Source organism: Centruroides vittatus, unplaced genomic scaffold, assembly GCF_030686945.1.
Source record: "Centruroides vittatus isolate TY-2023 unplaced genomic scaffold, ASM3068694v2 contig_1035, whole genome shotgun sequence".
Classification (NCBI taxonomy): domain Eukaryota; kingdom Metazoa; phylum Arthropoda; class Arachnida; order Scorpiones; family Buthidae; genus Centruroides; species Centruroides vittatus.
In genome coordinates, this window is record NW_027120673.1 from 1,825,154 (window position 1) to 1,877,970 (window position 52,817).

General features: G+C 32.0%; 2 protein-coding genes across 3 annotated transcripts; both read left to right on the forward strand.

Moving 5' to 3' along the window:
- The first annotated feature begins 6,753 nt into the window (after positions 1-6,753).
- LOC136969518 (short-chain dehydrogenase/reductase family 9C member 7-like) lies at positions 6,754-41,794 on the forward strand. Of its 2 annotated transcripts, none has more exons than XM_067263711.1 (6): positions 6,754-6,923; positions 28,816-28,947; positions 31,600-31,809; positions 31,918-32,103; positions 34,756-34,888; positions 40,073-41,794. In XM_067263711.1, exons 2-6 carry the CDS (start codon positions 28,824-28,826, stop codon positions 40,377-40,379), a joined length of 960 nt encoding a protein of 319 aa, XP_067119812.1. In that variant the 5' UTR covers positions 6,754-6,923; positions 28,816-28,823; the 3' UTR covers positions 40,380-41,794. The 2 variants fall into 2 exon arrangements, with proteins under 2 accessions (XP_067119812.1, XP_067119802.1); XM_067263701.1 differs by lacking the exon at positions 6,754-6,923 and adding an exon at positions 22,902-22,970.
- LOC136969511 (estradiol 17-beta-dehydrogenase 2-like) lies at positions 6,787-14,138 on the forward strand. Its single transcript, XM_067263689.1, has 5 exons — positions 6,787-7,055; positions 8,275-8,484; positions 8,596-8,781; positions 9,519-9,651; positions 13,817-14,138. The coding sequence occupies exons 1-5, from the start codon at positions 6,932-6,934 to the stop codon at positions 14,130-14,132; spliced, it is 969 nt and encodes a 322-aa protein (XP_067119790.1). The 5' UTR covers positions 6,787-6,931; the 3' UTR covers positions 14,133-14,138.
- Positions 41,795-52,817: the final 11,023 nt, after the last annotated feature.

Consider the following 52,817-nt stretch of genomic DNA (forward strand, 5'->3'; position numbering starts at 1 on the left):
AGAAATTTTTCTATAATTGCCGACATAAATAAATAAAATAAAAAAGTATACAATTATTATTTTGTTAAAATTTTGGATTTTATACAATTAACTTTTCTATCTACTGCATAAATTTCGGGAAATGAAGAATTCGATGATGATTTTAACGCTATTACAGTAGAGCATCGTTTATCCGACTTAATTGGGGACTGGAGTTGGTCAGATAACTGAAAAGTCGGATAACCGAAAAGTATGAAAAAATACATTATTAGTATAGCGTATTAGGCCTGGATTAAATACTAGCCTCCCTTTCATGGTCGAGCCAGTGCTGTCAGCTAAAACATGCAAAAATTTAACAAAAATAATATTAAAGTAGCCAAGACATAACCGAATATTGTAGTGCCGCATCACTAGCGGACATTTGAATTTGCCGACTAGAACGCGGTCGGTTAACCGATAAGTCGGTTAATCGGGGTCGGATAATCGATGCTCTACTGTATTTTATTCATAGTCGTTAAGAATAGAATTAGAACGATGAAATCGATCTTTACTTGTAATTGTTACTTCCTTGGCTGTTATATATAACAGCGGAAAAGTGTGGTAATCGGTCAAGAAACGACTCCCTAATATATTTACATTTTTGGACTCAGGACACCTTGAAACGTCTAGAAATGAAAAAAAAAAAAAAAATTCGGGGAGTAATTTCTGTGTGTTTGGATATTAGTGTGTGGGGGGGGGACAATTTTGTTCACCCTCTTTGAAGCTTAATAACTTCTGTGCGTTTTGTCGAAAATTTGAAATTTTACAAGGTTTATAATCTTATTTCGTCCACTAGTACGTATCTATTAACAGGACCTATTAAACTGGCATTAAGGATACTGCAACTCAGTTTCATAGATTATAAAATTATTGTTTTATTTAATTTACCTGGACACATACATTTTAATATTGCGTTTCGGACTTGTTCGTCCCTCATCAGCAGGTATTTATATGACACATTCTACATAAAAATTTAAAAAATATATAAAATTTTTTAACGAAATTTCCCAACAATTTAAAAAAAATTACCGACAGTAATATAAAAATTCTTACAATTTCGGGGCTAATTTTTTCCATTCCGATTTCTATCCAGTAATTGAATTTAAACATTATTAACAGTAACTTTTTAGACAAATTCCTATATTAAAACATAAATTATTAAGTTAACCATTAAATTTACCACATTTCCAATTGTTCATTTTGAACAATTGGAAATGTGGTAAAGGTGACTTACATTACGTCTCAACCTGTTTCGATCATTCTCTTTATACGTCACACTCTTCCCTCCCTCTATGAATCTTCTCCATGATTGGTGTATTTCTCTTCCGGTATTATTATTCATTCTATTATTTTTTTGTTTGATTATATTAATATGTTCATATAATTGTCGTTTATAATTATTTTGGGAATACTATAGATTACTATCTATGGAATTTCGGGACTTTGAGTATATATGTGAACTAAGGGGAGACAAGTTCAACGATACCCCACTTTTGGACCGGAGACGAAAAATAAGAAAGTTATCATAGTTTTTAAGTAATACTTTTTTAATGCTTTCGTACAGACGGCACCGTAGTTGCTAGTGCTGCCATCTTGCGGTAAAGTCTGAAAACAAATTTACAAAAACACGCTGAAAGGCAAGAAATTGCACGAACAGTCGAACGCCACTTCCGTTTTTTTCTTTTGTTCAAGAACTACCGTGAATCAATAACTAGTGACGTTAAACAATCGGCGGCTTGCCGGCAGCTTCCCTCTTGGGGGAGTCCATCGGGAGCACGAACAGTCGAACGCCGGGGAGTCCGTCGGGAGCACGAACAGTCGAACGCCAGTCGAACGAACAGTCGAAAGTTTTTTCCTTTTGTTCAAGCATCGCGACTCCCGATCGCGCGGTTTGGTGATAGCGCGGTTGGCTCGTAGTATTAGCCGACCGCGAGCGATAGCGAGACTGAGGGGCCGTAGCCCCCGAGATCGACTAGCGAGGATGTGCAAAAAGGACTTAACTCGAACTGTAGACGATCAGTGGGCTCAACATCTGCCACTGTTGAAGGTATATATGGCTGACTTGCCGGACTGCCTGTTAAACACGCGATAGGCTTAGCGGAGAGAGCGACGCGACTCCCGATCATCGCGCGATCGCCGAAAAAAGTATGATAACTTTATTTTTTGCCGCCGGCCCAAAAGTAAGGTACCATTGAACTCGTCTCGGTCCCTCAGTTCAGATATATACTCAAAGTCCCGAAATTCCATAGATAGTAATCTATAGTACACCCATTATTTTTTTCCTTTTTCCTTATTTTTACCGTATTTAATACTATTTCACATCGGTTGAGTTACAGTGTTCGGCTACTACTGAATTTGCATAATTTCCCCTGATCGCTGGATGTCCATTTAATCTTATTTTTAATTTCCTTTTTGTTTCACCAATATATATTTTTTTCCGGGTTACAATTACAGTTAAAGGAATATACTGCTCCTTTTTCTTCTGTTACATCATGTTTTTCTTCATTTCTATAACGTAGGTGTTATTTAGTTGTATTTACTTTTTCCTGAATTAAATTAATTTTACTATCCAATACTTTTTAATCCTTTCAAACAACTTTGGGATATGCCTTATTTTGACGAAACTTTTTTCTTATCATTTAACTTTGATTGTTTATCATCATTTAGTTTTTCAATCCATTTATTCAACAATTTTTTGGGGTAATCATTTAAAATGAACATTTTGATTATTTCTTCTTCCTTTTTCTGGGTTTCAGTTTCACCTGTTCTTTGTCTTATTTTTTCCATATACATTTTAAATATATTATATTTCATACTAATTGGAATAACAGATTTATAGTTAATTGTTTTCGGAATTTGTATAGGTTTAACATATTTTTTTATAAATTAATTTATCTTCTTTTCTCTCAATTACTGTATACTTGTGTGTGTGTGTGTGTGTGTGTGTTTGTTTGTTTGTGTTTGTTTGGTTTTGTTTATGTTTATTATTCTATGTTTAGTTTTGTTTGTGCGTGTCTTGGTGGCACGATTTTGTTCACCCAGTTTGAAGTTTAATTCCTGTCTTTTGTCGAAAATTTCTTAGTTTGCAGAGATGTTTATGTTTTAGGGTATTGATGCTATTAAATTTTTATGGTTAAAGGTGGGGAGATAGAAATAGGTCTAGTGTCTGATTTCGACTGGGTTCGAACTTAAAGATTTTACTCGTTATTAGCGTTTACAATTCCCCCTTCAAAAAAACTCATCTCTTCCCTCAAATTAAACTACTTAACCATTTTACGATAATTAATCATATAAAAAGTTTTTAAACAAGATCTCATAACAGATGGCGCCACAGATGGTTGAGTCCAAAAATGTAAATATATTAGGGGGTCGATTCTTGACCGATTACCGATTTGAGCAACTCATTGGATTTTTATAGGCCTAATAGAAATCCTAATAACGATACATGATCACTTTCATTACAAATAACTATTCTTACATATTGATAAATATATCAATACATGATAACTTTCATTAACTTTATTATGATTAAAATTTTCAGTATTCAACAATAAAATTTAATATGCAATTATATAATTAATTTAATAATCATGTTACAATTCACGAGGTTGCATTAAATTAACCTTATAGTTTTTGCATCCCTCATAGTTCTTTTGCAGACTTCGTTTTTCGTTAAAATTGACCTCTTTTTGTCCAACCATCCACATCCTTTTATGGCTATGTCAGTTTTCTTCCCAATTCCATTTTCTATTTTTCTCCTGAATCATAATTGTTTAACCTCATTTAATACACTATTTTAGTCTCCATAAAACTGTAATATTATTTAATTTACAATATTACCTCAGTATTAAGTTTGTGCATAATCATAATACAGTGAGTGATCGGTTAACGAACACAATCCGTTCCAAGACTTTGTTCGCTATCCGAATTGTTCGTTAACCGATTATCGATTTACCATAGGTTTTTATGGGAATTTGATTAATTCGTTCTGGAGACCCCGAAAAATAAAAAATATATACTTTCTTACTACGTTTATTTATATGTAATAGTAAAAATACATATATACACAGTCTTGCATTTTTATTAGTCATGTTTTTTCCATTTATGGGGGTTAAAGAATCTGTCTAATGTCGATTGCTTTTCTCTCTTCAGGATTTTCCAGAAGTAATTAATAGCATTGTAATTGTGGAGATCCCAAGCCTATTAACCTCAACTTGATTTGGATGCCATTCTAAGACCGTTGTTCTGACATCCTCTCAACTCTTCAAAAGATGTTTAAGAGTAGATATCGGCATTAATCTTCTTTTTCAGAAGAAAACATATCTCGCCGAGTTTCTTGGTATTCTTCATTCAAGAGTTCCTGGCGTTCTTCTGTCGTCAGATCAGTTTCGGGTTCTATTATGAGCTCTTCAATGTTCTTTATTTCTCAGATGTGATTTTTGTTACTCCTTAAGCTGCTTGAGTCTTCTTGATTATACTGTATCTTTCTTAGAAAAGATTGAACTGCTGCCTACTGTTCAAGCCATACTGCCCAGCAACATCAGACATCTGCCCACTCTCTCTACCTTTGCTATTATATTCTCACCTTTGACCCAATTATTATTACTAATGGCTGGAATTGAGCCGAATCCTGGACCGCTTCAAAAAAACTCCAACGAAGAGAGGTAGATCTCTAATCAACTGTACAGTACAACGCAATCTTCACATAATACAAAGGCTCTAGAGGGTAAAAATAACTTGATTACTGAATATACTCAATCACGAAAAGTGGAATCGACTACCTCGATAAGTGAAAATCTTACTTTAAATCCTCCGCTTGTAACTTCAAATTTGGAATCATTAGACATTACAACTACAGTCCTTTGGACGAAGATAGTTGATCTTATTACTTTAAGTAATATAAAAATAGAAAATCAATTTTCTTTCATCCGTAAAGAAATTAATACTATACATAACGAAATAAGTGACTTTACGGGTCAACTTCATACTATTAACGACAGGGGTTAATGTTACCTTGGGTAGCCAAGATGGCGGCTCGTCTCTGATTCCAGCAAGGAAACTGGGATGCACGTTCTAACCTAACCTAACCTATTCTAATAATTTGGTTGCTAATAATTATGGTAATTTATTAGAATAGGTTAGGTTGGGTTAGAACGTGCGTCCCACTGTTTCCTTGCTGGAATCAGAGACTAGCCGCCATCTTGGCTACCTAAGGTAACATTAACCACGACAGGAATGGAAAACTCGGGTCTGAACTTATTAAACTAAGAAATGAAAATAAACTGTTTCAATTTAAGATTGACGCACTGAAAAATAAATTAAACAATTATCTAATAATATATAACTACTCAAAAATCTTCACTGATGAGAAAAATGAGGATATATTGACTTTTTTGAATCATTCATTAAAAATTCCATGCAAAATTAATGAAGACATAAAATCAATTCATAATATTCCTCACTCAAAAATTAATATTAAATGTCTAACTTTAAAATCAGTTCAATTGAGAAATAATATTATGATAGCCTTTGGTAAGCAAAAACAAAACAAATTATTGGGTCAATGGCAAAACTTAAACATATCAGCCGATTTAGTTGCTAATTCTCGTATGAGAAGAAAAGCATTACTACCTTATATTGATTTAAAAGTTCGTAATTTTCAAGTTAAACTACGGGATGATTTTCTTCTAATTAAACAGAAGACAATTACGTACAGTTTTTTAATAAATCAATTGGTATATGCACAGGATTTTTTAGAATATAATTCGATAATTCGATGGATAATTGGAAAGATGCTTATACTATGATGATGGATTCAGCTGTTTCGCATTAATCTAAATTTATTTCAAGTGTTCTGTGATTAATCATTCGCGATGATTAATCACAGAAATGCTATACTTAATTCATCATATCATCCTTGGTATCTGCATATTTTAAATTTTCCCACACAGTTGAATATTATTACTACGAACTCAACTTTAAATATTAAACGTACTTTAATTCAACTGTGACTTAATCACTACTCTTTAATTATAAATAATCCATTTATTGACTTTTCAAGAAACTTTTATTGGTGTAATTGTAGTGATTTCTCTGCTCTTCATTTACTCATAGACTGTACTGCTTTAAAAAATTATCAAATAAAATTTCAAACTTTAGATATAATTTCTATAAATAATGATTTAAATTATCGATCTACTTTAAGTAATTTATCAAAAACGAATATGTATAAAATTATCAATTTTTTTTACTCAGATTGTCAATGAATTGCATGACTATTATTCAATTTGATTAATTGTGAAATTATTTAATTGTTAATTCTAATGTTATTGGATTGATGTCAATATTTATTGATTTATAAAATTCCTCCCTATAACAAGGTTTCCTTATTACGAATAAGGATTATTGATTGATTATACATAAACATTTTAAGTTTTAATATTAACTTATATATAAATTTAAGTATTTTTAAAATTTATAACTTACACTTACGATATAAGATAACGCACTACCAATAAGAAATAAATTCAATAAATAGTAACCTATTAATTTTATTTATTTAAATACAAATTACTGAATAAAATTTTCATATTAACAAGTTTGGTAAAAAATCTAATAATTTATTTGATTTATTCTTCTCTTTATTAGAGATTTTTCATTCTAAATATTGTTTTTGCAATTGTAACAGTCAGAATGATTTTTGTATTTTTAGAACAACGTTACATTTCAAAAGTCCATGGTTCTGTTTATGTGTGTTGCGATATAAGCGGATATGTTTACATAATACACTGGTCGTTTATACTTCAAATTTTCATTGCCAGATTATGCCTTAGATTACATTCTTTAAAGAACATTTAAAGTAATAGTGTAATTAAACTTAACTGTAGTCTTGTTTTCTATTTTAGGTTAAAGGATGTTTTCGATACTAGAATACTTTTATCTGTTTGTTCTGTCAGTGGTGTTATATTTCGGATATATAATATACAAATCGTACCAGCAGCCTTTATCTTCCAAGAACAAAGCTGTATTTATCACAGGTAAGTTTATATAGGATGATAAATGATTAAAAATTTAATACAGAGTTTTATTGTGTCACATTTTTTAATATTTTTAAAATCTACTTGCAATATTGTTTATTTATAAATTTGCTAAATACTTTTATGATAATTAATTATTTTACGGTAATATAAACATTAAAATTACAGAATATTTTACTTTTTATATATTTCAATTCTCTAGAAATGAAATACGATATATTTTAATATAATCAATGTTTGAAAGCATTTCTCTTTCCACTTTATATCTCTTTTGTTTCGTATATTTTACTTGTTCTGAAAGTTCGATAAAAATAATCTAAATTTATTTCAAGTAATTAAATATAAACTTGTTATATATCACTTTCTCGGGTATGTAATTAATATGTAGCGATTATAAATGCTACATTTATGTTTACGAGGTTGAGTAAGGTGAAAATTTCTTCACTGTAAAAGTTTTCTTACATGAAGACTAATACGAGGGAAATTTAAAACAAATTGATTTTTTGGCAATCTGAGACATAGCGACTGTCGCCTTTTTCGAAGTATTTACCATGGAATTTATTGAATGTTTGCCATCGATTCTGTTAATATCTTTGCACATGTACATTATAGTAATAATGGCCCATCCTTTTAGACATTCTTCAGAATCGTCTCCAAATCCTGGATCCTAAAAAGGCTTTTTTGGTGTACTACACCTGTTTCAACATTTCATAAGCGTCAGTAAACATTTTCCCACAAGCGGAAGCAAAATTGTGACTCGATAACCTCTGTTTTGTAAAAGGTTTCCAGCAGACGAAATTTTCTTTCCGCGATATTTCCGTGTAATGTTTTGGACGAATGTATCCCTAACCATTCTTTAAAGTAATATAGATCTGGAATTTCTTAGTGCTATATTTTCGTCAAAAAAATCGTCTCAATTTGTATTGGTTTAGTTTGGTAAAAACAGAATAGAGATTTGCCAAGAGGTGCTTCTCGGGAGGCACCCTATGGCACATCGTCATTCTGTTTTATCTACTCAGCCACTGGCATTTGTATTTGCTTGTTCCTCGGAGAAAATTGTGATTTTAATAGTTGAAAAAAAAAAGTTTTATCTAGAATTAACTCATTAGTAACGATAAAACAAAGTTACTTTTACAAATTTGAATCTTTTAAAATATTGTTATATGGATAATATAAAATTATGCGTACAGTCAGATAAGTTACATAAAGTTTTTATTAGGATGCGATACAGGATTTGGACATCTTTTCGCTCAACGCATGGCAGAAAGGAACTATCGTGTGTTTGCGGGTTGTCTCTTTCCAGAAGGTGACGGTGCCAATAAATTAAAAGCTTTCTCTTCGAAGATCGAAATCGTTCCACTCGACGTCACCAACGAACAAAGTGTAAAAGACGCAGCTAAAACTGTAGAAATCAGTCTGAAAGTTGATGGTAACATTAAAACAAATTTTATAATTAATCATTATTTTCATGAGAATATTAAATATTTGAGCAAATTTTTACATAAAATATGTATACATATATTTTTTTCATTTTGCTTAGATGTTTTATGGGGAGTTGTCAATAATGCTGGAATAGCGCATTGGGGTGAATTGGAATGGACTCCGATGGAAACAATTTTAAAACTTTTTAACGTTAATGTATTTGGAATGGTTCGAGTAACGCAAGAATTTTTGCCACTTCTTCGAAAATCTGAAGGGAGAATTGTCAATTTAACAAGCATGGCTGGTAATTTCATATATTTTCTTTTTAATTAAGCTATTAACTATTCCATTTATGGACGAACAAAGTAATATTATTGCATTATGGTCTTATTTTATGTGGGGCCTGAGTGTCAGCACGTACAGCATAAACCGAAATTCAGCGTAAATTCGTGCTCCTCGCCAAGTAATCTTACTTGTTAGATGAATGCTAGTTGTATAAGAGGTTATCTTATACAACTATTTACAATTAACAAGAAAACTTTAACGCGTATTTAAAAACGTTTTATTTATGTTTCTACTACGGTATAATGAATAACATTTTAGTCTGGTGTTTCCGAATATACAAAGCAAAATGTTCCTATATCGTATCGAGCACAGTACTTGAAAACATATACGCAAATCTGTGTATTTTCCAGTGAGTATCATTTGACATTTCTTGTTTGGAATGTAAGAAGCTGGAGAAGCACGGTTTGCTGCCTTAAGAGTAAGATTCAATGGCATTGGAAGTAACCTAACTATTCACATAAAGACGAATTCGCGGATAACACTTATTCGTAAAATAAAAATGTATAGTGTATTAATTTCGATATAAGATAGAGTCAAAAATAAATTGAAAAAAGAATAGTTTTATTGTGAGAATATTAATTAATAAATATAACCATATACAAAATATTAACATAAGACACGATCTATAGAAAATAATTAAAAACGTAGTACGAGTATTTAACTTTATGTGAAATTTAAACTATAATTTTAATTTAGGAGTCATAAGAACACCCACAATGGTACCATATTGTATGAGTAAATCGGCGGCATCGACTTTCTCGGATGGAATTCGTTTGGAAATGAAAAAATGGAATATTAAAGTTATAAATGTTCAGCCTTTCTTCTACAGGTAAATTCATATTCTTAAATTTTAAAGTTCGTAGTTATTGGGCTGCAATTTGAAAAAATATATTAAACCTATAAATTCCCATTGTCGTCTGTCCTTCCTTAATCTCATGAAGGGAGTTATAATATATGGATATCGAGACCAGATATGGACAAATTAGGGACAGAAGGTCCCGATTAACTATATAAGAACGTCCGATGTAAACCGAAAGTCACGAATTTCAATTCAAAAATTTTTCCCTGAAAGGTGTGCCTGTCATCTATCTAAGAAGAAAAGCATAATGTATAGGGGCACTACTAATTTGAGGTGGCGAGCACATGTTTTAAATTAAATAAATTTAAAATTGCAGCCCGGCGTTGTGACGCTATCACAAAAAATATTTACTCGTTTTAGTATAGTTTTTACATTCTCAAGTTTTTCTAGGCATACTGTACTGTATCATTTTAAGGGACCACTTGCCAGCATTAAACTATTAAAATTTTAATGAAAATAATTTAATGTAATATTAACTGAAGTATAAGATAATTCCTAGGTCTGGATTTGTAAATAAAAAATATTCTCTATGAATCCAAAAGCATTAATCATCGAAATTTTCAATTTCTCAAATACAGTATTACAAAAACATTTACGGTACAATTGGTGCTATTATATCAAATATTAGTAAATGCAGATGAATATAACAACTGTTGATATAAATCTTATCACGACTAAGAAATTGCTATAACCTTACGATTATGAGCAATTTATAATTCTTTCATTAAAGTCTATGCTTTGATCTAGCCTAATTGTTATTTTATTTTGTAGATAATCGTTAATGTTTCTTAAAATATTTTCTTATAGGTACTGTTTTTATTTTTGATAGTCACATATTTAGAATTACTTGTCTCAATTATATTATCATTTCGTGTTCGTCATTACATAATGAATTAGTCTTACGCAAATGTTTTGCCATTTTCTCACGATTCACTATGACTAAAGAAAAAATATGAAAGTCAGTGTTATCTTAACAAATAGATACTATTTCTCAAAACTTCACTTCTAAGTAACACAAAAATGTTGTATATGTTTTCTTATTTTTAAAAAAAGTAAAAAGCTTTTTAATATGTAATTTTTAAAATTAAACAGCTAAGTGATAGAAAGTTATTTTCTCTTGAATCTCAAAAGTGTTTTTGAATTTTTTTCATCATAAATAAATTGATTATTTTTCTTGAATATTTTGTCAGTTCATTTCAGTAAATTAAAAGCATTAAATATATGTTTGAAAGTTGTATCTGTTGTTAAGATGTTCACGATAGAAGATGTGGTAAAATAATGTTTAATTTATCAATAAAATACTCGTAGTAATGAGTTATCACTTTGCAAAATTTTTATTTAATACTAAATAATTTTTTGTAAGAAGTATATATATATATATACATGTAGAGGCCAAGTGAAATGAAAACTACGTTTTACAGCGTTGCCGAGTTTGTTTCCTATTTCATAAATCAACCAATACTGCAAGTGTAGTTCTCAATGTATCTAATAACAGTTTCAAAGTCGTCCATTAAAATTAACGATGTTACCTCGTCATTAAATTGAATTTAGTGCAGATAACTCTCATCAACCTTGGATTGAATTTGAACGAGCAATTCAAGAATTTATTTATACAGAGTTTGTTCAGGATATACAGGGTGAGCCAGCGAAAACGAAACGGCAGAAACGGAACAGGCGAATACAACACACAACAATAAATTTTAAAAACTCATTTATTTTGTATTAACTAAACAAACATTTATTTCGAAAAAAATGTTTGTTTAGTTAATATTCAGAATTGCAAAAACTTTATTGCATAAGATGTTCCCTCGAGAGTAAAATCGACTTGTCCGAGCGATTTGCTTGGACGAACACGAACACTCTGCCGTTTCGTTTTCGCTGGCCCACCCTGTATATCGGGAGCAATTCCTTACCATCTGGCATTCCCCGCTTTGGGCCTAACTGAACCCATGAGAAACAGAAAGAAATCTCACTTAGTAGGATACTTTTTTTTTTTTTGTAACTCTTTCCACCCTGTGGGCACTAAGAGGGCCTCTTTTAGAAGGCCCATTATGGGTTCGGCCAGGCCCACAATGGGGCGACCGGGTGGTGAGGGACGGGGCCCGACATATCCGAACGGACCACCCCCCGAAAAATTCCTGGGGATTTTCGACCCGTTCGGATTCGATCCCGGGTCCCCCAGAGCGGTAGGCTACCACCTTGACCGCTCGGCCATCCGGCCGTCCTTAGTAGGATACTAAGAGGCAGAAAGAATCAAAAATGGAATAACTACTGTATAATAAGTTATAAAATAATCTTGAAAAGAAATTAAATAGAACTGGCAAGTATTTATTGTGACATCGTCACAATGCTGGGTTGTAATTTTTAATCATATCTTTAATTTATTTAATATAAAATATGTGCTCTTCACCTTAAATTAGCAGTGTTTTGCCTCTATACACCATTCTTTTCCTTTAACAAGAGAATCGTGCCGGTCATCTAACACCTTTCACGGAAACATTTTTTAATTGAAATATATAACTTTCAGTTTGTGTCGGAAGTTTATCTATAGTTAATCGGGGCCTCCTACCCCTAAGGTTTCCATATCTAGTTTCGACTTTTACCCTCTAACAACTCCGTTCTCGAGATTAAGATAAGACATACAGACAGTGGGAATTTATGAGTTTACAATTTTTTCAAATTACAGCCCAAAAAGATTTTAATGCTATACTACATGACAGTTTCAAAATTTGATCACTTAGCTCTTATTTGCTGTAAAGAACTAGAATAAGATAAAATAGGTGTTTAGTAAGAACTATTTTAGAAACTGATTATTAGTGTTTCTAAATAGTACTCTGAAAGTCATTATGTATAAAAGAGGTAAACTACCAGAAAGTTATTAACTTACAAGATATGAGTTAAAAACTTCATATAGAAGTGTAATAATATAAATTAAAATGTAAATACTTTAAAAAAGTAAATGAGAAAGGACTAAAGACGAACTCATATATACAGGGTATTCACTTTAACACTTCGGTACAAAACAGATCTTATCAGCGTTGCACTAGTATATGCATTTGGTGCATTAGTTCCGTTGAGATGTTTACAGTAAAATAAATTAATTTATTCCGAAAAGGGCATTTTTAAATTGCTCGGTAGTTCTGCGGCAATACGTAAATTTTCCGAGTTTCTCCCAAGCGCAAAGATAGCGAAAGGGGATTATTTTAAGAAAGTTTAGCATAATATACAAATAATTTCTGTAAAGATTTTAAAAAAGATTACTCACACTAACCACACGCGTTAGGAGATTGTTTTTTAATATATTTCTGGTTTCAGGGGTCTTAAAATACTTTTTCGTGTTATATACATAATAGCCTGGATAGTAAAATGTAAATACAGTAGAGACTCGTAAATCGGCACCCCGGTAATCGGAATCGCCGGTAATCGGCACGATTTTCAGTCGGACTGTGTCGTGCTGAATCGAACGTTTTTGATACTAAATTTACTTCTAAAGTATAATTTTCATGTTTTTATATTCTTTAATATATTTATTTTGTTTGTACAAAATAAAGAAATAATTTTTAACGATACAATAGCCTCGATTATTATTATAAAAATTTTCGTTAGGCTTAAAATCGACGAAAATTCAACACGAAGCGACACGCAACGGAGAAAAATTTGAACATCGGACAGGTTAATATATTTTTTTTCGTACATAAACCGTAATCGGAACAAATCCCTAATCTGAACAACCCCAGTCCCCAATTGATTCCGATTTTCGGTTCACTACTGTATTCATTTACAATCTTTCAATACAAGTGATTGAACTCAGTAAATTTTTGACAAGCAATCGTCTTATTGCCAGAATCAAATCTAATCCAGATTCTCTCTATTTTCTATGTGTAATTAAAGAGATGATTCGAATCTTATTTTTATCTTCGTTGCAGTCAACGCGAATGAAAACTGTTTTGTTATAAAATTTTTGGAAATTTTATCTTAGAATTCATAAAAAGATAATAAATCCATACCAGTTATATTAATAAATCAAATTCTTTAATTGAATTCTTAATTTATATTAAATGAAGATATATAAATGTGTATTTTAACTTATACAAAATTTATAAAATAGTATTAATCTTTATTCTAATATTTACAGCACTCCATTAACTTCTAACGAAAGTATGCTGCTCTCTATGAAACATTCGTGGAAGAATGCCAACCCAAAAAATACTTCGGCTCTTGGAGAAAAATACATGCAAACATTTGTCGAAAATTGTAGTTTTGTTGTTAATTTATTGAAATGTAATAGAGTCGAAGATGTAATTTGGTGTTTAGAAGATGCAATTACTTCACCAGCTCCAAATTTATATTATCGACCGGGTAATCTTCCTTGTAAGATTTACGTGTGTATAGCATATTTATTTCCTCCTTCAGTCCGAGATGCCTTAGAAAATTTGAAATTTAAAAGTTAAATACAAATATAATAGCGAGATTGAGGCCGAAGTTTTAAACGCGAAAACGTGTACGTCGGACGTTCAGCGCCGCTTTCCTGTAAGCCTAGAAGTTTGACAATGGTGTTTTGGGAAGTCAGTGGAATCATGCTCGACATTCCAAATTGCCATTGTCAAACTTCTAGGCTTACATGAAAGCGGCGCTGAACGTCCGGGACGTACATCTTTAAGGGGAAAAAACTAAAAAGTCAAGGTTCATAATAATATTTGTTTGATTGATCAATTTAACAAAAAAATTATGTCAAATTTAAAATTAAGCGTTATTTTAAATTAGTTAAACGAACGCAAAGCTTCTTCGTAGTACAAGTCGACTGAGTGTGCCAACATTATTATTACTAAGACAGCAGATATTTTTGTCAGTTTATTCAACAATGTAAACAAATTTTCCAAGTAGAGTTTCAAAAGAACATGCACAAAATAGCAATTGTAAACATAGTAAAATGTATTTCTGAAACGATTCGGATCCCTACTACAGCGATGCATTTAAATGATTATTATCGATTCCTTTATTTGTAAGAACACGTATTTACTATACAATCAAGTTTCTATATCAAGATTTAAGAGTTGGAAAAAGATAAGCAGAATTAATCATCTGTAACCATCTGTCCGTAAATAAGTTCTATTTTGAATGCATGAATTTACCTAATGCAGCAAAGCAGAAATTTTCCTTAAAGCATTTTTCTCTTGACTTTTAAAGAAACTAATTTTTAAATTTCGCCATAAACTGCAAAGTTCTTCTAAATTCTATAACTGATATCTTATATCTTATACACATGAATTTTGTGCTACATAAAATAATATCAAATATTTACAAATGAAAAATTGGATTAAAAGCTAAGCAAAGGATTTTTGCCTGGGCGAGCAATAAGCGAGCGCAGGCTTCTGGGATGACTTTTGCGGTTTTATGTCTGAATTTTTAAAAAATTCTCTCGTTAGAGTTTGATGATTTTGGTGTCAAAATACTCAGTAGAACCCTGGCATGTCCATAAATTATTTCTCGGAAAATATAATTAACTCTCAGATAAAATATAATCGAAAAACGCTTAATAACAAAGTGGTATTTTGACATTTTTGGGTGCTGTTTTTGGAATATAAAGCCTGACAGTTGCTTCATATTTCTGCAGAGTTTAGTGAATTTCGGTTGAACTATGGAAAAGTTATCCGAGTTCAACTCTGCACCGAAAAATATCAAAATACCTCTTTGTTATTAAGCATCAAAGATTTAGCGTTTTTTGATTATGTCTTATCTGAGAGTTAATTATATTTTCCAAGAAATAGTTTTTTTATTACACTTTTTTTTTTATTTGTACTTTTCATCATATTTTTTTTATCAACTATATTTTACTTATAATCTTTCAGTTATGACATATTACTGCTCAAACTGCTCTCCAGGCTAACTACATCGATAAACATCGTTTTGAGTTTCTGTACGTAACTTACCTAACTGGTAAATCATGTTTTTAATTCAACAATTAAATCTGTAGTATTTGCTGAATGTTAAAAGAAATAAGGAAAATTTATAACCATCATTTAATATTTAATGTTAAAATTACGAATTAAAACGATAGCTCAATTTAAAAGCAATTGCATGCGTTATATTAGTGTATGCAATTGCTTCTAATTTAATAATTAATGCATGCATCAATAGAGTTATTTCTCTATAATTTTTCTGAATTAATTGATGTTTTACTTTTCAAGGTTATGAGCAATACAAAAAACTAGAATGCATACTGATTATAAACCTGTAGTTGCGCAGTGTCAGAGTCTATTGCCACTACGCAGCACATTTGACGATTTAGTATTGAATTTATAGATAACATCACCTATGAGATAGAGAAGAGCCGAAATATAAAGTGATTCTGCCAGTATATGTACTCCACTTTAGTTCTTAGATGCGTCGCTAAGCTCCCTTTTTAACTTCATGTTTTACGATGTAAATAGATAAATTATCTATTTACATTGTAAATAGATAAATTATCCTTATATATAAATTATTCTTAATTTATATAGAAATACTTGTTACTTCAAAACAGGAAAGAAATATATAAATATTTTCGCATATTACATTTTCAGAAATTTATAAATAAATAAGAATTGTGCTCAATTCATATTACTTTTGTACGTTTGATAAAACATCATATATTTTGTAGGTATTTTTAATTAACTTTAAATTTAAAATTGACAGTTCTAATTTAACAGGTAATTTTCTCCTATTAACAACTAATGTACATTTACTTGAATTTATAAACATTAAAAGTAATGTCTGAACGTCAAAATAATAATGAATAAAATATATATATTTTTAAATTCTTCAGCTTACATAGTATTGTATTGTATTAACGTGGGTATTACACAGTGGCGTGCAGTGATATTTGATGATAGGGAAGCTGTGTTTCTGTGAGAAGCCGACTTCCAGGGACAACCAGTTAATTGCTCGTCAGTGATGATCTTGGTTTTATTCGTATTTGTTCGATAAGCCAGTAAAAACCGTAGACTTCTCTAAATGTATTTTTAATATCACAATTACATTCTGAATCGCTAACCACGATATAAGGGCTAAAATTATAAATAAAATAATAAAAACTTACTTGGTGAAATAAAATGTGTGGTGGATGTACTCTACAGTACATACTCGTACCTGGTACAAAATATTCTTCAATTGTATGAATATATTTTTAAAGAAAATTATAATTAAATATAATCCTTACTTCCTCAGCATTTTTACCAACAATAATACACAAACACCTAATTACTTGCTGAGCTTGCTTATATCTTTATTTTCAAACGTTTTCAACCTAGTTATTATAGGTCATCCTCAGGAAGAATGTGATAACATTGAAATAAATTTTTCCTGAGGATGACCTATAATAACTAGGTTGAAAACGTTTGAAAATAAAGATATAAGCAAGCTCAGCAAGTAATTAGGTGTTTGTGTATTATTGTTAATTAAATATAGCTTTGTAAAGAAACGTACATAAAAATAACACAAAATCTTTACTTTTTACATCTTAAAACAATCCACTTAGTCAAATAGCTCCCTACGAGTGACTAATGGATGGAATCAGAGGGTACGTTCGTTAAGTCGAACGAGTTAAACGCGTTAGTAACGAATCGTTCGAAAAGTAGTAGTCTCGCTCAGTGCGCATGCTCCGCGGTGTTGACGTATCGAACGAAACTCTAACGAAGCTCACGAAGGAAAGAGTTAGTTTACTTCGTTAAGAAAATGGCGCCCGACGATATCGATGTTTCTAGATCTACTCGAGTGTTTAAATTGTGAATTAAAAGGTGAAATGATTGAAATAACTGTCCATCCGAAGCAACCTAAGAAAAATATTTTGGATAAGGCTGCACTAGCAACATTCATATCTTCGATTTTAGAAACAGCCATTTAGTTATAATGAATCGTTCGAAAAGTGTAACAAAACAAGAATAACGATGACGTCATTCTCGTTTAACTCGTTTGACTTAACGAACGTACCCAGAGACGGTCCTGGTAGGTGCATGTACGCGGGCTGCCAAATTCCGAGGGTGCCGATACCGGTCAATGTCAAATGCTCTTTTGTCGCATCACTCGCATACCTCAAAGGACGCGACAGGGTTCTTGTACATTTTAAACGTTTCTCGCCATAGCTATAAAAATCTAAATATGTTAAACTTAACAAATTACTACAGGTGATATAATAAAGAAATTTTGTTCTTTCCTGAACTAACTCTCATTACTGTGCCAATCTTTAAACACCAGTATAAAGTCCTATTAATAAGTAAAGTCCAAGTAGACAATTAACAATAATTAATAGATTGTCCGTCATTTGTTTTCTAACTAATTCGTTTTAGGACCAGGGTCTACGGAAATTTCCAAAATTTACAACTTTTCGGTCACTCTCATTGAACTGGAAAAATTTCTGTCTTTATTATCTATTACAGTCGCACTGTACTCTGTTAGAGATTGGTTCGGACTGTAATAGATAACGCCAAATGTTATCATATATTATTAAAAAACTTGTTTTACTTTTAACCATTAGAAAATGGCAAAAAGCTTAGTTTTGAGGATAGGGATGAGTTTTACAAAAAAATTTAAATGCTAATAATGTGTAAAATCGTTAAGTCCGACCCTACTGGAAATACACACGACCCCATTATCTCCCTACCCGTGACCTATAACCACCAAAATTTAATATCATCAATTCCTCTAATAAACCTCCTTGCAAAATTTCAGAAATTTTCGACAAAAAGCACAGCTTCAAACAGGGTGAACGAAATCATGCCACATACACAAACGTCCATATATACAGAACCCCCCTCCCCTCTTTATTGGCATTTCTCGACGTTTCAAGGTGTCCTAAGTCCAAAAATGTAAAAATCTGGGGATGTCATTTTTTGCTGGATCGTCCCTCTGTATAACAGCCGGGAAAGTAAAAATTATTATTCGCACAATATTTAAAAACTAAAATGTAACATAATTGTACATCTTAGCCCAGGATTATTATTAAATTCTAAAATGAATTTCTTAAGGTAATACAAACAATGTTTGAGTCCTTATCCTTACATCCTTTATTCCAACCAAGAACCACTAAACAGCAGGAGACTTCGAAGCCTGCTGTTTCTGGATTGCCCGAATCCGCCAGAGGACTCTCAGCTGTAATGTCGACTATATAACAAGATGCTGTCGTGAGTGATTTTTAGCGATTTTTAATGTTTGTAGACGCCGTAGCCTACAATAACAGGTCGGCGTTGGGATCATTTTTAAATTGTGTGTAATCGTCTGATAGTGTTTGTCTGTCGTTTCAGAAGTTTTTTGCTTCAAAGTCGCCTGCTGTTTAGTGGTTCCTGGTTGGAATAAAGGATGTAAGGATAAGGACTCAAACATTGTAAGAAATTCATTTTAGAATAAATTTTAATGATTTATTTCCTAAAACGTACAGTTACATAAACAAATTTTTAACACAAACGAAGTAAAATAATATTCTTCTGATCTTGAAAATGACAGAAGTATTGTCATCACTTCGAATAATTCTTACATCAGTTTTGAGCAACCTTTCCTGCGTGCAGGAGGCAAGAGAATTTTTTAAGCTTCCGTCAGGCCGCATACATGTTCTCTTGGAGCTGCAGACTTTACACCTGCAGAGTTCCAACGTATTGTGTGACCACCAATACACTAGGTAGTAAAATAATACGCTCTGATGATACGCAAACTAGTAATGGTCTATATAGTTTACTGTCGTTTTTTTTCACTAGTCAAGCTCAGTTTGAACGTTTTTTTGTCACGAATATCGGCTGATTAATGGTACGAGACAGAAAGCAGGAAAATAAAATATTACATTGCCAAAGACCCGATGATTGCATATTAGGAGGAAAGTTGGTGGCGGAAGGTTGCTCATGCTTACAGATTATATGAAAAGTGATGATGACAACTATAAGATACAGCATATATAGGCCTATATAATGGAGCAATTATTGCCATACAGCACATCTAGCGAAACAACTACTTCACTATTATTCAAGTAACATTGAGAAGCTATTTGAAAAATAATGCTTCGGCCGACATGGACTAATTATATTCTTTATAAAGAACCACCCCGTGTCTTGTCTGAGGGTTGATGTGGAGATTTCAGCCTCTTGGCTATGTTCTCCGATAGAAGAACCACCCCAGCTCCTGGGGGCCCTTATTTATACCCGAGCACGTCGACCAACATCCCCTCTAATGGGAATTGTAGACACTAGGAAAAAAACGAAAAGTGACTAAAATCGAGGTTTTTCGATAGGTAGAAACGTGCAAATCGACTGAGATTAAGAGCAGAGATTAAAAGTAGGCGATAATAGAGCCGATTAGAAGCAGAAAACATCAAATTACCAGAGTGGAGATGTTCCAACATGTAAATGAAGTGATTTGCATATCCACTCGACTCTCGTGATGAAATCCAAACTAGAAATGGAAGGAAAAAAAATAGATTAAATCGTCTAATAGGAAGGAAAAAGCGATTAAATCGACACTAATATTTAATATTAGCTAGAAACACTTGAAATGCACTCACCAGGTATAGTAGTTGGTCTTCCAGTCTGGAGGCACAGTCCACGTAGTCGGAATCAGGCGGTCGCCATGTCTGCAATAGTGTCATGAATACTTCAAATAGGCTATAAAAACGATGAAAGAGATATTTTGATTAGTGATTCAACAAATATTCGGTTACTATTCGGCCGAATACCTAAAAACAGGAGTAAGAAATAACAAAAACACAGTAAATTAATCATTTTGGTATTTAGATTTAATTTTATCGGGTTAGTGTTGTTTGTTTATATTTATTTATAACTTATAACCTGCACAAAATAAAAAACAAAATAATATTAGTCACATGTATTCACAATTTATAATTACAAAGATCAGCACACGTACACAGTGGCGTAGCTAGGATTCTCCGGCCCGGTACGGAACCAGATTTGTGGGCCCCGAAAAAATTTTTTGGGTCTTTTTTTCGTGATTTTGGGGCCCCCATGGGCCTATCGTTTTCCAGGGGCCCGGTGCGGACCGCACCTACCGCACCCCCAGCTACGCCACTGCACGTACTGTACACACCTATTCGTTCGAGAATCGTCGCACATCTGAGGGTCTGACCCTGCCTATCCTTTTTTAAGCGCTCGTCTTTGCTCTTCCCTTTTTCTTTCCTCTATCGCTCTAGCCCACGTATGCCTATGCATACATCATAATGTGCGCGCACGATACTTTCGATTCGTCACTTTTCTGTCGTAGATTTCCCATTTTACAATTACGTGACTCATAGCCTGGTGATAACGGAGAAAAGAGACAGATAGAACGTCGGTATAAGTCACAGTTATGATTTCACAGATTCGAGACAGCTTGGTAGCTTGAACGGCCCCAGGCTTTCGCCCATAGCACGTTATGTGACTCTCATTACAAGCATTTATCTTTCCGAAGTCTATGAGAACAATTATTTGGCATTGACGGCCGCGAATTATGCGCCAGTAAGCTGCTCGACTTGTTCGATTATGTTATCAACTCAATTTCATATTTATTTTCCCATTTTCACTTCGCGATCCTTCTCTGTTCTTTTTCCGTTATTTACACGTGTAGGTCATTTCATTGTTAGCCACATTTAATATCATCACTTATCACATACTGCCATGACGTTCTTGTCTGTCCGCTACAACTGTCAAGAATTAACGCGATTGACGAAGCGTAGTGACAGCGGGCCAATAGAGAGCAGGGTCCTTGCCATAATGCGGTTTGCACGCCAATTTTCGTACGTGCGTTAATCAAGCCGAATAGTTTGGCCGAATATTCGGCATTCGGCTACGCTCCTGGCCGAATATACTATTCGTTGAACACTAATTTTGATTGTTTCGTTTGCGTTAAAGTAGCAGTCTATGCAGTTTTATTTTTAAAAATAAAACATATTGTTATGTTATATTTTACAATTTTTTATCGTTTTTATTAAAACCTAATTAACTTAGAGAAAAATTGCATTAATTTATTTCTTATATTCTTATATTAAACAGCTTCTTATATTAAACAGTTACCTTAATTTATATATTTCGTGTACGAAATACATAAATTAAGGTAACTGTTTAATATAAGAAGCTGTAACTTTCTACGCTGTTTTTCTTGTTACGCTCTATATCCTAAGTAATCATAATAAAAAGATGTGGTTTTATGTGTTTTGTTCGAACAAGTGAGAACGTCCCGGAAAACTAACTTAAATATTCTTCCTCTATTAATACAGTTTTAAAACGCGACACAGTTTTAATTTTACATAAAATTAACAATTATAAAACACAAAGGAAACTTTATAAAAAAAATAATATTTTAAATTAAATACAGAAAATCAGTATTTGAAAATAATAAACTGACTTTATAATTAAAAAAATCTAATTATAAATATATAATAATTATTTTTACAAAAAAAAAATAGTTAACCAGATTTAATGAATCAGGTTTATTGTACTCACAGCGAATTTAATTAACTCTTTATTTGTCTAATATTCATTTCGGCCTGTTTAGCCCTTTTTAATTGGATTTTACAAACAATAAGTAATTTTTAACAGTAAGTTCGAGTTAGACATGCCGAAATGCATATTAGACAAATAAACAGTTAATTAAATTTTTTGTGAGTGTAATAAGCCTGATTTATTGATTCTAATCAACTATTTTTTTTAATAATACCTAATAGCTGGTTCTCGTAGGGAATCTTATACACACCCGCCTTATCTTCTTTTTTAACTAACCCTTTATCGTTTCTAAGTATTTTATACAAAGTATTTTTTTTAAATGTAAAATTAGTGATACAATCAATAAACTTTTTAAAATGTACTGAATATTTTATTTAAAATTAGTTATTTTAATAATCATTTCTTAATATAAACATGTCATAAGTTTCGAAGTATTCAAAAATTAGAATAATTTTCAAAACTATTGAAGTAAAATATTTAATATTTATAATGTATTATATAAATTATTAATTTTAGAATTACCTTGACGACGATTATTATATATTCTTTGCATTACGTGTTATACAGATGATAAATAGAAACAGAAGCTATTATGAAATCAACAGGAAAAAATCAAAATTATACTGAAACTGACATCATCGATGCTCTCCTATATTGTAATTACAAAGTTTTTGATAAGATAAAGAAAAAATTACAAAGAGGAAAACGAATTTTTCCTCATTGTGTTCACCCGTGTTTATTATACGAGTGAAAACAAGTTCAACCCGTGTTTAAAGTTACAGAAGAAAGCGAAAATACATATAATCGAATTTCTTTAAACAAACAGAAAATATTTATGTAAGTATATATTAATATATAAATTTATAAATATTATTTTTCATATACTTTTCATAATATATAAAAGATCTATTAATATCTTCACTAATTCTACTATTCTAAATGTAATAGCTTCATAGTAGCTTAGGGCATTAAAAATAATTTTTTAGAAACAATTTTTTTAATGTAAGAATTGTAGTACAATATTCAACTTTATACAATACGTCGAAATAATAGTTTTATATTAGTTAATTATATTATACGTTAATTAATTTAAATTATTATTTAATTATAATTAGTGATAAAAACTTTTAGATAAAATTCAATTTAATGTAATTTAATTGTAGTTCTAGCATTTAACATAATAACTTAGTATGCTTCACTTCATTAAATGCAATGTTATGTTATATATTAGCTATGATGCTATGAGAGCTATAAATATTAAGTGTAGTATTTAATAAGTTAATACATGAAATGCTGTGTTATATTATACGTAGTACTGTTTATATTAACGATAATACTATGAATATATATATAACATAACCTGAAATGACTGTGATATACGGTATATTATTAATTTTCATTAGTAACATAGCAACTAACATATTAATTTGTCAAGTTCATCATATTATATGTATTAATTAAGCATGACGTTATATCAATGTATAGCCAATACATATTGATACATTTATTGTACAAATAACTATTTATTTATTTATTTATACTATATTTATTTAACTATTTGTTTATTTATACAAATAACTATTCTGCCAATCACTAACACGCACACAGAATTTTGTAAGTGCATGAGAATTTTTGTTAATTAAATAATAATTATTATTTTTATTATTTTAAAATAACTAGAGAAAATAACAACTGTTGCTACTACTATGCTCTATGGCTTCAAAACCATTAATGGTCGATGAATCGATGGATTCGTGCAATTATCGGCGAGCCAAGTGGTATCTGTACCAGCCTTACGGAATGTTACTTTAAATGGAGTATTTTTTATACAGATTTATGTACAGTAAATAACTATCTTGCATCATTTTTAATATTTAAAGTTTTAATAACAATTTTCGAAATTTAATCCTTTTTTAATCACGTGATATTATCTCATGAAAATAAATATATACAGAAAACCAAGTAGAACGTCTCACGGTTTTTCGATAGAATGTCTTACTTGTTAGTTTTTATTACCCAACTTCATAAAATACATCTCTCAAAATAACGGCAAAAATTTTATAGGAAAATTTTATATTTATATAATTTTATGGGAAAATTTAATATTTATATAATTTTGTAGATCGTATATTTACATTCGTATATAAAAATAAACTCAATACAACATTTTTAACAAATTGGTACTGGTGTATAGAAAAGTCTCTAGTCATTACAACGTATAGACATTTTGAAAAGCACGCTCGACTTTCTAGAGGCTTTAAATATAGTAAGTATTAGTTCATTATAAGAAATAGTCTTGTTTTTTATCGAGACTTTTTATCTGTTGCTTTTTCCTAACAAATCTTTTTATTGTTGTCTGTTATTTGTTGTATACAAAACAACTATTTTTTTAACGATTATATTAATTGTTTGATGATCAGAAAGCGATATTTTAGCATTTTATAGATATATTCTAAACTGATATTAAAATCTGTATATAATTAACAAATGAGTTTTATTTAAGTCTTAAGACATTGCTAATAATTTGAGTTGTAATACATTGTATTTTTACTCATTCTTATCTTATTAAATCTTACCGAAATCTTATTTTCCATTATTTTGAAAATAATGGAAAATAAGATTTCGGTTAGGTTTGCAGAACGTCTGATTTTCAGAAAAAAATCACTGAAGTTAAGCAAGAAATTATATATTTTTTGTCAACGTGGACATTAAGAACTTTTTTCCTCAATTCTTGAGTAAAAGCTTAAAACCAGTATAATTGTCCTATTAATAATTAATGCCCATAATAATTAATTGACAAAAAATATATAATAAGGAAATAAAAAATAGTAATGCAATAATAAGTTAAGAAATGCTTACATTAGCAAATGAGAAAATATCCCTAATATTTTTTTCGAGATTATCTTTCTTTAATTATAAATACCGCAACCTTTGCGCCCAGATAAGTGCAACGGCGACAGTATTTATTTAAGAGGATCCAGTCCCTATTGAAAAACTGCAGTTGCCAATAACTGGAAAAAAGCTAAACTGGAGCTAAACTAAAGTCAATAGCAATTTGTATTTTGAATATTAAGTTTAGACTATAAATGAATTAATTATATTTTTTTAAAATGATATTTTTAAAAACTAATATGAAATATTTAATAAATTTCTGTTAATATTTTACTTTAATGTATAAAAATTATATAAAGGATATATGTGCCAAAGTAACCATGTTTTGTATATATACACATGTATAAACAGGTAGTGGTAAGTTTTGGCTTGCAAGACTTTTGAGGAAACCTGTCCCACAAATTAAAATATTGTTTGAAAGAGAAACAACTTCAGTCGGTTTCGGAAAACTAAGAACTGAACGGAAGGTAAATTATCAGAGCGCACAAAAATTTGTATAAATCAGGGAGGATTGTATTTTGAAGACCGATACTAAATTGAATCTTTCGTTATTATTATTATTATTATTATTGCTTCGTTAAAAAGATAAATAAGGATGTTTAAATAACGTCCTTATTACACAGACTCAAATAAAATCTCGTAATAAAAACTTCTTTTGAAAAATTTTATTTTTCATACGTCTATTTCCTTATTCAAGTATGATAAAACGTATGATAAAGATAACCTTCACAAATAATTTTTCATTCTTTATAAAGTACAAGCAGACCCGGCCACGCATTGTTGTGGCTCAAAATGTATTTATTATAAATGTATAAAACTTCCCCCGTGGGGGGAATTTTAAAAAATTCCTTCTTAGTGTACATTCTCTTGACGAACCCTATTAAAACGCAATCAAAACCGCAAAAAAACCGCATCTAAAATAGTATAAATAGAAGCAGAGTTCTTTATAGTAAGTCTTATTCCTGTCCCTCTCCCCGCGGGGGAATATCGGAAAATACCTTTTTAGTGTATATTCTGTTGACGTACCCTATTAAAACGCAAAAAAAAAACCGCATCTAAAATAGTATAATAGAAGCCGAGTTCTTTACGGTAAGCCTTAATCCCGTCCATCTCCCCCGGTGGGTGGGGAATTTCGACACGTATATTATATAAAAACACGTGCGTATTTGAATGCAATGTTGCGTCAAAATTTCAAAGGAATTGATAGGAACAAACGAACGTTATATTTTATTTATATAGATAGATAGAAAATGATCTGCTTTAGTCCATTCTCACAGAAAGGCATAATGCCTCGCAGAAAAGCAAACTTAGGTCGTCGGAGTTAGCGCCATCTGTTGGACATAAAAGCCTTAATCCTAGATGATATCTTTTAATTTATATAAATGTTTAACGGAATAATATATAGCCTATGTCCACCCTGAAGGTCCATTCTAAATATTGGTGAAAGAATTTTTGAAATCGGATGAGTAGATTCGGAGATTACCTGTTACAACGAAACTTAGTTACCTCTTTATATATTAGTATAGATTTGCCTCAGTTATATATTGAAAAATCTATTTTTACTGTTTATAGTCGTTCTCTCAGAATTATTTATATTATTGTATAATTTGGCTGTGTGTTATATAAATGTTATAAAAAATTATAAAGTATAAAAAAATGTAACTTACAAGAAATAGAGCCCTAGAGAGGACTTAGTGACTAATTAATTAATTCTTCTGACTTGGTTTTTATCTGTGTAATTTGAGTGTTAAGTTTATACAGTATTGAATAATTAAACTGTTGGAGTGCATAAATTCTTATTTATTTGATACTCTTTCATAACAGTTTCGATGTTATCTAGTCCACTAATCATGTAATATTAAATATTAATACAGTATTTATTTGTAGACTGTGGTTGTTTAGGCTATATCTTTAAGTTGTTTTACAAATTTAGGCTACTAATTCAGTTAACAAACAAAATTCTCTAATTTTTAGATTAAATCTCATTAAATCACTTATGTTTAAAATTATTTTTAAAATTGATATCGAGTGAACAGTTTATTGATTTTATTAGTTCTAAACCTCCCCTATTGCTAAACCTTTTTTGATCCAGCAATTATTTTTTTAAAATAAAACGATCATTTTCGACTGTTTTTATGTAAATTTATGAACCATTTTCAGGTTTTAATAGAGACGTAAAACCTGAAGATAATTTTAAAAAAGATTTTTGGATAGCAACATTAAACAAATCCAATTGGTACTTGTGGGATCTCCCGTGTTGATTTTGTTCGTGATAATTATGGAATCCCTAATTCCAGAAAACGTATGATAAAAATAACCTCATAATTATATTCTTTTCATAGATGAGAATAATCTTTAGGAATTTGTAATGAGTTCTTATTTACCGATAAATAATTTTAGATAATTATCCGAAGATTAAATAAAGGCGTTAGATATTGATAATATATCGATAAAAATTTATGTTGGTCATATTTTAGAAGTAGGTCTTAAATATCCTGAAAATATTCACCATAGACATAATGATTTGCCGTTAGCTCCTGAGCATATGATTCCATATGATTTATTATCAAATATAATAATAATAAATTAATTTCTAGTCTTAAAAAAAAACAAAACTATATAAAATTAAAATTTTATTCCGTTAATTATATAAACGAGATAAAGTATGTAGGATAAGTCATTTTATATTTCCTGTAGATATCGATCAATTTGTACCTACAGATTTAGATGTCTTTTTTATATTACTTCCAGCTGTGAATGATTATAATGAGCTATTTTCAAATGTGCTAACTGTATTAAAAATTTTCTTCGCGTTATCAGTTACTATAGCAAGTGCAGAGAGTTCTTTTAGCAAGTTAAAATTAATAAAGAATTATCTTCTGTCAAGTATGTGTGAAGAATGCTTAAATGCACCCGCTATACTAAGCATGGAAAAGGAAATTGCAAAAACTGTAACTTTTCTGAATTGCTTAATGACAACAAAAAACATCGCATATTTAAATAAATATATATTACCCAATACACTTGTATTTCAAATCCCTTCAAATCCCGTATTCCAAATATTTTAGAGTGCCAAAAGGTTTCTTGCACCCGGGCGTCTTCATAGAAAAGACCGGCCCTGGTGCTGAGAATGTGTGTTTTTTTTTTTTTTAGCAAGCTAATCTTGGGTTCTGCCAGCGTACAATGGGATGGCCAGATAGTGAGAGACGATGCGGAACAGTCTTCGGCCGTCTTCCAATTTCGACTATTAACGGATAGGAAAACATAAAAATAAGATATGCTATAAAAATATAATTAAAGTATATACTGCATATATATTAATTTTTATTAAAATTAATTTAAACTTTTTAAGAATTTAAATATTTATCTAACTGGACTAACTCATGCATACGATAAGATTAACATAACACGAAATAAAGGAAATAAAGACCTGCTATATTTTCCTTCTTCATGCTTCTTGCGGAATAAATTTTTGCATCATTTAACAAGTTGGTAGAGAATATAGTAAATTATTCGTGTTATTTCTCTCTGCAAATTTTTTTCGGTCTAAATACTGTTTTTGTAATTGTAACTGTCAGAATGATCTGTGCATTTATTGAATAACGTCACGCTACTAAGGTCATTACTATCTCTATCGAGGTTGCGATAAAACGGATATGTTTATATAAGTTAGAATACTTGTCATTTGTTATATTTTACTTGCAAGTATATGCTTTAAGTTAAATATTTAAAAAAATAATTAAAATAATATCGAAATTAACTTTACCTGTGATCTTGATTTCTATTTTAGATTAAAGGATGTTTTTGATACCAGAATATTTTTATCTGTTTGTTCTGTCGGTGGTGTTATATTTTGGATATCTAATATACAAATCGTACCAGCAGCCTTTATCATCCAAAAACAAAGCTGTATTTGTTACAGGTGAGTTTGCATAGGATAATCAAAAAATCATTATATACCAAAGTATAGTAAGTAAACGGTGACTTTTTGATCATATCGTTTCAAATTATTTATTCTTTACTAAGAGTTTATTCGATTTAAAGTAAAAATAACGAGTTTATTAGTATTGATAGTATTGCAGTAATAATAAAGCACTAATATTACAAAGGTTTTCTAAACTATTAATTTCTACGTTTTAAAAAAAGAAACATATTTTAATGTTACTAATATTTTATATGACACTTTTTGTAATTCTAATAGAAAAAAAGATATAAATTCAGCTAAGAATAAGAGAAACTTAAAATTGTAATTTATAACTCTTATCGAGTATAAAAGTAATACTTTTATATACAGTACATTATACGTGAGTTATTTTTAAAATTATCACATTTAAGTCTATCAGAAATTGAGATAAGTGAGAATGAACTAGGCTCCTGACAAATGTGGAGTCGCATTATTCCAAAAGCCATAAGTACAAGTACAAGGTTCCATTTTTGTGGAATCTCGTATAACGCGGTTCCATAAAAATGACGCGTTATAAAAATAGCGTTATGTGACATTCACATTACATGTAAAAGGGGGTTCCAAAACGAGTTATTTAAATGTGAATTTTATTTATTATGTAAGAAAAAACAGTTTTATTTAATTCATAAAACTTTCACTTAACAAAACATGAATTGAAAAACAAATCAAATCTAAACGCTTGGTTATCCGAAGCCATTTAATCAGAACAGCTTCTATCATTTCCTAACTACAATAATGGACTTGTCAACTGTATACATGTAAACATAAGTCACATGTTATGAACAATTACATAGAAAGAAAGAATGAGCAGCAATCAATCAATGACCCTGTTTGACTTAACAACAATTCTAATCTCTATTTGATTTTCTATTTGCTGCTTGAATATATTTGACAACAGTAAAAAAAATGGCTTCAAAGCGTAAGCATAACAGCCTTACTGTCACCCCCGTTAACATATATAATACATATATCCCCGTTAATCTGAACATTTCATTAATCCGAACTACCACTTGTCTCACTTAGTTCGGTTTAGCAATAAAGAATTGAATTGAATTCAATTCTTTATTGTATGAACCTTGGTTCGCTGTATTAAAATTTGTAAAATAAAGAATTTTACTGTACACAATCTTTCATTGGATACAAAAAATACATTTTAATCGTTTTCAATATCTTTCAAAACATTTTTTGTTCGTTTTGTTTGATCGTACAAATTGCTGATTCGTTTAAATTTAAAGTCTTTGCCACAACTTCTAATTTTTTTCCATTTTTCAGGCGATTCAAGATGGCGATTTTTTCTTCTAAAGAAATAAATTTTCTTTTCGATTTTGATTTCTTCTCTTTGTTTGTGATTTTGCTAGCCATCACTATAAAATTTTTGGTTACTAACATATAATTATGTAATTTTTACAATTATAAAAATTATGTATTCTACTTACCATGAGATACGATTCTGATCTTTTAGGTTTGATACATACTTATGACTTTAATTAACTTACCTATAGTTACAGTTATTACAATAGACTTTTGTTATGAAAAAATCCAGCAACGAATTGTGACTTTTCCGGCTGTTGTGACATTTTATTCAAAAAATAACTTTTATATTATTAATCATAATAAATAAAATTGTGTGTGGTGTCATCTGTTATGAGACTGTTATAAAAAATTTTTTATATTATAAATTATAATATGGCAAAAAGCTTAATTTTGAGGGTAGTGACGAGTTTTATAAAAATGAAAAAATGTAAATGCTAATAACTAGTAAAATCTTCATTAAGCCCGATCCTTCTCTATCTCCCCACCTCTTCGACCTTTAACCATCAAAATTTAATAGCATTAATGCCCCTTATACACAAGATACAGTTCCATATTTCGATTCTTAATCTTCACCCATCCTGAGATATGTTAGTATGTTAACAAATTATAGGCATATACTGTACATTATATATATATATTTCATTATATTCTTTTTTATTTAATAAAATACATTACAATTGGTATTTTTTTTATTCTACTGTTGTTCAATAATTATTTTGATAGTGAATAAACAACATATTAAAATCTACTATGTTTATTTTTTGCAGCCACGTTGTGTTATAGACAATATATTCTTATAAGACAGTTTTATTTGGAAGTTAACCTAATCCGAAATATACACAATATTACATTTTATCTTTTGAAATTTGCATTCAATTGTGGTCATTACAGATTGACCCGCACTAAAAGTTGGAAAGACCTAGTTTATACAATAAAAATAGTACAGCATAATTATAATATGGAATTAATGCAGTATTTAAAAATTTGTCATTGTTATTAATGAATAAATTATAGTAAATTTATTATAATTGGTATAAGCTACTAACAAAAATTAATACTGAAGATTTCACTACTAAATTTAACAAATTTTTTCATGGCTGATATTTTCCTAAATGAAGATTTTTGGTGTTGAAAATTTATTATGATTTCAAGTTGTTAAAATATATCAATTGCCCATAAAACAAAAGTTTTTTACTACAAATTTTCATCAGTTTACATATTTTATATACTATATTTTCATGTATCCAATATAAAATTAAGCGTATTGCAAGATAAATTATATAAAATTTTTATTAGGATGCGATACTGGATTTGGACATCTTTTCGCTCAACGTATGGCAGAAAGGAACTATCGTGTGTTTGCGGGTTGTCTCTTTCCAGAAGGGGACGGAGCCAATAAATTAAAAGCATTTTCTTCAAAGATCGAAGTTGTTCCTCTCGACGTTACCAGTGAACAAAGCATAAAAGAAGCAGCCAAAACGGTAGAATTTAATCTTGGAGAAGACGGTAATTCAAAAAGTTTATTTGGCCTTTATCTTCATATTCTTGATAACTAAGTATATTAAATATTTGGTAACATATTTATTTAAAATAATATCTTTTCATTGTTCATAGTCATTTTATGGGCAGTTGTCAATAATGCCGGACTAGGACATGGAGGTGAAATTGAATGGACACCGATGGAAACAATTTTAAAACTTTTCGACGTTAATGTATTTGGAATGGTTCGAGTGACGCAAGAATTTTTGCCGCTTCTTCGAAAATCTAAAGGAAGAATTGTCAATTTAACAAGCATTGCTGGTAGTATCTTTAAATTTCTTGCTATTAAGTTAAAGGTTTAGTTTTCTTTAATTAAACTTTTTAATATTCGACAAAAAAAAAGTTTAAATGATATTTTTATTACTTTAAATAAAGGCAGTTCTCAATTTTTTTACAATTCTCACATTTCGCAAATCATTTTTAGATCTCTAAATCATTTTTCCAAATACGCCAAATTTCTTTCAAATACCTTTCGATTATTTCCAGTTGGCAAGCATAAATTTAAATTTATTATTCGAACTTTCTGTTTAATTTATGTTTTTATCAGTTTAAATAATAATATATGCGTTGTAACATATTTAATGAAAACATTAAAACATTTCTACCTTAGAAAAAACAACTTAAAAGATATCATATTAACTCTGAGAATGGAACTCCCTTTGTAAAATGCAACTTTAACATGCAAAAATCAGGAACTGACTATATTATAAATGTTAATTTGTTTTTAATGAAGTTAGTGGCTTGGAATAAATAATATACAAACATGTATGACGAAGGATTCGTCCAAATTAGATTTTGATCGAGATTTTTTATAATGATGCAATAATAACTTACTACATAATCTTCCTCTGATTTTTCTCATAAAATTTAACTGAAAACATTAATTTGAGTATTAAACAGGTATACAGAAATCAAGAAATTTCAAGTTTTAGTAGTTTTAAAAATTAAAACAATTTTTTTTTCTATCATGAATTACATACCTTTATGTAGTGATTTGTAGATTAGTAAACTCTGATGATAAAGTTTCCAATGAGCACCATTTATGCAAATTAGTGAGAATTTTAGAATTATCTTTTGTCGATCTTTTTATGATTTATGATTTAGCGTAACAGCAATTGTAATTGAATACTTTACTTAGAAATACCTTCACAACACCATTTGAATGCCAATCAGTGATGAATAGTTGCTATCGATAGAATGAAAGTTGACGAAAATCAAACAGCTGCTGCATAATATATAAATACACCCAAAAGATTATAGCGACAGTTTGAAGATATAGGAATATGCATTCGGTGGAAACCCGAAGGTCGACCACATTACACAGCAGTTACGATGAACATATAAGATTTTAGGAGTATAAAATACTCCTAAAATCTTATATGTAGTCCTAAAACTGAACAGCCCTTAGACGAAGGATAACTTAACAACTCTTCATGCAGCTTATCTCAGTACAAGAAAATAGATATGAAAATGAACTAGAGACAGAAAACTTCTCAATGAAGGATTGCATGCAAAGAAATCTGTAGTCTGCATTCCACTTATTCATACCCAGAAATACACTAGATTTATTATTAAATAGCCAAGATTATAGTTGGACACTTGGACAGATGAAAAGTATACTTTTCACAGATAAGTTATGATTTTTCAGTAACAAATGATTCTCGGTGCCATTACATCTGGACTCGAAATCATTTCCAATATAATGGTAAGAGATAGTTTTGAATACACGTCATGAGTGATGTTCGTATTCACTACACGTCCTCGATACTGAACTTTGACATAGCACGGATATCAAGATGAGAACTCGAACTACTGTATATGCAAGTTTTTCAAAGTTGAGCTGGTCCAAATTTTGTTTTCATGATCATCATTTATAAATTCCTTTAATGCATGTGATTAATATGTTGAAAGTAAGCATATACAAAGAATAGACTGAGCCAGTTAGGCCCTCCAGATCTTAATCCCGTTGATCTGAATTGAAGTGAGTTAGGACTCCAATTCCAAAATCTTCAATTCTCCAACAACTCGTGAACTAAAAACTACTCTCCTAGAAGAATGAAAATGTCTTCCTCCTGAACTCTTGATCCATTTTGTAGGAAATATGAGAGATTGTTTAAAACCTTTATCGCTTTTCAGAATTATAACATATTTTATTGACTCAAGCAGATTATGTAGAACAAGAACGATAGAATAGGATAATTACATGCTATAATTAGTTTATGTTCATCACATAGACATTATTTAATATTTTAGCAAAGTCTGAGTAGCCTAATATCAAAGTGTATGCTCAAGAAAAGTTTGATTAAATCTTGTGTAATATTCATTAAATATTTAAAATTATATTTTACTACTATAATTTATGCGAACCAGCGTATTACGAAAATCTAAAATGTACGCTCTCGATCTCAAATTAGTAATGTCTTGCCCCTGCACATTATACTTTTCCTGATAACAACAGAGTCATGCCGGTCATCTATGTAACTCCATTCTGGGGAAACGTTTTGAATTGAAATCACGTGACTTTAAATCACTTAAATTTATTTCCTTCATTCCAAATACTTTATTGGAAATTCTTTAATTACATGAAAAATTAGAGTTAATTTTCTGTGAAGATTTAAAAATATAAATAATTTTCGAATTTTCATATTCAATTTTATAGCATATGTTGTTAACTAGTTATTTAATTTTAACTTGAATAATTACTTATTGAAGTTGATTAAAGTTATTTCAATTTGGATCATAATAAATTTGCATTTCATTATTTGTTAAAAATGGTATTTCTTTAATTCCACTTCAGTGATAAAGTTCAGAACTAAATTTTGTACAATATCTTAATACATAAATAATTAAAAATATGAATAGTTAGCATTTATGTATGTTTCAAATTTTATAATAAATTCAAACTTTATATAGGAGTTAGGATATTACCCGCAATGGTATCATATTGTATGAGTAAATCGGCAGCATCGACTTTCTCGGATGGAATTCGTTTGGAAATGAGAAAATGGAATATTAAAGTTATAAATGTTCAGCCTTACTTCTACAGGTAAATTCGTATTTATAAAATTGAAAATCATTTTAATATGTCCTGTTCTATATTAGTAAATATTTTTTTATTTTTATATAAACACGTCAAAAAAGTTATTTTATTAAAGTTATAATTTTAATATAGTATTAATAGGAGTATAAGTAAGTTTCTGATTTGTTGACCTGCTTTTGCAAATAAACGAATAACTAGTTACGAATTTTAGGAACATTATCTAATCATTAATGTTCCTAAAATATATTTTCTTATAAAAATTGTTTCCATTTTTATATTTACGTATTTTGAAGAAATTGCACTAATGTGTCAGCGTATATTGCATTAGCCTTACGCAAAGCGAATGTTTTGAAATATTATCGTGATTCACTGTGACTAACGGAAAATACAATAAATAATAGTCTAAAAAATTAAGTGAAATGTTTATAAATCGCAATTAAGAAGTTCAACAATAAGTTGAATAACTTTCCCGGCAAACCTTTAAAATTGTGTGTGGCGCCATCTGTTATGAGATTTTATTCTAAAAATTTTTATATTAATAATAATTACAAAATGTCACAAAGCTTAATTTTCAGGGTAGAGATGAGTATTATAAAAACGAGTAAAATTTTCGTTATTTATCTTTCCACCCCCTTGGCTTTAACCACCAAGATTTAATAGTATTAATTCCCTAATACTGTACACAAATCTCTGCAAAATTTCAGAAATTTTCGACAAAACACACGGGAGTTATTAAACTTTAAATTCGGTGAACAAATCGCGCTCACCCCGCACACAAATATTGTATACAGTATATGCACACCCACACACACACACACAGACACTCAAACACAAACATATATACAGAAAAAAATCCCAAACTTTTTCATTTTTTGACGTTTCAAGGTCCACTGAGTTCAAAAATTTTTAAATTTTGTGGGATGATTTTTTCATCGATTGCCATACTTTCCTTCTACTATATAAAACAGCTGGAAAAGTAAAAGTCTTGCACATATTCCCTTATAAAAAAGTAAATGATACAGATTGTTAATTGTAAAAACTGCTGAAACGATAAAAACGACAATTTTCTTTTGCCAGATATATTAATAATACGAGGTGATTCAGGACCTCTGAAGCATTTTAGATTTAATAAAGAGAAATGTTTTATATGTAGCAACCCATTTTTCCTGACACGTCGTTTATGAGTTACGGAACCCCTGTCGGAAGCCATTATGCACGGTGAATGTGACGATCGCTCAATATAACATCTTTCGGTTACTTTTTTGGGGACATGTGAAGTGTCACGAACACCACTTCAGTTTACCCAGAGAGGAAATGATTGTGCAAATATATGCTACTTTTGACCAAACTCGAAAGAGACCTCACTTGTTCGATCGCATCCGACAATCACAGTTACGACGATGTCATGAATTGTACGAATTCGTTAATTTTCTACGAATGTTAATCTCATAGGAAACTTTGTAGAAAATCGAATTTGTTAAGAGAAGATATTAAAAATATAAGAAGAAGAATTTAAAAGATTATTAAAGAGAAATTGTTCGGTTCTATCTAATTCCATTTTTGAGAATATTTGGAAAAGGGTTTTCCCGCAGAATAAAATATTAAATTTTTACCGTGTGCATAAACCAAAGTAATAATCAGTTTTAAAGCACTTGTTAAAATAATTACAAAAAGTAGTTTTCAACACTAAGATATCCCGGTACACTTTCTAGGAGAACTATGCTAAATGAGTTTAACACAACAAAGTTTCCCCAGAAATTATATAGGGATGCCTTAGTGCTATGAATTATACTACAGTTATGTCTTCTCCAAGTTAAATCAATGGGAAAACTGTTCTTTAGGCTCACCTTTGTGCTTAACTATTCAAGACTTGTCATACACCAATAATAATGCTTCTAAATTGTTAAAGATATTAGAATAAAACCTTAAACTATAGAAATAAGAAACAAATTAAATAAACGAAATGAAATTTACGTATATAAATATAAAAATTGTATAGAACGAGCAAATAACTTTTGAATGATAATAAATTAAAATTAATTAAAGCTGATTAAACTAAACAAATAATAGTGATAAATATCGAAAATTATATTCGATAGTAAAAAAAAAAACATCAAAATAATAATATGTATGAAAAACTTAATAACCCGTTACAAAAGTTAAAAAGTAAGGTTAAGTTTGAAATTAAAATGTAAAAGATAAACAGTACAATGAATATTGATGAATATAAATTTTTATTTAATACCCATCTATAACCCAATAAAATTAATGATTTATTAAAATATAATCTGTCCAGATTTTTTAAAAATTTAATTAATTTAACATTGAAAAGGGAATATTTTAAAGTTAAAGAAGAATTTTATAAACAGATAGAGGAAATTCCAATTGGAAGCTGTATTGGCTCAACATTGGCCGAGTATAATATTCTATATATTGATAGTAAGATAGTAGAAATTAAGGAGTAATAAAAAATTTCCATTATGTTAATGATTGATATTTTTTGATAATAACATAATTAATTAATTAATACTTATTAAACATTAATAAATAAAATAGATAAGCAAATGTACTATGCCGGACCAAAGTCAAGGCATAATAACTAAAACAAAAATTAGAGAAGTGTATCTGTGTGTGTGTCTGTATTCAGGAATTTCCTCACAATATGACATGTATTCAATATAGTGTCCTTCTGTAATGTGATGTATGTGTTTTTATTCAATTGTAATGTGCCCAGGCTTTTGTGTAGTGTGTGTGGTATGACACCCGTAGAGGAGAGAACAACAGGTACAATAAGCACCCTATCCATCCTCCACAGATGCCTTATTTCCTAGGCAAGTTCTGTGTAATTGCTAATTTTTTCAGTGCATGTGTTTTCTACATTGTGAGTGTTTGGAATAGATATGTCTATAATTTGTGTGATTTTATTGTGTTTGTCAATAAGTGTGATGTCTGGTCTGTTGTGTTAAATTGTTTTATTTGTGATTATGGCTCTGTCGTAGTACATTTTGTGCATGTTGTTTTCCAATACTGTCTGTGGAATGTATTTGTAGTATGGTTCGTGGATGTCTACTAATTTGTGTTTCTTTGCAAGCTCTTCATATTATATTTGCTACTTGATTATGTCTATGTAAATACTCTGTCTGTGCCAAGAGCTTGCAACTGGATGTGTTGTATAGTTTCTGGCATGATGTGACATTTTCTGCATGTGTCATTTGTGAGTGTTATATCTTTGAGTATGTGTTTTCTGTAGTTTTTAGTATTTATGACCTGATCCTGTATAGCAATCATGAATCCTTCTGTCTCTCCAAAGAGCTAACCAGCTATTTGACGCAGTTTTGTCAACACAATCCTGGGCCAGATCATAAGGATGCCTGCCATGGAGTGCCTTTCGAGCCCACGATTGCTTAATGGTGTCTATGCTTTTTATATGTTGTGTTGTGTATTATTATTATGATTAGTTTTAATTATTACTTAGTTTTGACATCGACATTTCGGTTACTACTTAGTAATAGTTTCAGCTTTATTTAAATTTTTGTTAAGTAAAACTAAAACAAACACTAAAATTAATTTTCCTTCTCTTTCTATATATTTTAGTCATTATTACTTATTTTGACTTCATTATACTTTTTGCCCCTGAAAAGATATACCAGGCTCATTATTTAATATGACTGTAAAAATACTATAAACAATACTGTTGCATTGTAAAACGTTTATAAATATTTTTATTAAAAACAATTTAAAACAACAGTTATGTAGTGCTGACAAGAATGTTTTAATCCAGTGATTCTCAAAGTGGGGGTCGTGAAAAATATTTGGGGGGTCGCAGAAAAATTGATGACAGATCAATTTTTTTCAAATATTTTATAAATTTATTCATGAATTCATGTTTAGAAATAGTAGAAATAAAAAATGTATAAAATAATTTTTACTTAAATAAATTGCACATATAAATAATAAAAATAATATGAATGTTTTAATCTGAGACTGAATATAACATTCAAAAATTTGTGCGCTATTCGGGAATCTCCCGAGCTTCCACTCCCCGCCTGAACTATGATAGAACAACGTTCGGAACCGAGTTTAGTAAGCAAACATTGAATTCTTTTTGACTTAGTGTGAAAACAGAGTATCCACTAGGCGCTGAATTAGCAATGGTAGTTCTCTTACTATTTGCAACTACTTATTTATGCGAAATGGCATTTTCGGTAATGACAAACATCAAAACAAAGCAGCGCTCTCGTCTTAGCAACATAGAAATCGCTATGAGACCTGCACTGACTGATATTAAACTCAGGTTTAATTTATTGTGCCAAAATAAGCAGCCTCACGCATCACATTAAATTTAAAATATGTTTAACTTAACTAATTCAGTTTACTAATGTCGAAACATGTACATAGAATATTTTGTTCAAATATGTACCAAAGATAAGTTATTAAATTTTAATAATACTAAAAATGAATTTGCTATTAAAATTACGAGTGTTTCAATGCAATTAAACAAAAAAAATTAACTCCTTCTAAATTTAAATTAATCCCCCCGGGATGTTTTTTTACACATACGCATTTTTCAGGGATCCTTTGAAATTTTTAAGTGCAAAATGGGGGTCGCGGATTAAAAAGTCTGAGAAACACTGTTTTAATCGACGATCCACATTGTTTAACGATTCATCCTGTCCATCTACTCATTTCACAACAATTGTCTTCAACACTGTTTATCAGATCATTGAACATGCATAAATAGATTCACGATTTTAGTGTAAATAATTATTATATTGCTTCGAAAGATTAAATAAAGCCGTTACTCGTTTACTGGAAAACCATTTATAATGTTAAAAGTTTACATTTTAATGATTTCGCAATAAGTATGTTTTTCTTCTTTAAGGAATTCGGAATCAAATCTAGCCTAAACTTCTTATTTCTTATGGATAACTAGAAAGGGGATTCAAATTTTTTATCCGCTTTGATTTATTCATTGTAAATCGGATATCTTTTGATACAACACATTTAATCCGATAATCTAATTAATAAAGAGATGATAAAGATATCTAGTTCTGATTTTAAATTAATCGGAATAATCATTAAATTCCTAATTTATGTTAAGTTAAACATATTTAGTAATTTATTCATACTAGAATATATCTTTTAAAAATAAAATAATTTAAAATGTCTTTCTTTTTGTAATATTTATAGTACTCAAATATGTTCTAAGGACAGTGTTACATCCTATCTTGATCAATCATGGAAGAATGCCAACCCGAAAAATACTTCAGCTCTCGGAGAAGAATACTTTCAAAAGTTTGTCGTAAAAAGTAATGCTATGGTTAATTTCTTAAATTGTAATCGAGTCGAAGATGTAATTTGGTGTTTAGAAGATGCAGTCACTTCACCAGCTCCAAAATTATACTATCGACCGGGTAATCTTATTAATAAGATCCTTATAGAGTTCCCGAATATACTTCCCGCTTCGATAAAAGATTTATTGGAAAGTACAATATAAAAGTGCATCTTTACCTATCTCTTTTTCATTTCTTAATGAAACCCAAATTCTGTTTGTTTTGACTTTGAAAATTAATGTTTGAAATGACAGAAGATTATTAAAACGATAAAATAAGAAATTAAAGTACAGGAAATCCTCGTTAGTTCGAAATTCAAGGGACGAAATAATCGCGACTTGGAATTATCCGATATTTATGTATATCTTGTACACTATGCCAAATACCTGATGTAATTTATTAATCAAACAGAATACGGATACGTACAAAGAACGCCATTTTCGTTCATTAATAATTAATAGTAATAATAATATAAGTGTGAAGATAAACAGCACGTTCCGATGAGAACCTCACAGGTGGCCAGATAGGTTTTTTTTTAAAAAAAGTAAAGCAGATTTTTCGAAATGCAGTCCAAATTATTTTTAAAGTAGTCAAGAAAGTAGTAAGTCGCTCAAATATATTAGCGTAGTGCCCTACAAATATCTCAATCTACTACTCGTAGCCCAATCTTGCAATTTCGAAAACCGGCTTGTATTTTATGAGATAAGAGAAAATGGGATAGTCCATGTGTAAGGCGACACCCGAAAATGTGTTACTGTAAAAGCAAATCCATATTGACCAGATTAGTGTTGTTCTTGGTGTATTGTTCTCTTATAGCACGGAGGCGCTTCGATCTAAACCAGGGGTCACCAAACTACGGCCCACGGGCCAGATCCACGGGCGTTGTCACACTGTTCCATAAATGAGCTAAAATATAGTTATTTATATGTAAATTTCATAGATTGTAAATAAACTTACATTTATTTTAATTTTTTCTACATAGTAAGCAAAAAGCAAAAATTAGTCCAATCTAATTTTTGCATTTGACAGTAATTTTTAGTAGAAGGGAATGTGAAGGGAAGTAGAAGTGAAATAAAAAATTCGGCGACTTTTTGCGACTTTGGATATTAGAGCGTTTTTTGTGTAAATGCCTACAATGAAATTTTTAAGAAAGGCGATTACCAGCTTGCTGCAGCGATCGTGTTTGTGTACTGGTAAATAAATATGTTGGTCGTCTTTACTTTTGCGCTGTATTGAACAAAATGGTTATACGGCCCGCGCTCAACATTCTGTCAGTTATTTGGTCCGTGTGAAAAAAATTTGGTGATCCCCTAATCTATACGAACGAACGAGTTAACATAGGCATATGACAGTTCGGACAGAATTTTCTCTTCGAATTTCGAGGTAGCCGTATTTAGAACTAATTGAATCTTTTAACGTGTAAATCTCTTATATCCCAGGCCGGGACAAAAGTACACTTACGAACTAACGGGATTTCGAACTATTTGAGATCGAATTAACAAGGATTTTCTGTATTACTGTTGCGAGGATACAAAAGTTTTTACTTATGGTTACTTGTAAACATAATTTTAATTCGTTTTCATATTATGTAATTGTTCAAACGATTTTATTTAAAAAAACAAATTTATTTGTTAATTATTGTTTGATTGTTGATTAAGTGACATTCGACGTTAAGCTTTTGATATAACCGTATTTACAACATCGATGTTAATAAACTCCACACGAAGTAATGCCAACATCACTTCTATTGAAAGCCTCATGATGAATCTCGAACACATGAGAAGAAATGAAACTTCATTTGACTTCATGTAACGAAGTCAAACGAATTTAGTTTGCTGCTGTATGTACTCCAGTTCATTTACAAGTCCGACCTTACTGGAGAAATGACAAACGATTCCCCTTCTATCTCCACACTCCCTCGACCTTTAACCACCAAAATTTTATAACATCAATTCCCATAATACAAAACTTCCCTGCAAAATTTTAGAAATTTTCGACAAAGAGCAACAAAAATTATTAATCTTCAAAGTGGATGAACAAAATCTTGCCTCCACACACAAATAACATCTAGAATATGTCTTCCATCACGGCCTTTAACGTATAGTTAGAATACGATACAAATCTTTGACTTTTCAAACATCAAAAACTAATATTTTCAAGGCACATTGGACGAAAAGCTCGGATCCACTCATTTTCAATGTAGTTTCACTATGTCTAAGCTGACGAAAATCGGTGGTTAGCCAGACGTGTTCTTTTCTTGCGAACTTAAAGTCGGTGAAAGTTTCACCATGAGTTAATACCAAAATTCTACACAGAAAAAAGAAAATATACTTACAAAATATCTGGATATGAATAAAGTAATGACACTAATAATAAATAACAATAGGCTGTAGCTGTAGTACCGCTATTTGCTGGTATTACAGCTACCGCATTTGGTGAGTGTACAGTAGAAATCAGTAGTGGCAATCCACTACTGACTTTTCATTTGAAGCCCCAGGCGCAATTTTGTTATAAGGCCCTTTATGTAAAATCGTTTTTTATATTAAAAATACAATAAAATCTTTAAATAATAACAAGTTTTTTCTTTATCTATAATTATTTAATTTGTCTATTTAGTATTACAACTTAGTGTTACCTTTCGTGCTTTTAAATCTGCAAATTTATTGATAATCTTATCGTAATTTAACGGATTAACTGTATTATTTTCTATAAACATTATAGATAAGTCATTTAAATGAGTCTGTCCTAAACTATTTCTTAAATAATTTTCTATTCTTTTTAAGACCGTAAAGAATGTTAGCCACAGTATTGCTTATTGGCAAAGTAAAACAAATTTTAAGATTGTCTCTACGTTAGAAAATGTGCTGTGCAAACCATTTATTATCGTTTTTTACAATTGAAGAGGACGTGGCATCTGTTATTTTTTGATAAATTTTGTAAAATAAAAAAACTTCATGGAGAAATATTAATTATAGGGCCTATAAAATGTTATATCCTCATAGGAGTATGAAATAAATAAACTCATTGTAAAGTATTGGCCTTTTAGCAGAGGGAACAAAAGAAGCGCGACCTTGTCTATTAGACCCACTTGCGGTCAGGTAATATACCACTTGTAAGGCGTTGACTTGTAAACAGAGGAAAAACAAAGGAAGCGCCGACTTTATCAATTGGACCCACCTGTGGTCAGACGATAGGCCGCTTGCCATATAAAAACTACTAAACGTAAACAAGTGGCAGACGTTAATGTAAGCTCCACTCTCGGATAACAGCGGACCTAAGTGTAAACTGTTCACGAAAGAACGGTTTGTGATTGGTCGGAAGTTTCCGTCCAAAAAACCTTAAGTTGCGGAGCAAACGGGAGAGAAGAGAGAGAAGGGCAAGAGACTGGTAACTCGGTAGTCTTATACCCCGTTCGCACCGAGTATTTCAATCCAGATCAGGCATGGCCAACATACGACCCGCGGGCCGGATCCGGCACTCTTAATGAATTTATGCGGCCCGCAATTAATCTTTCAATATTAGCTACTTAACTTCCAATAATTGGTCGAATGGATTCTCAATACTTCTTTATTTTTAAAAAAAAATTCCATTGAGAGATTTACAACTTTTGTATGATCTCGTCTGTGTGATAGTGCTAGAATTAAAAAAATGAAAAATTTAAAATATTAATATTTATCATAAAATAATGTATGTTAGACAGTAATTCAAGATATACAGGCAAAATTCAATTTAACTTAGTAATTCGTGTGCTTTGCTAGAAATATAATATATATATATGTTATAGTCAAAACCCGTTTTTAGTTAAAACGCGTTTTAACTAGTTGAAACGCGTTTTAACTAGTTGAAACGCGTTTTAACTAGTTGAAACTAGTTTATACTGGATGTCTTTGTTAAAACCCGTTTTGTCTAGTTAAAACTAGTTTTAACTCAAATTCATTTTTGACTAGCAGTAAATTCTAGTTTTAACTAGACAAAACGGGTTTTAACAAAGATATTCAGTATAAACTAGTTTCAACTAACTAAAAACTGGTTTTGACTGCAACATATAGAGTGATTCCGGGCAAGGGCGTCGCCAGCCAATGGGCCAGGGGGGGCAAGATGATATAAATTGATAGAGGATATGAATTGTATGTAGGTAAAATAAAAACGATTCATAAATTTTAAGAAGCTTAAGAAGATTATTTTAATTAAAACATAATCTTCTTGGGTTTTTCGCGCGGGAATTATAAATCGGGCAATAAATGACTTAGCATTTAATAATTTTTTTCGCATGTCTAGGGAGGGGCAACTGCCCCTCTGCCCCCCTCTGGCGACGCCCTTGATTCGGGGTAAGATGGTAAGCGGGGGAAGATGCCTACTTTTTGATATTTTCAAACGGTGACGTCAGATATTGTCATGTGTTTGTATGATGAATCGTTGGGCCAATATTGAGTGCGGAAAGCTGTAGTTGGCTACCGTCACTCTCATTTTCTACATCCGAGAAGAATAAAAGCAAGATAAGAACGAAGTTTTTGTTGTGAAATGTTTCTAGAATCATTTTAAAACTAAAAGTTAAAATAGAATTTATTAAAAATTGCGAAAAACAATTAATGTGTGATGTAGTTAAGGGTCTAAAGTTTCCATTGTGAGCTACCGCCGATTCCGATCAGATATGCTAGAACACATGATTCCACTAGACATCTTACCCTGACAAATAAAAAAGATGGCACATTTTTCTTGGGGTAACATGCCTATTTTTTGTTAATTGAATTCCAATATGCCTATTTTTAATAAATTTTTGTTTTTTCGTTTTATTGCAGGATATGCATAGAAATTATATAAGGACTTCTCAAAAAGGTTTTTGGACTGAAAAAACTTTCAGCTAGCTATAGAGCACGTTAGAACAGGCGGGAACTTAACAATATTTATATACTGTGCTGTTACACTTACTATAAAGTTCTTTGTACTACATACGCAATAAATTAAATTTGGTTAAGATATTCGAAAATTAATTTTATGCAATTATATTTATTTTACCCCAATGGAATTTTAGGCATCTCACCCCGAGTATCCGGGTGAGATGCCTAAAATGCCAGACAGTGAAAACGTCGTCATTGCAGACACAATACATAATTATTTTTCATATACTCCAAAGTTTTATTTGAAAAACATGCTCAAGAATATATGCTCAAGATATTTTCGTTAGAGGCCTCCAAAACCCAAATTATCGCTATAATTTCCTTCATAAGCAAAATGTTAGGTATCTTCCCCCGAATCACTACACAACTTTATTTATTTCTCCTAAACATATTTATGTAGCTAAAATTAGTTTTAACTGATGTTAAAAGTTAAAACTAGTTTTATCTAAAATTAAAACATGTACAGCAGTAAATTAACTAGACAAAACGGGTTTTGTCTAGTTAAAACTAGAATTTACTGCTAGTCAAAAATGAATTTGAATTAAAACTAGTTTTAACTAGACAAAACGGGTTTTAACAAAGACATCCAGAATAAACTAGTTTCAACTAGCTAAAGCGCGTTCTAACTAAAAACGGGTTTTGACTGTAACATATATATATATAATCGAAATGGGTTGATGATGATAATAATAATAATAAGCGCAGAGCCCAAACGGTTAGGAGTTGAAAGTTGAAATTTGGTACACAGTTAGGGTACGCCATGAGAACGTACTACTAAGAAAGGATTTTTCGAAATTCCCCGCGGGGGAGTATTGTTAATACTCCCCCCACGGGGAAGTATTAACAATGGAAGTGTTAAGAATAAAAGTGTTAACAGTGAACGTGTAAAGAATGGAAGTGTTAAGTAACAATGGAAGTGTTAAGAGAAAGCGACGTGCAAGATTTACAGGCGCAGATGCAGTTTTTTGCGTTTTTGCGGGAAATCGAACATATTTTTAGACCCATCCAAAAATTCTCTAATATGTCTGGAAACAGGGGAACCTAATTCTTGCATTCTGTGAAAACGGGTAAGATTGGCTATAATATAATAATCTTAATCTTCGTTATCGTTACTTTTTGTCTGACCAACGCCGGGCTTATCTGCTAGTACTAATATATTTAAACATTTATTTATTTAAATGAATAGTTTTTGTATTTAACATTTTTTAATTTTAATATTTCGTTCGGCCCGTGAAAAACTTTTCTTTCCAATTCGGCCCGAGGGCAAAAACTGTTTTACCCCATTCGCACCGAGCATTTCAATCTAGATTGGTCGCATTTCTTTATGCAGCGCTCGAGAAGCGCTTTACAGCGAACACACTGAAACTGGTTTCTAATTGGCCAACACTGCTCGTGACGTCATTTCGCTACACTCTCGCTGCATAAAGAAACGCGGCCTCTCTCTGCATTAAGAAACGCGGCCATTGTGACCACGGTTGGCGACTATGCCGTGGTGCGACCTCTCTCGATCGTTTCAATCTCGACTGAAACGAGGTTCAATCGCGATCGACTCGAGTGTTCTTGTACTAGATCCAGTCATAAGAGAGTTCCCACAATCCCTCGCGAGCGAGAAAATACGAGATTGTTGCGGAACACGTGTCGGGCTATCAACAGAGAAATAAAAAAGATGTGGCTGTACGCCATATTTTTGTACATATGAATTTTAGATTTAATTAGTTTTAATAATTTTCTCTCCTTCTTAACCCTTCTTTCTAATTTCCTTTGTCCATTGTTCTGGCTTCTGGGAACGCGGGCTTCCCACTCCCCACCCACCAGGGGGTCGTGTGGAACAAAGAGTTCGAGTGGAGGACGAGTAAAATCTGGGTCACGAAGGGTCACTTTTTCCCCGGCCGGACAAGAAGAAGCACGGACGAGAACGGCGAGCTCGTGAGACGGAATTCTACGAGGGCCGAATGGAGAGCCGTGAGGTGAGGATCTGGATTTTCGAATCAGAGACCCCGAAAGGAAATTGTAGTAGAGATATTTGAAACGTTGACGAACCCAGAGACACGGAGAATAAACCACCAGCCAGCATCGGAGTTCAGCGAGAACAAGGGTACCCCACTGTCCTATCAATTCTTCTCACTTCCTACTTTTATACTGTTCTATCCTTTTAGGTTTAAGTTAGTTAAGAATCGCGCGGGTTTTATTGTTACAATCGGACAACAAGAGAAATTGGACTGAGGGAATCCACAAAGAACTTATTTGTATATATTATTAATCGCGAAATTAAATTTGTTTTAATTGAATTCACGTGTCTGTGTATTCCTATCGCGCTTCACACTTTACATTGGCGTCCGCGACAGGATTCCCTCCTCGTCGATCCAATTCTCTGTATAGCTGTACTGATTATCAGTCATCGTTGTAAGGTATATGGAGGACAAAGGTACTCCCAGTATGAGTTTAGTGGCCGAAAGCCACAGTGAGAACCCACCACTCGTGGTTACTGGATTCTTAGGGATGATCCCCACTTTCTCGAATTCGCCTAACGACACGGTAAATATAAATCAACTATTTAGAACCATTGATAATGTGGCTAAGTTAGCCCAATGGGGGGACGAGGTTAAGGTGGCTGCGTTGCAAGCTAAACTAAAGGGGGAACCATTAAACACTTTCTTTTGTTTATTGGAGCAAACGCCTGCACCAACGTTTAAGGAAATTGAGCAAGACCTAATTAAATGTTTCCAGAAGCACGAAGGGAAGGAAGGGGCTTACTCGATCAATTACTAAATTTGAGGCAAGGAGGAAAGGAATTAGTCAGTGAGTATATCATTAGGACTAAAACCATAATGTCTAGGGCTATCCGGAGTAACCCAAATATCGTGACATTCAAAGATGAGATTATCAAGGAGAGGTTCATCAGGGGATTAGACATAAGTATCAGAAGTCACGTGTGTCGCAGGGAACCTGCTACCTTAGAGAAAGCCTTTGAATACGCTGAAAGGGAGGAAGAGCTAGAAAGGGAATGTAGTAATCCTAGCGACCTCAAAACGGTCTGTCATAACTTCCAGAGCGAAGTGGGTGCTGAATGTACACGTCCTGGAGTGAGCCCTAAAAATACTCTAAAGGATGAGGATCGATTGGCTAGTTTAGAAAAAGGGTTGAAGACCCTGTTCGAAATAGTTTCCAAGATGGCCGAAAACCCGACCCAGACTACTATGTCGCCTAATGTTAACGGCAGACTTTGTTTCATTTGCAATAGCCCAAATCACTTGGCTCGGAAATGCCCCAAAAGAAAAAGTTCGGAATTGAAACCAGCCCGGGAACCCGATCAGGGTCAGTGTCGCGTTCCCATCCTCACATTTAAATTGACCGAATTTTCACCTTCGGAGAGGGGACTCCCGTTAATAAGTGGCAGGGTAGCAGGGATAGAGATTAAGTTCTTAATTGACTCTGGTGCAGAAAGGTCTTTAGTTGATATAGCGCTGACTCGAAACGCGAAAATAGCTAAGTCTTTCCAAAGTTCAAGAAGGGGTGAGATCACCCATATCAGAGGTATCAACGGCACGATCTCCACATGTAAGGAAGTCCTAAAGGGATCCATAAGCTACAAGGATGCGATAATACCTGCTTCCCTTTGTTGTATGGAATTCCCGGATAGGCTAGAATACCAAGGGATTTTGGGGATGGATGTTATCAATTTAGTCCCGTCATTGATAATTGATGGATGTACATTCATAAACCGTGAAGCTAGAGTGTTGAACCATAGTCCTCGCCCATCGATCATGTATTTCGATTGCTTAAGTTGTACTCCGATTGACACCGCCATAACCCCAGGAACTACAAAAGCTAATGACGAAAATCAGGTGACTCGCGTCCTCGATAAGTATCCCGGTTTGTCTTCGGAGGGGGTCGAAGATTTGAAAAACACCGATCTTTTTATGCATAGTCCCAGTTTCCACCATAGAGTAGTAGAATCACAAATGGAGGACGATTTTTTAAAAAAAATGAAACTAGGTCTTGCGAAAGCTCAAAGGAACATGCATCAGGGTCTTGCCGGAAAGGGTGTCCAGCCAGAATTCCAGTTGGAAGGAGGTGTGTTAGTCCACGTTAAACCAGGAAGAGATGGACTTTATAACTGGAAGCGGATATGTGTAGGTCAGAAAATGGGTGAGGAGGTTGTTAGAGCGTTCCATGAGTCTGGCCTTGGGGGGCACTTGGGCATAGAGAAGACTTGTAATACTGTTGGCAGGCATTACTACATACGGGGCCTACAATCGATAGTCCGATCGGTAGTGAGGGTGTGTAGGACATGTCAGCGGTGCAATACAAAAAGGAAAGGGCGTAACTTTAGTGCTGGTGAGAGAGTGTGGCTGTTATGCAAGCACCAGAGTGGGAAGTTCGGGAAATTTTCCCCTAAGTATTCGGGTCCTTTCCGTATTACGAGAATTTTAGGTCCAGTAACCGCAGAGTTGGGTGGTAGTGATGGAAGAAAAAATTGTACTGTGCATTTCAATCGTCTGAAACCATATTATTCATATGCTGTATATAAGGGTCAACACCATTACCGACCCAACAACAATGACTCCCCGAATATAACCGATGATGATGGAGGTGATGAGATTGCATTACAGTACAGGAGACAGCCGATGACATCAATCAGGCGACAAGAAGACGATGCATCACCAGAGAATCCCCTTGAATCGGATGACGGGCATCAAGCTGTTCCCGCAAGCGAGAGTCGATACCACCTTCGAAAAAGGAGAGTAGACTACTACAAACTCCATCATGGACTTTGAGCCTTTCCGATGGGGGCGTATGTGGCTGTACGCCATATTTTTGTACATATGAATTTTAGATTTAATTAGTTTTAATAATTTTCTCTCCTTCTTAACCCTTCTTTCTAATTTCCTTTGTCCATTGTTCTGGCTTCTGGGAACGCGGGCTTCCCACTCCCCACCCACCAGGGGGTCGTGTGGAACAAAGAGTTCGAGTGGAGGACGAGTAAAATCTGGGTCACGAAGGGTCACTTTTTCCCCGGCCGGACAAGAAGAAGCACGGACGAGAACGGCGAGCTCGTGAGACGGAATTCTACGAGGGCCGAATGGAGAGCCGTGAGGTGAGGATCTGGATTTTCGAATCAGAGACCCCGAAAGGAAATTATAGTAGAGATATTTGAAACGTTGACGAACCCAGAGACACGGAGAATAAACCACCAGCCAGCATCGGAGTTCAGCGAGAACAAGGGTACCCCACTGTCCTATCAATTCTTCTCACTTCCTACTTTTATACTTTTCTATCCTTTTAGGTTTAAGTTAGTTAAGAATCGCGCGGGTTTTATTGTTACAATCGGACAACAAGAGAAATTGGACTGAGGGAATCCACAAAGAACTTATTTGTATATATTATTAATCGCGAAATTAAATTTGTTTTAATTGAATTCACGTGTCTGTGTATTCCTATCGCGCTTCACACTTTACAAAGATATTTGGAGAGACGATAACATCTGTCTATTATTAGATATATGGCAAGAAAAAGTATTTATTTCTAACCAAAACTTCCATTTTGTTCGTTGATGTTCGTGACTTACCGCGTAGTTATGTCAATTTTATCATCGCGTGTAATATCCGGGTTCTTCTCAAGCGGACTTTCTGTGCGAACAGCACGACGTTCGACTGGCGACAGTTACAATCCAGATTGTGGGTAAAGCGAGATCGAAATAAGTCGTTGATTGTGTGCGAACGTAGTATTAGGCACTTGGGCAGCCCGCTGAGCTTAGAGAGCGTGTACTCCTCTGGTAAACATCTCAGGGACGGGTAAGTGCGGAGACTGGACAGACCGTGCAGTTGAGCCAACTCCACAAGCTGACTGAGGCCTTTCCAGAGTTTAATAGTTTCCGGAAGCCAATCTAGTACACGAGGCACCACGCTTTGTTATCCTGTATATACTATGTTTTCGAACTTGTACACTCTACATATTTGATTTTTAAATAAACTGTAAATATTGTCTAACTTGAGTGTGGAGGTGTGCTTTCCATCGAACCTGGATCAACTAGACCAAACCGTGACACACGGAAACCAACTCAACGAGACGGAGTTTGGGAAGGAATTTCACTAGATCTTTATTCTCATAAACATTGGATATGCACTTGTACTTGAAATTGAATCTCCACCTATAGTTGTTTCTTTGAGAATACGTACAAATTATTTATCACTGAAGAGGGGTTGAGAGTTCATATCAACCAGAAATGTACATGTAGAAGAATTGAATAAATTGTACGTTTTAACCCTTGAACATTGTACTTGCTGAACGAAATACTCATACTCATTAACAGGGGATGAAGGCTCAGGTCTACTCAACTGGTATTGCATGAGTGTAAAAGGAGAGATAGATTAAGAGCATAGTAGAAGGTCGAAGGTGAAGGAGAAGTGAGATAGAAAAGGAGATGAAAAGGGGTAGACTCGTGGCGCGCACCGGGAGATATAATTAATTACAATCAAAATAATTTTACAGAAAAAGGTATATGCAGTGTGATACAAATGGCGCCTTGTGAAGGGCAAAGTAGGGTTATCAAATAGGAATAAGAGGACATGTTTGACAAAAGAACAGATACATCACTTCCCGACAATAATTTTCTAACAGAATCCCGACAGAGTCCATTTTACAGTAGGCCGGTCAAAACCGATTTACAGAAACCCCGACAAAGGGGCGCCACGCCCAAGGGAAATAGCCCGGGCAGTGGGGCCACCAGAAGATGAGGCAGAATACAAACTTCATGAGGATGAACTTGCAGAGGTCCCGGCCAAAGTTGACTATGAGGATGTAGAGGCGGTGTCGGGCTGGTTTGCAGTAATGCCGGAGTAGTTCATAAGAGGGAGGTTGCTAACAAAGTCTTTAAAAGAGTTATAAAGTTTTCTGGATGCAAGGAAAACGTTAAGCCTACATGGCCAATGGTGGCCTTCAGCATACACAATTTTCCGTAGGGGTTGGCGGGCTGTTGAATACTTAGGGCAGGTGAAAATTTGGTGAAAAGGTTCGTCATTTTCCTTTATGCCACATGTGCAGTTTGGGTCACATTTGTTCAAGAAACGGTGCAGATGCTGAACGAAATACTATAACTTTAAATACAGGATTGTTAATTAAAATGTGCAATATAGCAAACCTATAATTAAGGATAATTATTGTAGAATTTCGTCGGATGTCAATTATGTTTAAAATGATATTGAAGATAGTCTGTTTAAAAAGAAATCACCATTTAGGTATTTATTCACTTTTAATGTTTCAGAATACAAACTTTTTACGACCGACCTTTCTTTGTAGACTACGCTGCCGTCAAAATTAAAACTTCTAATAAAACACAGAAAACTATCCAATTAACACTACAAGCTTAAAAATTGGAACTGGCTTTTTCTTATTTTAAAATTTAATATTAATTCAATATTAGTAATATAACGTTTTTATTGTATACTGTATATGATTATGTTGTAAATTTAATCCCTAAAATGTATAAATTTTTAAAATTTTAAAATCATATCTAATCAATACATGTGATACGATATAATTCCAAACCATAAAATTTCAATAAAACCAATAAATAATGTTATAGCCTATATATATATATATTTTTTTTTTAAAGGCATATTAAGAAATACATTTTTCACATAGAAATGTGAAAAATTTGCTAACAGAAGTTTAGTAACATAAAAGTTTAGTTAACATGGGCAA

Coding starts and splice junctions, on each gene's coding strand:
- LOC136969511 (XM_067263689.1), top strand. CDS start 6,932: ATGTTTTCGATACTAGAATACTTTTATCTGTTTGTTCTGTCAGTGGTG. Junction 7,056..8,274: donor CAAAGCTGTATTTATCACAG/GTAAGTTTATAT, acceptor AGTTTTTATTAG/GATGCGATACAGGATTTGGA. Junction 8,782..9,518: donor CAATTTAACAAGCATGGCTG/GTAATTTCATAT, acceptor ATTTTAATTTAG/GAGTCATAAGAACACCCACA.
- LOC136969518 (XM_067263711.1), top strand. CDS start 28,824: ATGTTTTTGATACCAGAATATTTTTATCTGTTTGTTCTGTCGGTGGTG. Junction 32,104..34,755: donor CAATTTAACAAGCATTGCTG/GTAGTATCTTTA, acceptor AACTTTATATAG/GAGTTAGGATATTACCCGCA. Junction 34,889..40,072: donor GTTCAGCCTTACTTCTACAG/GTAAATTCGTAT, acceptor TAATATTTATAG/TACTCAAATATGTTCTAAGG.